This window comes from Zingiber officinale, chromosome 11B (assembly GCF_018446385.1).
Source record: "Zingiber officinale cultivar Zhangliang chromosome 11B, Zo_v1.1, whole genome shotgun sequence".
Lineage (NCBI taxonomy): Eukaryota > Viridiplantae > Streptophyta > Magnoliopsida > Zingiberales > Zingiberaceae > Zingiber > Zingiber officinale.
Genome location: NC_056007.1, coordinates 30,407,260 through 30,479,348, shown reverse-complemented (window position 1 = coordinate 30,479,348; position 72,089 = coordinate 30,407,260). Strand labels below are relative to the sequence as shown.

Below are 72,089 nucleotides of genomic sequence, written 5' to 3'. Positions count from 1 at the left end.
TGGGCAGTCATCCTTGATGTGCCTTTTTCATCACAGTTATAGCATCTAATCTTTCTTTTACTTCTTGGATTCTTCTTGGTCTGCAACTCATTAAACTTTTTAGATCTAAAAAACTTTTTGAACTTTTTTACCATATACGCTTCTTGATCCATGTCGAGTGAGGAGTCTAAATCTAGCTCAATCTTCTTTGATTTCAGTGTTATGCTCAGGTTTGACGTGTCCTCTTTTAAGCCTGCACATCTAAACTCGTGAAGTTCCAAAGTTGAAAACAAATTATCTAACGTACTTACCTCCACATCCTTAGAAATATAATAGGAATCAATTACCGACGACCATATCGAGGTTCTTGAAAACGCATTTACAGTAAACCATAGAGAGTCTCGATTAGTTACCATTTCTCCGAGGTTTGTGAGTCGGTGATGAGCATCTTGATCCTTGCTTGACGATGGACAACTGACTCACCTTTCTCTAATTTTAAGTTGCTTAGTTGATTTCTAAGCAGATATCTTTTTGCAAGCTTTGTTTCATATATGCCCTTATGTAGTTCTAGGAATTTCTCCCAAAGTTCATTTGCGGAGTTGTAGGCGCCGATGTGGTTGAGTTCCTAAGGCGACAGTATGCTCAGGAGATGGAATTCAACTTTTCCATTTGCCATGAACTGTGTCAGTTGCTTCTTTATCCATAAGCCCTCTTCTTTTTCTTCTCCGTTCACGTCTTTGGGTGCTTTAAAACCATATTTAATAATTATAATATATCAAAATCGGTCTTAAAGAATACCTTCATTTTCTTCTTCTAGATGGTGAAGCCCCCCTCGAACTTTGATAGATGAATGCTCGCTTCGGCCATTTATGCTTTAGACGGTGATTAGTCCTCTAATAAGTTACCAATTGGAATTTGAAGCATGTTTACATGCTAAGTTACTAATTTCCTTCAAGAGGTCAACAACATACCCTTGTTGGGAAATGAAGATATCTTGTCGAGACGGAGCTAATTCTATCACAAGGAAGTATTTCAAGCTCTTCAAATCTTTGATCCCAAATTCCTTTGTCAAACAATTTTTCAAAACCTTCTTTTCTTTCTCATCATTCCCAATAACAATTATGTCATAAACATACATTAGAAGTGCAGTAACTCCCCCTGAAGCTATGTATTTGATGAATAATGTATGATCAACTTAACTCTATTTATACCTGATATTGAGCATCACCTTTGTAAACCTACTAAACCAAGCACTTTGAGTCCATATAATGTCTTTTTTAGATTGCAAACCTTGCTCACTTTGATTTCTCCTCCAAAGCCTAATAAAATCTCCATAAATATTTTTTTTTCTCTAAGTCACCATGAAGGCATTCTTTACATCAAACTATTGTAAATCCCTATTGAAATTTGTGACCAAGGGCATCTTAGCCATCGGTGCAAATGTTCCATGATAGTTCATTTCATAGGTTTATGTGTAACCTTTAACAACCGACTTCACCTTATTTCTCTAGAGACCCATTTGATCCGTACTTCACGGTAAACTCCCATTTGCATTCCACCGCTTTTGTATTTTATGGTAGCTGCATGATTTCCCATTTTTGTTCTTCTCAAGTGCCTCCATCTCTATTCTCATAGCTTCTCTCTACTTCTCATTAGATAAAGTCTCAAATAAGGTAGTAAGAATTGGGATGTTGTTTAAATTTTCTAAGAAACTTCTATGGGATGAAGAAAAATTATAAAAAGACATTAATTTAGCCAATGGATATCTTGGATATTTAATGCATTCTCTTATCCCTCTTCTTAAGGCAATGGGTAAATCATAACAAGATGAAATAGGAGAGGAACTGGGTTTGTGCATACCTTATTTTCAAGAGTAAAAGTTGAGTTTTGTACTCATGCATGACCAGGTTCTTGTGGAGATAATTCATGTAGTAGGGATGGCTCCTATGAAGATGATCTGACTGAGATGAGTAAGGCTATGAGATAGGTAGATAAAGGAGTAGATCTTCTGCCTTATCTTCCTCAATAGAGCCCGACTCCCCCGAATATAAGGTTGAGAAAAAAAATGATTGGCCTTCCTCAAAAGTGACATCAACAAAGATATAAAACTCTCATATAGGTGAGTGACAACACTTGTAGCCTTTCTATTGGAGAATAACCAGCTAACATATACTTAATTGCTCATGGATTTAATTCATTTATGTTGTGGCTAGACACATGAACAAAAGCAAGACTCGAGGAGTAAGATTATTTGTGTTTTGAATATTAAGGTGAGCGGAGGCGGTGCAAAATAATAAAAATAAGGAGAAGAGATGTTGAGACTCACATATTTTATAACTTCACACCGAAAGCTTACTATCCTCCAAGTAAAGCTCAAGGATCGCTTGATACTTTGCAAGGAGCTTAACTTCCTCTTTTATAGAAGAGGGAAGAGATGTCGGGTGCTCATTGGACCCCATCGTCACATGCTCTTCACAGTCTTCATGATAAGGAGGAATCTTTTTACAGCTAATTCACACCGATCACTTTACACTCGTGATTGTCCTTCCGATAAGGAAGAATCTACTTTACAACACACCCCTAATTACTTTACATAATGGGCTGAGTCATTTGGGCCCATCACTCCCGCAGAAAAATGCTTTATAATTTGAAGGAAGTCATCCTTTTCACAGCGTTGTGTAGTACGCTGGTAGTGGTTTCTAGCTATTCGTCAATTTACCTAGTGGCTAGATACCAATCTGACCACCAGTTGTCGGATGCGCTCCTTCATTGGCATTCTTGTCGCTTCAAGGAGTGGAGCAGTCTGAGCTGCTGTGGAGCATTAACTGCTTGTGCTGCGGCCTAATGATATAGCTCGTGGAGTTGTTGATCCATGCTTCCTTGTTTTACAAGGGTGATTGGGTAGCTTTCATGCATGGATTGCAATATTCGTTCGTACTTCTCAGCGAGTGCGTTAGGACCCAAAGTACTTTGATCATATGCTCCTGTGTCTCTTTGTTGGGCTTCTCTTGTGACTCTTGAAGAGCTGGAGCAACCAATTCCAGCTAGTTGAGAGCTTCTTCCGACCATTCTGAAATTACAAGACGACTAATTAGTCTAGATAAAGAATCTGCTAACTAGTTGTCTTTCCCTTCAATATGTTCAAATGTTATGGGAACTCCGATGTCGATTATAAAGTCAGTAAAGGCAAGCCATCTGACACTGGATGACTTGTTAGTAGAGGTTTTTCCAAAGAAGCTGATAATGGCTTAACAGTCGGTTCTAATAATTAATTCCCTTTTGTCAACATAATAAATTTTTAAAGCCTCTAGGGAATTCATTATTGCATGAATCTCTGCATCAATTGTTGACTTAATTGGAAGGAACTTTCCGCTTGCATATGCACAAATTCTTTAGGTTGTTCTGGGGTCAAACTTGACTCGTTTTCACTTACATACTCCGCTTCATCCTTCCATACAACCATCTACTTCTAGGATGATGAAGCAATCTTCTGGTGGAACCTCTAAGTCTAGTAGGTTTTGAACAGTATCTTTGATCAGTCTTACCAAAGCCCAATCCTGCGAGTTCATCCTCTTGTTACATGTTGGGCTGGTTTTGGTATAGAGAGGGATTAGTAGCCTGCCCAAGTTGGGTATATAGTTCCTGGCTTAATTAAGAAGCCCTAGCCAGGATCACATCCCGTGCTTTGATAAGAGTTCCTTGTCTTCAAATTCTGAAATCTTTTTGATAGTATGTGGTTGCAGCTTGATTTTCTTATTTCCAATGATTGCTCCGAGAAATTCAATTTCAGGAACCACTATCTTCATTTTTGTAGGACTTAATATTAATTCATTCTTCTGAATTATATTAAGAATAATATTGAGGTGTTGTGCATACCTTTTTTCGTCTTGGGAGAATACCAGAATGTCGTCAATGTATACGGCTATAAAGTCTTCAGTGCCTGAAGCATGCATCCATTTTCCTTTGAAAAATAATCGGTGCATTCTTTAGCAATGACATTACCAGCCATTCATAAAGACCTTTTGGGACAATAATGTTGTTCATTCGATGGAGTTTGGGTGCATCGCAACCTGATGGAATCCACTTTTAAGGTCAAATTTTGAGTAAATCTTACAGTTACTGACCTTTCGGAGAATCGTTTGTATTCCTGACAGGCTATATTAATCTTTATTAGTAAGCTCATTGCGGCATTTATAGTTAAATACCATTCTTTCTTTGCCTTTAAATTTTTTCCCTGTCTTTAGATCGTTAGTTTTTCCGGAGTTAACAATAATAGCAGTTGTCCGGTGTCTGCTCTTGCTCGACCTTACAACTCCTAGTTCTAGAAAAGCTTTAACATGTCTTGCAAATGCCTCCTCCTATTGAGGAGTTAAGTTTTTTAATGGCCTGTCTTTTATGGTGAAATCAGGGTTCTTGATGTCCAAATGGCATAAGACTTGATTTCTTGACCAATAAAGGTGAGGATTTTCTCCTATAAACTCCTGCTCCTTTAACTTCATCAATAATAGTTTAAATTGCTCTTGGAATCTTTTTGATATTTCTTCGGAAGAATAATACACCATCTCCTTTATTTGAATGTACTCTTCCTCTTCGAGTTCTAATTCCTCGATAGTTGCCGCTGCGGCAACAGAGGGTAAGGTATTAATTGTGGTTAAGTTTTTATAGAACATTACCACATTTCCTTTAATTCTGACGCCTCCATGTTCGGATAAAGTTACAGTCTATGATCAATTGGATGTTATCACCAAGAGTCATGGGAAAACTGTAAGTGTAGGGCATTCTAAATATGTATTCCCCTATGAACATCCTTCCTTACTTCAACTTTAATTTGGCGGTTTGTTGAGAGTTAATCCCACTGAATTCTACTACAAAAGTATTATCTTCCAAAGCTTCTTTTGGTACTGATTTCTAGTCCACACAACAGGCTGTTGCTCTAGTGTCAAATTGTATAACATATTTTTTACCAATCTAGGTCCCTTGATCTCCTGTTCTGTTGTTATCTTGCTAGTTGGTTCTTCGTATAATACATTAACGGCTTCAGCGCTGACGGGTTCCTTTCCTTTTTCAAGGGCTTGGAAATCTTCTTCTAGCTCTTTTTCAAGTAGCAACTTTTCATATTGTGCCTTATAATATGCTACTTCTTTCTATAGTCTCTCAATCTCCCCTTTACTCCAAGAGATGTAATACTGTTGTTCATTAATTAAATTCTGTGGGAAGAAAGGAGCGGGTGCAGCTGATGCTATAGGTACCTCTTTATTAAGATAGTAGGGTCTGCACAGGTTGCAAATGGTGACCAAACAGCTGGAGCAGTGAATCCTTGCCCTTTGCATCGTATTTCACTTACAACAAGTACAAATACTTAGCTGTGGGGGTTGTATTGCTTCATTGTGGTGCCAATCATGGGCACAATTTATTTGCTCCTCTATTACTTTGATTTGAGGGCGATAACCTCCGTTCATCTGTCCAAGCATGAGAATTAATTCTTTAGAAAATTGAAGAGTTTGAATAGACCTGTTTAACTCTTCATAGTCTTCTTCCCCTTCTGAAATACTAAAGATGGCATCGCTCTGGGCCTCCCCTTCTTGGACTGATAGAATATCATAATCTTTTGGAATGTCCAATTGCTCAAACATAGCAACTCTTTTTATATTTCTTTTCTCACTAGGGCACTCCCTTACGAAATGCCCTTCCTACCTGCTTAAGTAGCACTTGAACTTCTTGTTCCTTATTAAGTGCTTCCTCTTCTCAATGCGAGCGTGGGATTAATGAGGCTTGCATTTATATGTTTTGAATCTGCGAATACCATATTTCTTCTGTCTTTGACTCCCATAATAACCAAGAATAGGGATCTGACTGCAGAATGATAGATCTTTGAGGGATCTTTTGAAAGCAGCGTCTTTGCATTCTTGTTCCAGAAACTTGTATGCAAATATGACCCTTGGAAATACACTGACTGTAAGGCCTGGGTATTTTGTGTCAAAGGCTCCTCTAATTTTGTTTCCCAAGTCTCTTGGCATTTTGAGTCAGAATTTTTATGATAATTCGGGCCCGGTAAATAATCTTCTAGTCTTTGATGCCACTTTGAGGTAGTCGTTTATATACTTAACAATATTTTTCATACTATCACAAGATAACTTCTCGATATCTTTATATGCTGCATATTGGATAGCTATTGAGCCGGTTGTTGGGTCTTCTGAAGAGAATACCCTTCTCATTTGGGAGAAAATATTTTAAGTGTCTTCCCTTCCATCAACTGTATCAATCAGGGTGTTGAATTCTGTGGGATAATTCATTCTCCTCTAAACCCAAGCAAGCTTCTCGATTTCACCCAATAGGTTTTCCATATACTCTATTTTGTCCTTTGGGTCCGTGAAGCCCTGGCTTGCAACGTGGTTTTTTGAAATAGATTCTCATTTGGAGAATACGTCATGAAACAAGCCTATCTGTCCTGGAATTATGAAAATAGCCCCACCTTGATGTTGGGTTGATGGTAAGGTCCATACTTTATTGCTCGTATCTCTTCGGAACCTTGGATTAAAAGCTCTGTGTTCATAAATGGGCCTGGATTCGTTCTTGCCGCTGGTGGGTAACCGACTGCCCCCATCATTGTGTCTTATGTTGGATTATATGGGGAAATTTCGGTACTTGTAGAGTAGACTTGTTGCTATTCTGCTTGATTTTCCATAAGTCATCTTAGGTTGGGATATTCCATCTCATATCCAGTGGTAATTAATTGAGATAGGTGAGATTGAGATGATTGGGTTTTTTCCCCACCACCTTCTGCTGCAAACGGGTTGACCCAATCATCGTCTGTATCATCATAGGAATCCCAAATTGTCCGATCCTGTCATTCCATAGGTGTAGTGATAGAAGTCATATAAGTGATTTGGTCAAGAAAATCATCCTCAAACCCAAGATCATATAGGGAAGTATCCATGGACCGGAGTACAAATGCCCCTGGGCTTGTAGTTCCTGCATGAACTTCGTCTAGATTTTCAAGAGAAAGGGCATGATCTTTGACAAGAACTGACACATAATGCTTCTCTTTGGGTAGTAATTTGGAGAAAATGACAAGCGTGGGGGATGTTGAACTGAATCCTCCTTCTTCTCGTATAATTGTAGATAATTATGATACTTCATGAATAGTTGGAAAAAGAATTTGTTCGAAAATGATTTGGGCAATGCAGTCGTCGGGCTTGATGGTAACTGGGACATCCGAATGATTAAAAACCAGAATAATAATTTCTCCTTGATAGTCGCAATCAATAACTCCAACTCCCACATCAAGTCCTAATTTCCAGGCTACATTAGATCTGGTTGCTATTCGTCCATAGCTTCCCCAGGGAATTTCTAGGTTGAGGCCAGTTGTGATTTTGCCTCGTCCTCTGGGCTCTATTATGCATTGCTAATCAGCAACCAGATCAAATCCTACAGCACCAGCGGATTTTTGCTGGGGTAAAACTACATTAGAAGAAAATTGACGTACCAGCACATAAGGATAACTTTCTGTTTGAGCTGCTCAGAATAGTCTTCATCATAGTCGTCCTGATATACTAGAACACCAGGTGATTGTTCCACTAAGACAGCCAGTGTTTGAAGAGATTCTTCATCACTTTGCACCTCCTCGTCTCTTGTATTGTAGTGAGGTAGTCTTGTTGAGGGTGGATCTGTGTAATTGTTAAAACTTAAAAAAAATCCTTCCATCTATCAAGTTCAAACTATTTATTTCAGAGGGTTGCATGGGAGTGCATATTTGCATCGGTTTGATGATCCAGCTTAGTCCCTGCAAACTAGTAGTGGAGTATCTCCTTCCTGGAAGTGCTTGCACTCCATGGCTGGTCAAATAATCGACAACTCCTTGTACCTCGTAGGCAAAACCTACGTTAAGAGTATTTGAAAGTCTTCCGACTAACCCTCTAGTGATAAGGAGGTCAGCTTCGCCATTCCTCTATTGTTCATAGCCTTGAGTAAGAATTGAGACCTGAATATTTCTAAAGAAATCACCAATAGTTAGCATTATGTTAGGTTTAATATATATCAACTGGCTTCCTCATGTGAGATCCACTTCCATTGTTGCCAGAATTACTTGATCACCAACCCATCTGTTATATCTTAAGACAATTAGTGTCATCGTACCTTCCTCCTGCCTATGAAGTGTTTGAATTCGTACCTATAAGGTGCCAATATGTATATACTACATCCTGCTTCTTTGGAGTTGGTTGTAGCATCCTTCCTGTATAAACATTCTGTCCAACTGATTTCCATCGATGACCAATATGGCCTCTTCCGATCGATGCACGTATACCCTGTGATGTGCGTCATCTCTTCTTGAGTGGTACAGTACTTTCGCAGGGACTATAGTAGCCCTTTCTTGCATAGATAGCCTCAGCTGAATCTGAGGGTCAATTTGCTACTCCAGGGTGTATGTTGAAGTAGGTTTTCCAGTAAATCTTCTGCTTAACCTTCTTGTTGCTTGCTGGAGTTTATGCATCCTCCTGTGATTTCTTCGGTACTCTCGGATTTGATCTTCAAAACGAGGAGTTTGGATGGAAGTTGAGGGTTGTTCAGTGATTGTCTTTGTTGCCATTAATTCTTTAGTTTCTCTTGTTCTTCCTTCAGGATCTTGTAAGGGTCTTTAAAAACTCTTAGCTTGCGTCTTCCTTCTCTTGGTTTCTTTGCAGGGCCTAAAGACAGATTCTTTAGTTTATCAATTAAATTGTCAGGTATAGGATTGGATTAGATTCCTTCTTTTGTTTGCTCGATGAGTGTCTTTAAGTCTGCCTTGATGTCCTTCAAACTCTCAACTATTTGCACCAGTAACTGCAGTTGAGTGTTGTTTTGTATGATAACCGCTGAGTTTCCAGAAACAGGTCCTTTAAATTCACTTGGCTTTACGAACCCGATAGTAGGGGATTCGATTTGTTCTGTGGCTTTGACTGCGTCCTTGTAGGAAGAAGTGCTCTTTGTGATGATATAATTGTTCATGAAGTGGTCCACTTCTCCAGTTTTCGGAGTAAACTTTCCACTCTCTCAAGCTTTCTGTTGAGCTCCGCGGTTAGCTTCAGCGCTTCTTTCTCCACTATCTTTGGCTGCTTCATTATTTCTGCAACCAACTCTCGCACCTCCTACTTTGATAGTGGTATGTTTTCTGTATAGACAGTCGTTAGATTTTGTAAAGCAATTTTTAACTGTGAGACCTCCTTTTCTAGATCTTGACACCTTTCTAGGATTAATTTAAAGTTTTTCAAATGTACTCAGGAGGATAAACAAGTTCTATCGTATGCTACGGCAAGATTGTTGGCCAGTTGTTTTGTAGAGACTTTGGTAGAGGAAGTAAGGTCCAGGTAGAACTTGCTTAACCTCCCGAGTACATCTAAAAAACTTTAAATTAATCCTCGAAAGGTGTCAAGACCTAGAGGGATCTTGAAAAACTCTCCTGTGATAGTATGAAAAAATATTGTTAAGTATATGAACGATTACCTCAAACTGGCGTCAAAGACTGGAAGATTATTTATCGGGCCCGAATTATCAGAAAAATTCTAGCTCAAAATGCAAAGAGACTTCGGAAACAAAATTAAAGAAGCCTTTGACACAAAATACCCAGGCCTTACAGTCGATGTATTTCCAAGAGTAATATTTGCATACAAGTTTCTGAAACAAGAATGTAAAGACGCTGCTTTCAAAAGATCCCTCAAAGATCTATCATTCTGCAGTCAGATCCCTATTCTTGGTTATTATGGGAGTCAAAGACAAAAGAAATATGATATTCGTAGATCCAAAACATATAAATGCAGCCTCATGAATCCCACACCCGCATTGAGAAGAGGAAGCACTTAATAAGGAACAAGAAGTGCACGTGCTACTTATGCGGGCAGGAAGGGCATTTCGTAAGGGAATGCCCTAATGAGAAAAGAAATATAAAAAGAGTTGATATATTTAAGCAATTGGACATTCCAAAAGATTATGATATTCTATCATTCCAAGAAGGGGAGGCCTAGAGCGATGCCATCTTTAGTATTTCAAAGGGGAAGAAGACTATGAAGAGCTAAACAGGTCTATTCAAACTCTTCAATTTTCTAAAGAATTAATTCTCATGCTTGGGCAGGTGGGCAGAGGTTATCGCCCTCAAATCAGAGTAACAGAAGAGCAAAGAAATTGTGCCCATGACGGGCACCACAATGAAGCAATACAACCCCCACAGGCAAGTATTTGTACCTGTTGTAAGCGAAATACGATGCAAAGGGCAAGGATTCACTGCCCGAGCTGTCTAGTCACTGCTTACAACCTGTGCGGACCCTATTATTTTAATAAAGAGGTACTTGTAGCACCAGCTGCACCCGCACCTTTCTTCCCATAGAATTTAATTAATGAACAACAGTATTACATCTCCTGGTGCAAAGGGGAGATTGAGAGACTACAAAAAGAAGTAGCATATTATAAGACCCAATATGAAAAGTTGCTACTTGAAAAAGAGCTAGAAGAAGATTTCCAAGCCCTTGATAAAGGAAAGGAACCAGTCAGCACTGAAGCCGCTAACGTATTATATGAAGAAGCAACTAGCAAGATAATAGCAGCGCAGGTGATATTCCCAGACTTCCTAAATTCTAACTGAAGGCTATCTTAGACACTGGAACAACAACCTGTTGCATGGACCAGAAATCAATACCAAAAGAAGCTTTGGAAGATATACTTTTGTAGTACAATTCAGTGGGATTAACTCTCATCAGACCGCCAGATTAAAGCTGAAGCAAGGAAGGATGTTCATAGGGGTAAACATATTTAGAATACCCTACACTTACAGTTTTCCCATGACTCTTGGTGATAACATCCGGATGATCATAGGCTGTAACTTTATCCGAGCAATGCATGGAGGCGTCAGAATTGAAGGAAATGTGGTAATGTTCTATAAAAACTTAACCACAATTAATACCTTACCCTCTGTTGTCGCAGCTGCTACTATCGAGGAATTAGAACTCAAAGAGGAAAAGTGCATTCAAATAAAGGAGATGGTGTATTATTCTTCGAAGAAATATCAAATAGATTCCCAGGGCAATTTAAACCTTTATTGATGAAGTTAGAGGATCAGGGGTTTATAAGAGAAATTCTCCTCCATTAGTCCAGAAATCAAGTCTTGTGCCATCTGGACATCAAGAACCCTGATTTCACCATAGAAGACAGGTCATTAAAAAATTTAACTCCCCAGCAGAAGGAGGCATTTGCAAGACATGTGAAAGCTTTGCTGGAACTAGGAGTTATAAGGCCAAGCAAGAGTAGGCACTAGACAACTGCTATTATTGTTATCTCCGGAACAACTATTGATCCAAGATAGGGAAAGAAATTAAAGGCAAGGAAAGAATGATGTTTAACTATAAACGCTTTAATCATATACAAATGTCACATGAACCTCTGATTACCCTCTCTTTAACAAATTATCTCATCTTAACTCTTGATACTTTTCAGATTAGATTGTCAATTCTCGAGGAGATCAAGAGTCTCTTCTAGGCAACAACAGCCGAAGCAGAGAATATCTTGCAGAAATTAAAGACATTAGGCCATTATTATGAATAGACAAATAGAACTCACTACACAATCCTAGTCCCAAATAAGAAGGATATATCAACTGCTAATTCCAAGCAATATCTCTAATTCATTTCATGCCTAAGTTGATGGCTAAAGCCCCCTCCCCTAGGCTAAACCACATCCTTGTGACTCCAATCTCAAATATGCTAGTAGAATCAACTTTCTCTAACATGTCAATGACGATTTGTTCTCTATCCGGATCTTAATGCTTATATTCTTCACCTTGAGAAAATTCTTTAGATTCTAATTTGTAAAATAGGCCATAACAACAATTACAACAAGAGTGAGCTCACACTAACACTAACTTGGACCATTGCAAACATCTTGCACTATTGTTCGAAAGACATCCCAACAACCTATCTGGGTTTGCTCTTATATTTAACTGTGCATCATGCAGATTGGCAGACCTTTATCCAAATAAATGTTGAACAAGGTAATACCGAACCTGAGGCGATCGGCTAGATCGCACGGAAGTTTCCCACTGGCTGCCAAGGTAAATCGGAAAGCGCACATGACGGACGCGCAGAAGCTCAACATCCCGTGGTCTGAGGATCAAACTGCAGATGCCTAAATGACAATTTGATGCCCTTCCACGGCCGGTTGTCTCCTTTAACAACTCATCATAGTCAATAGTGTCCTTAAGATGCATTTTTTATGTCTCTAAATAGGTTATTAATAAGGTGGATCATTTGCTGCGAGCTTTTATTTAGGTGGCTCCTTATCCCGAGTCCCATTAACAATGTAAAGTCCACTGGTCCCAGTCCACCAATTGTCTTGAGATTTGTACTTAACCATTAATCATAACACATTCAGATTTTGAGTTGGCATGTCATTTTGATGTATTTGCTAACAGGAAAATATAAATCACACGTGTATTGTAGTAGAGATTTTTTTTAATCAAGTTTTAGTTGACATTTTATATCTAGATGCTATGCCAAACAAAAAAAAAAGAAAAAGAAAAAGGTTTAGTAAGTCACTTTACAATTCTATCATTAATGATACTATTTTAAAATCTTTATGTAAAGCTAACAAAACTAACTAGAAAAGCTTCTTAATATCCATTTTTCTCTCTCCTTTTTTTTTTTCCAAACACTCATCAATAAGAAATTTTGGAAACTAATTTTAAGTTCAATAAGATGATAAGAGTAAATCAGTGCACCTGAATAACAAAATCTGCAAGAGGCTTTCCTGGGCCAGAGAGTTTTGGTCGTATGCCTGAATATCCTGGTTCTAAAGAGCCATCCTTTAGATTAGGAAAATATTTTCTTATTTCTGGATAGAATTTTTTTGATTGATCCAACTTGACAGAATAATCAAACCTGTAACATAAAATTCACTAAGTTCATGAACACCGAAAAAGACATTTGGTGCTATTTGGAGCATAATGCTAATGAATTGAACCAAGTAGTGAAATTATTTTAGAAAAATTACTTAATTTTGCATAATTAAAGAAATTGCAAGTTTTTATCAATGAAAATGCAAAATGGAGCATCTGTCAATAATTGTTGTTATGATAGTATTGGGTAATTGGTTTGTGAAAATTCTTTTTACGGTTTTTCTTTTTTCGAAAAATGAAATGAAAAATAAAACAAATATTTATTTATAACTTTTTTAAACCATTATCACCGCTCCTCTATTGCAATCTTGAGGTAGGTATTCTCTCAGCTCGTCAGGGATGCAATTAGTCAACTAGGATATCAATAGGGATCAGTAAAAATTTGGTAAAACTGAATTAACCGAACTGACTGAATTTAGAAATTCAGTTTTCAGTTTTTTTTTTAAATTCGGTTCAGTTTTGGATTAATTCGGTTCAGTTTCAGTTTTAAAATTTGTAATTTGGTTAAAACGAATAAGGATATTAATTTGATTATTTTTTATTTAAAATATAATTAATTAAATAAAATATGTAATTAATTAAACAAAATCTAAATTTAATTAATTTGGTTTTAAAATTTTGATTAATTCGGTCGAAACCCGAATTAATCGATATTTAATCGGTTTGGTTTGTTTGGGTTTCATAGGAAAATTCAGTCGGTTCGGTCGAATCAGTTTTAACTGAATGCTCAGCCCTATATATCAATGTCACCCCTTGTGTGCATGGAATCTTCTATCTACGCTGGGAGATGAATCTACTATCTGTCACATGAGACTATCAGGTGGTGGGCCAACCTACTCAAGTACAACATCTATATGGTTGGAGTTGATGGTCGTACACGAGACAGATTGCTGGAGATACTACGCTTCTAGATCGGGACCTTCCATTTCAGATGTTTGGGTATACCCCTGACGGTGGAGCGACTGCAAATTATGGTGCCATGATCAAGGTAGTGGTGGGCCGCCTTACTTCATGGTCGAGGCACAGCTTGTTATATGCTAGGAATCTGAAGTTTGTGCGGACAATGCTGCAAGGTGTTGAGTGCTTCTAGCATCCCATTCTGTCGATCCCTAGCATGATTGTGGAGAAGCTATACTCCATTCGTCGCTCATTTGTGTGGACATCCAAACACTCTCTTATCTTTTGAGCTACTATGTGCCTCCCAAAAGAGGGAGGGTATGGATTGAGGGACCATCGAGCCTAGAACTCAGCATTACTCACCTAATCCTTGTGGTACATCTCGTGGAATCTGGGTGCAGTAGATCATCATGTATGCTTGAGGCAAGCCAACCTATGGACATGGCAGGTGAAGGCATCAAACTTTCTGATCATCAAATGCATATTTTAGATCCGAGACATTGTTCATGAAACACCAATTTACGTGCAACCATGGTGGAGCAGGCAGTAAACCTACTTAGTTCTTGCTGCACATAGGGAAAGAATTAAAAATAAGAGGAACTATTTTTAGGGTAGGCGACAATAGAAGGAGAAAGAGGATAAATATGAGAAGCGAATGATAATACAGAGTTATAAGCAAAAACAACGGAGGCCTAGGGTAAAGGAAAATAAGATCAAGAGGACATGAAGCTAAAGAGGGTGGATTAAAAATAAATATAGAATAAGAAAGAAATAAAAAGGAAAGAATTAACTTCTTATTTCTTAGAAAGAATAAGGAGAGAAGGAACCAATTCGTAAATGAGGGCAGTGTTGAAGCTTGAGGAACCAATTCGTAAATGAGGGAGGTGTTGAAGCTTGAGGATGAAGGTAAATTAAAGGATAATTAGTATTAAGACCGAATCACCAAGTTTTGTCTCTAACACCATGTCGTAAATTAAAATTTGTATTAATTAAAAATTGGTCCAATACATGGGATTCTAATCCTTTTTATAGATTGATAACACGACTTTTTTTTTATAAAATAATAGACTTTCCTAATAAAAATCCTAAAACTCTACTAAAGTTTTCTAAAAAAAAGTTACCTAAAGAAATAAACTTTTATGAAAAGTAATTACGCTATCCTATCCCATAAATTATGGAATATTTTCAGCTTACATATTCTTTAAATTCATGTTTTCCCTTCGTTACTTATGTAATGATTGATTTTTTAGAAGTAAAATTCCTATTTTCACTTTGTGGTTGCTTCTTAAACTATGAATAGAGACATGATCAAATTTTGATTATCCAATTTGTTGTTTTAGGAACCTAAGGTGTGTCCCCTTTTGTGTTAATCTTACATTCATTGTGCAGAGTCTTATCTAATGAGTATTTTTATTCATATCTCGTAGACCTAATCTTTTAGTGGAATTTCACAACGTCTTAGGACAATTAATGATGCATGATGTGGAAGTTTTCAATTGAGACAGGTGTTCTTGTTTGTTTCTTTTCATCACTTATCTTATGTATGTGTAAATATTGAGAAAACTAAATGTGTTTGTTTTCAGATGAGAAAATTTAAAAAGTCACATGATGAAATGAGGCTAAAAATAAAATGGTTTTGGCTCAATAAGAGAAATGAAATTGATTTTTTATTTATTTTTTCTTTACCAGATTTTGCTATGCTCTTGAGGATGTGTAGGTGAAAAAACAAAAGGGGATTGTTTTCAAAAACTATTTATATAACTCCAATATTTTTTTATGCTTGGCTTTATGTTGTCTGCCCCTTATGGCATTCTTGGTTGTTGATTTATTCAAGCTTGCTTTTGTCATACCTATTGATGTTAAATTGACTAGCAAGAGATAAATTATAAAATAGAAAAAAAATTAATCTAATCCATTTAGTGCACACCTATTGTAAGCATCATAAATTTTAAATTTTTAATGATATTCTAATTATCCAAATAATTTGTATTTAATCAAAATATCGTGTCGAACTCTAGCTCTTTCTTAATGCACGAACCAAAGCTAAGAGGACAAGGTCTCAACATGATCTTGTGAAACCTTTTCCTATCGCTTGGTTGCATGATCTTTTGATATTATAAAGTCAGAGTACGAAACAAATCTTTTATCCATAGTAGTTACCAAATTTTATCCAATTTAACTTTTGCATTTAAAATTATTTATTAAAATCTTTTAAATAACTATTTAAGCTAAATCAACTTTTAGGGTCAAATAGAAGTAAGGTTAGATATAGTCCATATTATTAGGATCTCCATTGAATGGACATGTTAGGATCAAGTGGATTCAAACAACGGTAGATTTGGATTTATTTTGCATTATTAAAACTAAAGGGAGTTTATATATATAGGATAGTAAGGTTTAATCGTATTTAATTAACTTAGTGGCATTTTTAAAAGGCCAGAAATTTAATTCCTCTCCCTAAACTCTCCATGCACTTCTCTCCACTCGCTGATTCCTTGCTCATTGCCACAAGCGTTTGTCAGTACTCCTCTCCTTCTCTTCTCTCCTCCCTTCTCTTCCTTGGTCTTTCTTCTCTCCTTCTCTATTTTCATTGCACGTTACATGCCAAAAACATCTTGCATGTCGATCGGGTGGTGGAAATGTAAATTTTGTATATGTCAACAACCATGGCTCAACATGATTAAGGCTCATACACTATTAATTCATATTTTTGGAATTCCACTTAAATTTTTAGACTATACCTTTTCCATCGCATGCTATCTTATAATCACATTTTTAAAATTCTTGATGTTCAAATGACTTTACTTGCTTCTAGCTCATGGATTTCCTTATTTTGTTCATCTCTTGCCTCTTAGGTATAATATATCTTAATTTTTCTTGGTTATTTATGCATACGAAAGAGATTCCTCTTTCCACTCAAGTTCTTTCTATTCTTATTCAATTCTCCTAATAAAAGGCCAAAGTTGAGGATGTCATAATCATGATTTAAAATTTCGACCCGTGCTGAGATTTCGATCCTGGATCGAAACGATATGGTTTCAATATTGTATCACGCCGTGTCAATATAATTTCCGTATTTTTTAAATATATAATATATTAATTAAAAATGAAATATTTAATATAAATATTTAAAATATAAAAATGATCTGAAAATAAATAACAAAATAAATAACAATTTTATTATTTTTTTGAATTAAAATTTAAAATAAAGTAATTAGATAATTTTATTAAGATTTAATAAACGCTTTTTATATTATATTTATCATAGCTAGAAGTTGATTAAAAGAATTTACCTAAGTTTTAATTAAAAAAACAACCACCCACCCACGGGAGTTTGCGTGACTCCAGCACAACTGCGGGGGACGCACGACTCTCCACGACTGGTTGCGCGACCTCTCCACAATAGACGCAGGGGTCGCGCGCCCCCTCCACGGCTTCGGCGGGGTCGCGCGACGCCGCTGTAGACGCGGGGGTCACCGCCCCCTCCGCGGCTGCTAGGGGTCGCATGACGCCACTACAGGCGCTAGGGTCGCACACCCTCTCCGCGGCTGCCGCGGGGTCACGTGACACCGCTAAAAACGCGAGGGTCGCGCGACCCCTCCACGGCGACTGTGAGGTCACGCGACCCTTCGCGGTGGCTGCGGGGTCGCGTGATGCCTCTCTACTGCCACAAGGCCTAGTATTGAAGTCGTGCCGGTGACGATCGGCGGGCGGAACAAGATATTTTGCCCGTTTCACCTGATTCGGCACGGTATTTTAATCCCTGATCATAACCACTCCTCAAGCCTGTGCTACTTTACTAACACCATATATTTACTCGAATTGTCTCTAACCTTGACCGGCCTCCCCGCGGAAGTTTCCCACCGTCCACAACGTAAATCGGGAAGTGCTCGCAGCGGATGGCCCATCAGCCCAACGTTCTTAAGTAAACCTCCCATTAAGGAATATTCATCCATTAATTCGCCGAGGCTGGGACTCGATACTTATATGCTTGGAAAACTGAGAGGGCATTCTGCCATTGCACTATTACCTCGAGGGCAAACCTTAATCCTTTTGTCGCTCAATGGAAAGGTATTCATAAATGTAGCACATTAAATATTTTATCCGGTTACACTTCATTTATTTGTCTCGATGCTTGTTAAGATTCCTCATACAATCTTAGAAACTACAAGAAAACATGATTTCATAATAGTCTATTCAGTTTTAAAAAGTGTGTTAGAGTTTTTACAATTTTTAGGATTTTTCATTACAAAAATCTATTATGAAGAATAAGTCATGTTATGAATTTATAAAAAAAAAATCTTATGTTACTGTGGCAAAAGCTGATTCGCTCGCCGCTCAGACCAACACGGAAGAGGTAAATCACGATTAAATTTATAAAAAAAAACTTATGTTATGATTTTATAGAAAGAGGTTAGAATCCCATGTATTGGATATGTAAGATACAACAAATTAAATAATAGGTGTTATGGAGAAATAACCTTATTGGATTTTTCAGAAATTTTTAGTCTGTATGTCACATTTAAGGGGATAGAGCTATTAGGCATGGAGAAAACCTATTTGGAATAACCATATTAATGGGAGTTGATGGAAGAATTAATTTGGGATTTAATAAGTTAACCCTAAGTATTTAATCAAGCTCCCCCGATTCCTCTCCTCACCTCCCCCAATTCCCCCTCATTGCACACTCCTCTCGATCTGATCGTCAATCCCTCTTCTCCCCCTCTCATCTCAGCGAGCATTCTCCACCAGATCCACCATCGCCGGCGTTAAGAGCCACCACCCGAGCTCCACCCAAGGGACATCTCGTCGATACGCTTTCCTTGATCTAGCCGTCGGCTGGGAGAGAGATCGCCACTGCCCGAGCCAATGTCGCCAACCTCATCTTGCTCTTCTCGATCTCGCGGGGTCAGCTGACCGCTGGACATCGTCAGCCTAGTCAATTGCCACCCCGATCACCGAGTGCAGCGTCGCCAAGAGTGCCAGATTACTCGGCAAAGTCGTTCCCTTCTCCTCCGATCGTCGAAGCTAGATCTGTTGCCGACCTTCTCCTCCCATTCATCGTCGGCACAGATCCATGCCATTGTCGTCGCGAGGGTTCAGCCACCGACCTTTCCCCGGTTCTGATGCATCGTCGCCCCTTTATCTGGTTGAACGGAGTCCAGCCGGCCACCATCGTCGCCACTCTTGCTCCGGTCACCAGCCGAAGACCACCAAAGTATCCTGTTGCCGACGATCACATTGGAGGTAACCACTTATTACTAGCAGATGACTTGAGTGTAGATCTATGGTTGATGCTGATTTTGGGGCATTGGATGGGTTGGATAGCGACTTCACTTGGTCCCAGCCTGACAGGAGGGTGCTCCAGTTGTGAGGCAATAGTAGAGTGCACCAGAATTGGGTGAGTTTTAGATTGATTATGCTTGTAGTAAATCCTAATTGGAAGGTGAAATGGTTAGGGTTGCTTAATCTATTTGGTTATGGATTAGAGATTCATTAAGAGTTGATTTCTCTAGTTGGATTAATTCACAAGGATATTAGCCACGAAGGAAGTATAAGATTATCAAATAGAATTGAAACAAAGTTTCCTAATCAGATTAGGATTATGTTTAGCTATTTGGTTTATGATTAAACTTAGCTATACTGTGCATACTATGTTGTAGGACTTTGATTTGAGATGAGCGTCTCGACGTGGGAGTTGTATTGACACGATCTACATATTAAAGGCGGGTGCCCTCTTCCTTGGCCTCTATAGTTCTTTAAACTTAGTGCATGGATTATCTAATGGATTAGGTTGCTTTATCTTGACTTCACTCATATTTTATCTATGTTTGACGCTTATATGTTTGATCTCTTTATTGTCTATACAGTCTCACTGTTTGATATTCCTACTCTAGTACACGTGTATGGTGTATACTGTAGGAGTCATCATGATGATTATGCATATGTTAGTGTGCACACGCATATAGGTGTTTTACTTATTGTATATCTTGTTGGTAGTCACATGTTGAATCCTTTCATGCATATAAATATATGTGATCGACGGATCGTGTTTCTGGATATTTGTGTTGTGTGCATACATGTCGGGGGAGTTATATTGGAAGTATCTTGTCGATTATATCTATTTTGTATGTGCACACATGTCTATTATGTTTTATTGGAAGTATTATGTTGATTATACTCATGATGCATGTGCAAACATGTCAGGTGAGATATATTGGGAGTATCTTGTTGATTATATCTATCTTGTGTGTGCACACGTGTCTATTATGTTTTATTGAAAGTATATGCTGATGATACTCAGGATGTATGTGTATACAAGTCGAGTGAGTATTATTGGAGGTGTCATGTTGATTATACCTATGTTAAGTATCCACATGTGTTTGGTATGTATTATTGGCAGTATTTTGTTGATTATATCACTATTATGTGTGCACATGAGTCTGGTGTGTATTACTGGAGGTATCTTGTCGATTGTACCTGTGTTGTGTGTGCACAAGTGTCTGGTGTGTACTATTGGAGGTATCATGTTTATTATACCCACATGGTGTGTGCACACGTGTCTGGTATGTTCTTTTGGAGAATCATGTTGATTATACCTATGTTGTTGTGTGCGCACGTGTCTAGTGTGTACTATAGGTGTTGTTGCTTATTATATATGTTGTATGGTGAACACTTGTTGTTCCTTTTCATACCTATAGACTTTAGGTGATTGATAGATTATGTACTAAAGGTACTTATGTGGATTGGAATGTTACATTGATGATGATCGTGTCGGTATCATGATTATTTATATCATGTTTATTATTGCACTATATACATGCTGATGACCATTGCTCCCTTGTGGTATAAGCTAGTTTGATGACCATTACTCTCTTGCAGTATGAGTTAGTTTGTCCCTTGTGGTATAAGCTAGTTTGATGACCATTACTCTCTTGCGGTATGAGTTAGTTTGATGATCATTGCTCCCTTGTGGTATGAGCTAGTTTGACGACCATTGCTCCCTTGCGGTATGAGTTAGTTTAATGATCATTGCTCTCTTGCAGTATGAGCTAGTTTGACGACTATTGCTCCAAGTGGTATAAGCTAGTTTGACGACCATTACTCCCTATGATTGCATGTATCTTATCGGCCAGGGCTCCCATCTCGTTGTAGGTTGAGGTCAGAGCCAGTTGACAGTGGTTATCATACTTTAGGCTGCCCACGGGTTATCTGTGGTAGAGTGTTCTCGCGCAGCCCAACTAGATAGTTATATCCTGTCTGCCCACGGGTTATCTGTGGTAGAGTGTTCTCACACAGACAAAGATCCTGACATTTCGGACTGCCCACAGGTTATATGTGGTAGAGTGTTCTCGCATAGTCTCTAGCTACATAGCTAGATGTCTTGGTCATTTGTATTGCTTGTGATGGAGCGTTGCTCCCACATATGTTGTTTTGCTTGTGATGGAGCGTTGCTCCCACATATGATGTATTCTGGTGACGGAGAATTGCTCTCACATTTGATGATCTATTATCATTATATGTACCGACACATGCTTAGGCTTTGTGATACCCTTGTTGCTTATGTTGTCGATGTATGTTGTATATCTTTGAAATCTTGCTGGGTGTTATGAGCAGGTCTGTTGTTGATTCCTAGAGTGTTAGAATGGTACGGGTATATATATTTGTTATTTCATATATATATATATATATATATATATATATGATCAAGTGCTTATTTCCCTACTGAGACTATATATCTTTGATCGTCTTACATTTTTATCCATGCACTACCATGTTCTTATTATCCGCTGAATAATCCACACGCACCACCCCTTGTACTGTTTTTTTTCGCCAAGTAACAGGTAGATGATGGAGGAGTTGCTTAGGGGATCCTGGCTGCCAGTCTCACGTCACATCTGAGATCAATTTTCCACTGTTATTTCATTTTGTGCTATTTGTATTTTGTATTTAGATTTGGTGTTGTGTTATGTTGTTTTGTATATGATTTTGAGCCTTGTGGCCACTTTAATTCGTTTTTGGATTTTTATTGTGGTGTAAGTCATGTCGACATGCAGACAATCTATTATCTTGCATGGTTTTGTGTTTGTACCAGCCGTGTAGGATGTGTATTATTTTTGTCTTCCGTTGTATTTTTAGTACAGCCGTGTGAGCTGCTTATTATACAACTGCGTGATTATATTCTTTTTGTTCCAGCCGTGTGGGCTATGTATATAACTGCGTGGTTGTGTATGTTCCAGCCGTGTGGGCTGTTAATAGCTTGTGAGTAGTCTTATAGCATTGTATACATGTTTCATTTGTCACTGTTACATGAAAGATGTTGTCCGATTTTTATTAGACAACCTTACCCTCAGGGCGTGATAGGATAAGTTTTTAAAACAATGTCATTTTCAATTTTCAATTTTCAATTTTCAACATGTTATCAGTGCAAACCCTAATCATCTCTCTAAACCCTAGTTGTCACTTAAAATCCTAGTTGTATTTCCTATCGTAGCCATTCAAGGACTGCAAACTCTAGCCTCCTCTTCCCTGGTTGATGTTGATGTTGATCGGTGCCAACAATCCTTGCTTGTTATCGTTGTAAGCCAACATCTAATCCCTCTCTTCTCTCCTTTTCACCATTTTTTTTGTTATATTTTATATAAACAAAACAAAATATTTCTTATACCAACCTTCCTAGCTAGATCATTTTTTTTCCGTATTTTTTTTACTAGCATTCAAAATTGGATTTTTTTTATTTTTAATCATCCTTCATGAAGGGGAGCCTTGACGTAACAATAAAATTGTTGTCATGTGACCAAAAGGTCATGGGTTCGAATCCTGAAAACAGCTTCTTGCAAAAAACAGGGTAAGGTTACATACAATGAATCCTTCCCTAGGACCCCGCATGGCGGGAGCTTCGTGCACCGGGCTGCCTTTTTTTTATTTTAAATCATCCTTCATTACTGATTTTTCTCTATTACCGACCTTCAAAATTGAATTTTTCCCTATTGTTTGGCCTTCATTGTCGATTTTCCTGGTCTCTCACTAGTTTTTATGCAAGTTTTGACTTACAAAATTGTAAGTTGTAGAAACAACTGCTATAACATAATGAAAAATTCTAGATCATGATAGTTTATGTGCAATTATTGTAAAAAGGCACGTCATACTCATAAAAGTGTTGGAAGTTTCATGGAAAATCTCCCAACCCAAGAGTGGGAACACATAAGGATCAATAGTCATATGCATATGGAGAATACAAAACAAAATGAAGCATCAAGGAGGGATTCAACTAAGAAGAGGTTGAGAAGTTGAGTTCTAATTCTTAGAAATTCTAACCCTTCATGTGCATTTGTTAATTCAACTATGTTTCCATTGTTACTTGAATGTACCAAATCTAAAACTTTTAGAACCTGAATTCAGGTGCTACTGATCATATAACCCACTTACCAAGTGTCTTTTCCACGTGCTCCACTTATATAACAACAATAGCAACCAAGTCTTATCCTACTAGATGGTCGACTATATAGATCCTTTTACACCATTGAACTCTATCTCTAATTATATCATAATCTATATTTAAATAAATTTTATCTTATTTTATCGTTACTAACCAAGTCTTTTTTGGTCTTCCTCTTCCTCGTTTGATATACGTATTTGTCATATTCACATCGCCTAACTGGAACATCTATTGTCTAAGTACATGTCCGTACCATCTTAAATATCTCTTAGAGTTTTCTCTCAAGAGATGCAACTCCGACTTTCTCTCTAATGCTCTCATTTCTTATTCTATACATTCTCGTGTATCCACACATACACCTTAACATCCTCATCTCTGCAACTCTCATCTTCTACTCATGTGCTCAAGTCATAACTCAACATTCAGCTCCATATAACATAGCAGGTCTAACTGAGATTTTGTAGAATTTTCCTTTAAATTTTAGAGGTACTTTACGATCACATAAAACATCTGACGTTCTCCTCCATTTCAACCATCCCGCTTGTATTCTATGGAAAGCATCTCTCTCAATTCCTTTATCATTTTGCAAAAATGATCCTAAATATCTAAATCTCTTGGTTCCGAGCAACTCGTCGTCGCCTATCTTAACAATTGTCTCATTATATCTAATATTGCTAAATTTATATTCCATATATTCTGTCTTTATTCTACTAAGCCTAAAACCTTTCTTCTAGTATTTCCCGCCAAGATTCTAGTTTAGCATTTACTCCTTCACGTGTTTCATCTACCAAAATAATATCATCTGCAAACAACATGCACCACGGTACTGTGTCTTGAATATGTACAGTGAATTCATCCATAATTAGTATAAAAGATAGGGACATAGAGATGATCCTTGATGTAACCCTATCTTTATTAGAAATGCTTAAGTTACTCTACTTGAAATCTTTACTCTAGTCGTTACATCCTCGTACGTATCCTTAATTAGTTCAATATATAACCTCTCTTTTCTAGAATTCTCTATATAATTTCTCTTGGGACCCTATCATAAGCTTTTTCTAAGTCAATAAATACCATGTGTAGATCTTGTTTTTGCTCCTGATATTTTTCAATTAATTATTTAAGAAGATATATAGCTTCTATTGTCGACCTTTTAGGCATGAACCCAAATTGATTTTCGATCACCGGTCTCCTACCTTAATATTTTTCTATTACATTTTCCTAAAATTTCATGGTATGACTCATTAGTTTAATACCTTTATAGTTTGCATAATTTTGTATGTCCGCCTTGTTCTTATATAAGAGAACTAAAGTATTTATCCTCCATTGATCAAGCATTTTTTTTTTTTTCAATATCATGTTAAATAATTTTGTAAGTCATTCAATACCCTATTTTCCTAGACACTTCCATACCTCTATCAGAATATCATCTAGTCCAACGGCTTTTCTGCATCCCATTTAAATCTTGTTCTACTTCTGAAGTTTGAACTCTACGATAAAAATTAAAATTTCTATACTCATTTGACCTACTTAAATTATCTAAGTTAAGTTGATCACCTAAAGTTTCATTAAAAAGTTGATAAAAATACCTCTTCCACCGCTTTTTTATTTCTCTCTCGTTTACTAGTATCTTATTACATTCATCTTTAATACATTTTATTTGGATAAGATCTCTTGTCTTCCTTTCTCTCACTTTAACTATTCTATAAATATTTCTTTCTCCTTCTTTTGTTTTCAATTTTTGATATAATCGTTCAAAAATTTCATTATTTACTTCATTCACTACTCTCTTAGCTTCTTTCTTGGCTATTGTATATTTTTTTAGGTTTCCTCATTCTTAAAAAAATATAATTCCTTATAAGCTATTCGTTTTTCCTTCACTTTCTTTTGTACTTTCTCATTCCACCACCAAGATTCCTTGCGATGCATATCCCTTTGACTCACCGAATACACTCTTAGCTACTATTTTCAACTTTGATATCATCTTATCTCATGTCGTATTAGAATCACTGTATATTTCACCTAATGTGTGTACTTCTACTTTCTTAAATATATTTTGCTTCTCATCCTTTAACTTCAACCACTTTAATTCAAAGAGCCGTATATATTTTCTTTCTATTGATACTATGTTTGAGACTTATATCTAACACTACTAACATATATTGGGTAGTTAAGTTTTTTTCAGAGATAACCTTGCAATCTTTACAAATCTTTTTATCTTTCTTCCTAATCATAAGAAAGTCAATTTGCGATTTATTATTTCACTTTTGAATGTGATTAAGTGTTCTTCTCTTTTCTTAAAAAATGTATTAGCTAATATAAGATCATATGCTATCGCAAAATCTAATATAATTTTTTCTTCCTCATTTCTCATTCTAAATCCATAACCTTTATGTACCCTCTCATATTCCTCATTTTTCACTCCGACATGTCAATTTAGATCACCTCTTATTAAAATCATTTCATTTGGCCAAATGTTTTGTAATATTTCATCTAAGGGGGTGTTTGGTTGATGGGTTTGCGAATGAGAGAATGGAATGATAGTAAAAGATAGTGTTTGGATTGTGGGTTTGGAAATGACAATTTGAGATGATTTCTAGATTTATGGGAATCAATCAAACTCATATAACTAGGTGGGTTTCATTTTCATTCTCATTCTCATTCCACCTTACTATCAAACCCATACCCATAGTCATTCCCATCATTTAACCAAATGCCACCTAAGTCGTTCCAAAACCTTGATTTGGTAGCTTCATCTAATTCTACTTACGGTGCATATTTATGCTAATTATGTTCATAGTTTCTTCCGCCACTATTATCTTAAGGGTTATAATTCTATCCCCTTTTCTAACTACTCCTACAACTTCATCCTTTAACGAACTATCTACAATAATACTCATTCCATTTCTTGCTTTATTATTTCTTGTATACCATAACTTAAAAACTCGAGTTCTCTATCAGTTTTGTCTTCTCGCCTACCCATTTTGTCTCTTGTACACACAAAATACTAATTCTTCTCCTAATCATCGTATCTACTACTTTCATTGATTTACCAGTGAGGGTTCCTATGTTCCATGTTCTAAATCTTAGATTATTAGCTTTCCTATCATATTTGTTATTATCCAACCTATAGCGTGAAAACTCTTGCTTATTTAACACTATACCCAAGTTCTCATGGAGATATAGCGGTCTTTACCGATACGTTATAGTCGGATCCTGCAACGCAAACTCTTGCATATTTAGCACTACACCCAAGTTCTAAAGATGTAGCAGTCTTGCCGAGATGTTATAGTCTTACCCTACAACGTGTTCCTTTCGGGAAACAACCTAGTATTAGCACAATAGTTTAATAGATCCATTCATTGAATATTTGTCATAGTTTTAACGTTAGTTGACAACCTAACGCAGCCATCCTCCTTTATCTGGGCTTGGAATCGGCCATGACTAGGTCGTCACGGCGGAGTTCACGTACTCCCCTTATAATAAGAAAATATCCACAAATGGTGATTCTTTGACTATTGTAACCGGTGTAGGAGATGTTAAATAAGTCCATCATTAGCCTTAAGGAATGTTCTTCATGTCCCCAGATTATCTACAAACCTTATATCTATCCAAAAGCTTACTCAAGATTTATGTTGCAATCTATGTTGCACGGACACCTGCAGGTTTTTTTTTTTCAAGTATCGGACACGGACACGACACGGATACGGACACGACCCGCAAATACGCGTGTCGGATACGGCAAAATCCGTGTCATTGACTTTTTTAGAGTTTGACCAGCCGGATACGGTTAGGATACGGCTAGGACACGGATGGGACACGTTTTCGGATATATTTGGGCTCAAATGTAAAAAACCTAAAAATTATAAGGCTCAAATTGAAAAATAATAAATTTCTAAGGATTGATTAATAAATAAATTAAAATGAATTTGACATAACAAAACCCTAAATTCCTTTGGTTTTGTATTGCTCCCGATTATTTCCTCCCGACTCTCGCCGCTGCAAACCTTCGCCCGTTCGCCGCCTTGCTGCAAACCTTCGCCAGTTCGCCGCCTCGCTGCAAAGTGCAAGCCTTCACCGTTGCTCGCTGCAAACCTTCCCCGCTGCTCGTGCAAACCTTCGCCGCTGCTATGCTATCGCCGCTTCTCTTCTCGCCTCGCTTCGCATGCTCTGCTCGCCTCGCCAGAGTCGCCATTATTCTGCTCATCTCGCCACTGATCTGCTCCCATCTGCTCGCCATGCTCGCCTCTGCTCGCCTCGTCACTACTCGCTGCCGCCCTCTATTTTCTGGCAAGTTTCCCTTTCTATTTTTTCTTCTGAAATCACGGTTCTGAAGTTGTTTTTTTGTTTTTTCGCTTTTCTTTCATCTGAAAAAAAGGAACTGCCGAACTGCACATCCATGAGACCTTTCTCATAGCAGTTTTAACACTGCACATTTTAGTTGCACTGCACATTTTGGTTAGGGCTTCCTGTACAGTGTGCAAATAGTGCAATGGTCCATAGAACAACACTTTTTTAATTTGTTGGAAACTAGAAAGTCTATTGATCAATATGTTTATGTTATTTCTCCAGCCTATTTGCTATGGAAAATTTTCAAAATGAGAGTGGACAGGAGGATATTGATGATTATTCTCCTCTGTGGAAATTTGTAACCAAGGTGGAAAAGGGAGTTGGAGGAGGAAATGTCACTTAGTCATGCAATATATGTACTAAAGTGTGCAAAGGATCATATTCGAGGGTGAAAGCACATCTGTTAAAACAAAAAGGGGCTGGAATTGCTGGTTGTACAGCTGTTACAATGGATCAAATGAAGCGCATGCAACAACTTGTGGATGATGCAGAATTGAGAAAGAAGAATTCTAAACCGAAAGAAGTTTCGTTGCCTTCGTCATCTGTATCATCAAACATGGCTTCAAAATCATCATTTAGTGGTCCTGGTCCTTTGCAAAATGATGATCCAACTCTAACAAAGAAGAGGAAAGGACAACTTGGCCCTCTTGAAAAAGCTTTTAACTTGAATGCTAGAGATGAGCTCCACTCTGAAATTGCAAGGCTCTTTTACACTGGGGGATTATCTTTCAATATTGCTAGGAATCCTCATTATGTTCGTGCTTTCAGTTTGGCTACTCAACGAACGATTCCGGGTTATCTTCCACCTGGATACAATTTATTGAGAACTTCACTTCTTCAAAAAGAAAAAGCTCATATTGAAAAGTTGTTGGAGCCAACAAAAACTGCTTGGAAACAAAAGGGGGTTAGTATTTGTAGTGATGGGTGGTCGGATGTGCAAAGAAGACCGCTAATTAATATCATAGCCGTGTGTGAAAGTGGTCCTATGTTTTTGAAGGCTATAAATTGTGAAGGCCAGTACAAGGATAAAATTTTCATCTCTAAGTTGCTCATTAATGTTATAAATGAAGTGGGACATCAGAATGTTGTCCAAGTAGTCACCGATAATGCTCCTGTTTGCAAAGCTGCTGGTTACTCGTTGAGGCAAAGTATCCACACATATTTTGGACTCCTTGTGTTGTGCACACATTGAATCTTGCTTTGAAGAATATTTGTGCACCAACTGACTCTCTACAAAACAAAGAAGTCTTTGATGAGTGCAAGTGGATAGCAGAAGTAGCAAATGATGCTTCAATGATCAAGAATTTTATCCTGAATCACAATATGAGACTATCGATGTTCAACGATAACTCAAACTTGAAGATGCTATCACTTGCAAATACTCGATTTGCTTCCACGATCATTATGCTTAAAAGGTTCAGACAAATCAAGAAATGTCTTGAAAACATGGTGATTAGTGAAAGATGGGATGTGTACAAGGAGGATGATGTAGTGAAGGCTAGAGTAGTGAAATACAAGATATTGGATGATCAATTTTGGGAAAAGATTGATTATATACTTGCTTTCACAAGTCCGATTTATGAGATGCTAAGGAAAGCAGACACTGATCAACCTTGTCTTCATTTAGTCTATGAGTGGTGGGATGAAATGATAGAGAAAATGAGAGTTGATATCTCAAAGGGGGCTCATAGTGAAGATTCAAAGTTTTATGAGGTTGTTCATAATATTCTGGTGGAGGGATGGAATAAAAGCAATACACCTCTACATTGTTTGACGCATTCTTTGAATCCAAGGTAAAGCTCTAAAAAATTTTAACTTTCTAAGTTTTAGCAAATTAGAAATATTAGTTTGTGAATGATGTTAAACTATCAATCTTTTTATATAGGTATTATAGCCATGAGTGGCTCCAAGAATCTCCCAATCATCTTCCTCCTCATAGGGACATCGAAGTTTCAAGGGAAAGGAAAAAGTGCATTGAAAGATATTACTCCAATTCATCCGAACAAAGAAGTGTCAATGAGGAGTTTGCCTCTTTTTCAGCTGCCATTGATGATTTTTCTGATAATGATGCAATGTGTGATCGAGGTTTAATGTCTCCAACTAAGTGGTGGGTTATCCATGGTGCTTCTGCACCAACTCTTCAAAGTTTAGCTTTAAAGCTACTTGGACAACCATCTTCTTCTTCTTGTTGTGAGAGAAATTGGAGCACCTACAGTTTCATACACTCATTGAAGAGGAACAAGATAACACCACAAAGAGCGGAAGATTTGGTGTATGTTCACTATAATCTTCGTCTTTTATCTAGGAGGAGTCCACATTATAGTGAAGGAGAAAGTAAGATGTGGGATGTTGAAGCAGATGGATTTGATTCTATGGACATGGAGGGTGCTTCTATCCTTGAAATTGCCAATTTGTCTCTTGATGAACCTGAGTTGGAGTCAGTCTTGTTTACTGACGAAGGTGGTGCTGGTGATGATACAGATATGGATGTTTGATTTTGTTACTTGTTTAAGATGGATTTGGTGTTTTATATTTTGTTATGTTTACTTTTTGTTTGTAATAGATATTATGATTGATGTAATGTGGTTTCTATTGTAGGATTTTTAATTTTTTATATTATATTATATATATATATATAGGGGTGTCAAAAATGAACCCGACCCGACGACCCAACCCGAGTCGACCCGAAAAAAATCAGGTTCGCGTTGGGCATTTTCGGGTTCGGGTCGGGTTCGGGTTGGAGGGTTGAAGTGTAAAAAAATTTCGGGTTGGGTCGGGTTGGGTTCGGGTTGACCCGGGTTGACCCGGGTTGGCTTAAATATAGAGTTTTTTTGGGTCTTTTTGGAGTTAAATCAAATTTTATTTTAAAAATATAGATGTTTTTATGTATATTAATATCATATTTGTATGATAATGATGGAGTATTGAGATAAAAGTGAAGAATTATAGGGAAAATAGCCCAAAAAAGTCGTTTTGAATCGGATTTTCGGGTTATATGGGTCGGGTTCGGGTTGATCGGGTTGGTCGGGTTCGGGTTCGGGTTGAGGTGTTTTGGGTTGAACTCGGGTTCGGGTTGGGTTAAAAAAAAAAAAAAAAAACTCAACCCGACCCAACCCGACCCACCCGAATTGACACCCCTATATATATATATATATATATATATATAATATTTATATATTTTAATAATCGCCGTATCTTAGCCGTATGGTGTCTTATATTTTCAAAAAATTTCGTATCGCCGTATCCGTGTCGTGTCCGATACGATACCCATACCCGTATCCATGCTACACAGGTTGCAATGCAAATTTTTTATCTTAGTTATTCTGTATTTCAAGACAAGGATTCAGAAAAGATGATTGGACATGCTAAAGAGAGATGAACTCTAATATCTTGAAGCAACGGGTCAATCAAATATTACTAAGTTATATAAGAAGTTTTTTTCCCCTTTTATTTCATTCACGGTGATATTTGAGGTCCTTCTATTACTCCTAATATTTTTGGGGCAAAATGATTTCGATCATTCATTGATCATTGTACTCATGTTACTTAAATTATTTTTTTTACTTAAAACATTAATATGGTGTTAGCAATGTACTCTCAATTTTTTACTCTACGATTAAAAATCAACTTGGGGTCAATATCAAAAGATTTAGTACGGATAATGCTAGGGATTATTTTAATCGAGTCTTTAACTCCTTATTTTCAAGAAGAAGGGATAATTCATGAGTCATCTTGTGTCAATACACCACAACAAAACGGAGTTGCAAAAAGTAAAAAATGATTCTCCTACGGTCAACCCAAGCTCTTTTATTCCAGAAGAATGTATCTAAATCTTTTTAGGAAGAAGCAGTGCTTATGCTCATTTAGTTTATAAATTGCTTGCCTTCCAATATCTTGGGATTTAAGAGTCTAATAGAAACGCTCTCAACCTTACATACACACGAGAAATAATCTTCTCCTTAGGATATTTGGTGTATATCATTTGTTTCGTATACACAGTCAAAATAGAGGAAAGCTAGACCCAAGGGCATTAAATGTGCATTTGTAGGTTATTCTTCAACTCAAGTATTATCATCCTCCATCAAAAAAGTTCTACGTATCAATGGATGTTACTTTCAATAAACAAATGTTTAGGATGGGGATTGCTTACTTGACTTGTTATTTTCTCTAGTGTCAAGTCAGTGTTTGAGTCCATGTCAAGTCATGTATCTGAATATATGTCAAATCCTACTTTTAAATTTATGCCTGAATCTATGCTAAATCCTATGTAAGCCTATGTCAAATCCTATGTCAAAATCTCTATATGAATCTGTCCATGAAAATTCCAACTCTATCATTAAGAATGTGAGACTTGACTAGACATACTTGAGGGAGAAGAAGGTTGTCCCTGAACTAATGCATGTCTAGGAATCTAACCCAGATCTGAGAATGAGGTAACAATTTCTAATTCCTCATTATATGTTGATATTAAATCTCATATAGGTGATGAAGTCCTAAATCTTCCAATTGTTGTTAGAAAAGGACCTAAAGATGCATAAAATGACCTTTATATCCTCTTGCAAACTTCCTATCTTTTCAACAGTTTTTGCCACAAAGCATTCTCCATTAACCTAAATGCGATTGTCATTCCACCTTATTCGAGGCATTAGAGAAATGAAAACAAGCCATGCATGAAGAAATGGAGATATTAAAGAAGAATAAATCATGGGAATTGGTGAAGTTGCCAAAAGGAAAGAAACCTAATGGATAATGAGTCTATAAAGTCAAATATAAAGTCAGATGGATATACTGGAAACTATGGGATTGATTATCTACACTTTCGCTCTAGTTGTAAACATTGGTAGCTAATTATAGTCGGGAGTTTCAATAATTTGATGTCAAGAATGCATTTTTGCACAGAGAACTAAAGGAAAAATTTTATATAGAGGTTCAATAAGGATATGAAAATAATTTGAATGCTCATATTATATGTAAATTGAAGAAAGTCTTATATGGACTTAAGCAATCATGCAAATATGGTTTGGAAGATTTGCTATATTTATAATTGTAATAGGATGCAAAAAAAATAAAACCAAGAGGATTATACATTTTTTATTAAACACTAAGTCATGGTGCTCTTAATATATATTCATGATATAATAATAGTTACAGGAGGAAATGATGATAAGGAAAGACAACTTCTATCTCAGTGATTAGTGATTGGCAAAAGATTTTAAAATCGAAGTATTAGGAAGATTGAATACTTTCTTGGGAATGAAGTGACTCACTCTAAGCAACGCATTTTCATCTCTCAACAGAAATATGCATAGATTTTTTTAAAGAAGCGCAAATCAGTAAGCAAGCCAGCAACTACTCTACTAGATTCAAATCTCTGGCTTGGAATTAAAAAAAATGTCACAGTAGATAAAGGAATACATCAACATTTAGTTACAGGAGGAAATGATGATAAGGAAAGACAACTTCTATCTCAGTGATTAGTGATTGGCAAGAGTTTAAAATCAAAGTATTAGGAAGATTGATTAGTGAATCACTCTAAGCAATGCATTCTCTCAACAGAAATATGCATTGATTTTTTTAAAGAAGTGCAGATCAGTAAGCAAGCCAGCAACTACTCTTATAGATTCAAATCTCAGACTTCGAATTAAAAAAAAAATGTCACAGTAGATAAAGGAATACATCAACATTTAGCAGGAAAACTTATTTCTCTGCCTCATATGACCAAACATAGCATATGCAGTAAGTGTGATTAGTCAATTCATGTATAATCCAAAAGAAGTTCATTTATAGGAGGTCAACCACCAGATATTACACCTTTCATTGTAGTAACTTCATGACATGGAGGAGCAAGAATCAGAATGTAGTGGTGCGATCTAGTGCAGAGGCATAATTCCGAGTAATGGCTCAAGATGTGTGAACTAGTGTGGTTAAAGATCATCTTAGAAGACATAAAGATCAAGTGGAATAATTGAACGAGACTTTATTGTGATAATAAGTTTGCAATTAGCATAGCTCACAATCCGGTATAACATGATCGAACGAAGTACATTAAAATTGATAGGCACTTTATCAAGGAGAAACTAAAGAGCAGATTGATTTATACCTCTTACGTATCTACATATGGACAATTTGTAGATATATTTACTAAAGGGTTAAGTAGCTCAGTGTTCCAAAGTGTTATATCAAGCTGAATGAGAAACATCTATTTACCAGCTTGAGAGGTAGTGTAGAAAAACATGATTTCATAAAAGTCTATTTAGTTTTAAAAGTTTGCAAGAGTTTTTGCAACAAGTCATGTCATGAATCTATATAAAAGATGTTAGGATCTCATTTATTGGCTAAGTTTTTAAAAACAAAATAATTTTCAATTTCCAACCGAAACTCTATCTAATTCGAAGTGGATAAAGCTATAATGGATGGTTGCATAATATTTGTATAATACATGGGATCCAATCATCATTCCCTCTCATAAGTATATTGTTAGATGCAAATAGTTGTTCTCAAATAAGTTATTTTTGAATGGCTATATTCAAGGAATTAAATGTTGTACCGTGTCGGCGACATGGGTAGAAACCGGCACCGACACTGTGAACCGTTGTAATCCCGCAGTGACCAAGGAGGCTATCGTGACCTCCATGGTGTTGCAACAGCTTAGGGTAATAGCAGCGCGTCGCAAAGGCTTAGGGTAATGGCAACATGTTGCAGAGGCTTAGGTTAATGGCAGTGCGTTGCAGAGGCTTAGGGTAATGGCAGCACATCGCAGGGGCTTAGGATAATGACAACAACTTTATTTTTTATTTTTTTTTAAGTTTTCTTTTTTAATTTAGGTTTAAATTTTTATTTTTCAACAGGTAATTCCTCTCCTGATTCTTAAGTTTTTTCTTGCTTATTATTTTTTTTACACATTCATCTATTAAAATGGTTATTCTTTTTTCTTTTTATATGCCGAAATAAACATATAAAAAAATGTTAAAGAAGTAGGAAATATATATATATATATATATATATAATTTCTGATTTTACAAAATATACTACTATTAATAAACTAAATTATTCTATATATAAATTTAATTTAACTTTAAACTAATCAAAATAAATATAAATTAAATCTAATTTGGACCTACTTGATCATGCTATGATTAGTAGATGGAATTCAGTTGGCCAAAATCGACTTTTACTCCGTTAACATTAAATATTTTACAAGATAATATCAAAACTTAATCTCAACATTTAACACCTCAAATATAACTCAATAATAAGCATTTATAGCTCCCCACAGGTTGGTGCAGTTGGTACCAGCATGGGTGGTTTCTCAAATATGTCTTGAGGTCAATTCTCAACAAGTGCAAAATACTCCGTTAGGAGCCTAACTCCCCCATGCAAAGGGCCGATGCGCCAGAGCAAATGTTCCCGTGATTTACCCCTTCCAGAAAGTATGTGTCGCCCTAGAAGGGCTGCTAAGGTGACGACTTTACCTTTTTCTCTAATAATAAGCATTTACAATGATCAAATATTAATAAAAAATATTTTCAATTAATATATTTTATATTTAAAAAAGTATACGCGGAACAATACGATACCGAAATGGTCTTGTTCTAGTCATAATCGAAACTCCACACGCCTCAAAATTTTAAACCTGATTATATTGATATATTTAAAGATTATTTAGTAGTGAAATGGTAGTCGAAAGCGTGCAAAATATGATATGGACTATATGGACACATTCTCACCAAGAGAAAAATCACTTCAATTCACCTCTTCTGTACATTAGCCATTAACAATTGTATCTGAATGGGTAGTACAACCATTAGATGGTTTGACCATGATAAACTACAGAAGGGAACCTAGATAAAGCACCACAAGTCTTGGAAGGAGTTTAACCCTTATTGCAAATTGAAAAGATATAGTAAGATAAATTAATGCAAACAAGGAAACACATATCATGAAAAAGAAAATATTTTAAAAAATAAATAAATTGAAGATAAATTTCAAATTGGTGCATCTACAATAAATATAAATAAATTGAAAAATATTAAAGATTAGCATATCAATAATAAATCAAAAGTTTAATTTTTTATTATTTGGTAATCAGCATTTTTTATTTTAGTGATAAAAATGAAATAATTATAATCCTTTTTAGGAATAACATATTTTTTTTTAAAAATATTTATTTTTCATATTTATTGTTAAGTCAAGTTTATAAAAATCTAGAGTTCTCCTATTGCTCAACATGATCTCATCTAACCATAGTTTTCCTATTGCTTCCTCACACAATCACTCAACATCCCAAATGTTTGAAAATGAAAAGAAAAATCTTCACCAATATTAGATGCCAAATTTTCCTATTTAAAATTTTATTTTTTAAAAAAAATAAACTAACTAATTTAAATCAAACTAATATTTTTAGAGTGGAGTGGAAGTTGGTTTTAGATTAAATAAAGCTATGAAATAGATAGGTGATTAGGATCAAGTGAGTTCAGATCAAACTTGATTTGGAATTATTTTGGTTTATTTAAAATTATATCAAGTTTATATATAAAAAAAGTCTAGTTTAATAGTATCTAATTATATTTGTATATGGATAAGAATTATTTAATTTCTTTGTTCGCTCACTTCTCTCGTTGATCCCTCGGCCATCCCATCCCTTAGTCATTCCCCCATTGCCTGTCACCATAGTCGGACGCCCACCATGATCGGTCGCAACAATCACCACACACACCGCACCAACTACTCAAAGCGGCCATTGCATCCATTGTCAACTCCACCAATACCCCTCTTCCTCCTCTCTCCACTAACTTCTTCCTTTCCTCTCCCTCAATTTCTGTTCTCCTTTTCTTTTTCCCTCTTTGTTTCTGCAACTCCCAAGGTTTTAAAATTTCAACCCGTGCTGAGATTTCGATTCTAGATCAGAACAATACATTTTCGGTACCGTATCATATCATGCCAATATAGTTTCGATATTTTTTAAATATAAAATATATTAATTAAAAAAATAAAATATTTAACATATATATTTAAATAATAAAAATAATCTTTTAAAAAATAAAAAATGAAAGTAGATAAATAAATAAATAAAAATTTTATTATATCTTTTTAGAATTAAAATAAATATAATATATAATTAATTAGATAACTTTATTAAGGTTTAATAAAGGCTCTTTAGATTATCCCTATCACAAAAGTTGATTAAAATAATCAACCTAAATTTTAATTACAAAATCACCTAAGACCTGCGACACCTACTCATGCGACTAAGGCACTGTCGCGTGCTCGCATGACTCCAATGCAATCGCGAGGGTTCCACGACCCCTCAGTGGCGGACACAAGGGTTGCACAACTCCTTCGGCACGACCACTGGGATCACACGTCCCCTCTGCATGCAACGAACGCAGGAGCCATGCGACCCCTCCGCGGTGGCCGTGAGGTTGCATGATGCCTCCGCTGCTATCGCGGGGATGTTCTACCCCTACGCTGCATGGGACCCCTACGTTGTTATCACGAGGGTCGTACGACGCCTCTCGGCTGCCGCAGGGCTGGTGATGGATCGTGTCGGTGTCGATAGGCGGATGGTACGAAATGCTTCGCCTATTTCGACCAGCTAGGCATGGTATTCTAATCCATGGCAGCTCCTATGTTGATGTCGGTGCTAGGCGTTTTGCATGTCAATTGATGGGCAAAGCAGTAAATTCCACCCATCTCTTCCCCTTTGTAATTCTTTCCGAAAACAACTCAATAATACTAGTAGACTTCACAATCACAAATCAATGTTCAGTAGTGCAGAAGGGGTTATTTGAATACATGCCAACAATTAAACTGCTTAACTACATCCAGAACAAATGAAAAACATGAAACAAGAATTTTTCTTTTCTTTTAGAATATTTGTTCATCAAGAATAATTTTGACTACTCGAGTACATATAGGACAAAATCTATAAAAGATGGCCTGCTTAATTTGGGTAAATGGAACCACAAGTTGATCTCTACTTTGGCATGCAATTCTAGCTTGATTAGAAAAGAACTAATCTATCAAGACACTATTTAAATATCTAGAGGATAAATAGCATATAGGAGAGCAGCTAAACTTTCTCGAGGGTTAAAATAGAAGTGACTTTACTTACCTGTCACTGAAGCAAGACAGATCATCTACACCATCAATCCATTCAACATCAGGACCAAATTTGACAAGGTCATTCAAGTCCAAAGTGACATGAACCCCAAGCCCGCCATCTTCTGGTATTGGATAAATCAGGTGGCTGAAAGGTGGAACTTTTGTTTTTGTAAGAGTAAAGTAGCAACCACGAGCATAATAACAAGAGATCTCTTTGTTCATGACAGGAAATCTTTTTGCAAGAGGAATGGCACTAAGACCTGCTGAATTAATTACCAGCCTAGTACTCAGTACAAACTGAGGTAACAGCTCAGCATTTATAGTTACATTGTGAAGGCTGTCACTATCATAAATGTGGAGATGGAGAAAATCATCTTCAACGTGGCCACCAATAACCGTAGTGTTGTATGAGAAAGTAGTTCTATCACTTTCAGCCTCCCCCTGCATTGATGGGCATGTCAAAAATGAAATTACTAAAACTTGTCTCATTTACACAACTACGACCCCTACATTCTAAAATAGTATTCAGGAACGAGGTCCCTTTTGTCTAACATAACATGAATCAGAGGTCTGACTTGCCAAACTAATAGTTATTCAATTGTTTCAAAATAGTCATTTTCTGACAAGTACATATTCATAAACACTAAACATAAAATAATACCTTTCCATCATAGGATCATGCTAAGCAAAAGATTTAAAAAAACACGAACTATGGCATGATTGAAAAGGAATAATTTAAAGTGAAGCAAAATATTTATACCTAGCGAATTACATTGCCAAACAAAGAATCCAGTAAGATACAGGAAGTACCACCAAAGAGAGCATGAGTGAGTGAGAATCAATTATTCCAGAGCTAGGAGATAGTAACGCCTTGACACATTGAAGTTCTGGTTCTATCTGCATTGCTTGAAAGCCATCCATTATTCTCAAATCATCAACACCATTGTTGTTCCCACACTTCAACAGACGTTCCAATTTTGGAATTTCTCCTTCACTGGTGGCAACTATGAGCTTACCAACCTTTTTATGAGCTATTTCTCGATCAGAACAGTACTTGTAGAGCAATTCCTTTCCTCGCAAACAAAGATTAGCCTACAGAATATCATTCTCAAACAGATGAGAACCAGAAAAGGTCTTTAATGTTATATTTTGGTAAATTCAATCGGGTATAATACCCCACAAGTCTGATAGTCAAATTTGTCCAACAAAAAAAACAGAACTAATTGAGGAAGAGAAATACATTTTTCTAAGAAACATAATCAATAAAAAAAGACAAACTTGAAACCAACACATCAAGACCAAAAAAAGAAAGCCCAAGAGTGTACATTTAGCATTATTCCATATTTTCAATTTCACCCTTGTGAAATAAGACAAACCAAGATTAAAATCTCGACCCGTGTCGAGATTTCGATCCTAGACAGAAATGGTACGATTTTATATCGTATCGTGTCGTGTCGATAGGGTTACGATATATATATATATTAATTTTTATGTAACTTGACGGTATATACATTTCTCGAAACTTCTAAAATAAAGAATAGGTAATCTAAAGCATTTCGTAGACGTAAATATAGACATTCATATCAACAAATATATGTTATGATCAGGAATCAAGAATCTAAAATATAGAGAGTTGGATATGTTAATATTTATAGTTCCAAATCTTCCTAAAAATAAAAAAATTATTATCTATAATAATTATATAAATTAATATAAAGATCATAATTTATATTATTAATTTATATAAATTATTTATTTATTATTTTATATAAATTATTTATCTATTAATTTATATTATAGACAATTATAGTTCATAAATATTCTAAAGTATATATATTTATATATTTTGATGCGGATGTATTATGGGGACTCAAGGGGAATTATGGAGGTGACAAGGGGCATTTTGATCTTTTCATATTTTTAGGGTTTTGGTATTTTATGTGGCACTGTTCATCACGCAAAATGGAGAGGAGGGGGGCTCGTTTCTTCTGCCGCTAGGAGGAAGACAGGGGGAGGAAGTTTTGGTCTGCCGCCTCATGGAGGCCGAGGCCAACACCGACACCAGCCGACAACGGCGACACCAACCGCCTCCTCTACAAGCTGCCAAGATCTCGCTCACGCCGCTTCTCCCTCTCCTCTCCCGCAGGACACGTCGCCGTCATCGAACACAAAGGAGAGACCAACAAGCTTCTCCTCTCTTCTCCCTCAGATTTACTCACGCCGATGACACTGACGCCGCCTCTCCTCTTCTCTCTCCCGCAAGATGTCGTCGTCTCCAGCGTCGTTGCCTTCGTCGACCAGCCACTGGCCACCCACGACTCACTCCAGCGCCGAGGGCATTGTCGTCGCACTTCACAGCCCTCACTTTCGCGCCACAGCCCGACGTCACTCCCTCTTCTCCTTCTCAGCCTCGGTCGACTACCACACCTATGAGAGAGCTGCCGGCGTCGCTGCCAATGTTACTGTTGGCTCCCCACCTTCGGATCCGACCAACTGGCACCCTTGTCAGCGGACTTGACTTGTCGACGCCTCTGCCTTCATATTCGACTGATTCATGTTTAGCGCAACCTATGTTATGATGATCCAGCATTCCGCTCGGCCCCTGATTTACCCCATCTACGGCCATCGAGCCGTTGTGTTTCTCCCTTCGCACCACTATGATGATTGAGAGTTGTTGATATTATCCGGCCTATAAGCCATTATTATGATTCGGCCTTTGTGTCACTTTAGCATTCTGGCCTGCGAGCCACTATTATAGTCCGTTCTGCGTGTCGCTGTCATATTCCGGCGATTCAGATCGTGTCTAGCTCCATGCCGATAGATCCCTACTATATCTGGCTCTACGTCGTCAGATCTGGCTCCTCTGGCTCGCATTCATCTATTCTTCTTCCTCATCACGACGACTCGATCAGCGGCACGACTAGCTAATCGATCCACCAGATCCATCAGAGGGCGCCCCCTGGGTCAGGGTACGTCACCGGACTCACTCTTCATTCATTTTATTATTCTACCAATTAGTCTGCTTCTTATATATTCGTGGGATCCACCTCGAGCATCAAAGTGTCAGGGACCGAGAAAACCCGATCGCTGTGGTAGCGTTGATCAGAGATCTTCTGACGACTTGGTCAACATAGAAAATAGTTCATCAAATGCTTCCCCTCCGGAGCATGACGACTTGATCAGCATTCCAGCCACATCATTCCGGTCGTTCTGTCTTCTCAGCTTCCTGACAGGATCATATTGGCGTCGTCTGTGGGAATCTCCGCCTGATCTGGAACATGAAGATGAATGACGCCGAGAAATTCTTTGTCATCGCCATGGTCTCGGAGGATTTCGACGAACATATTATATTCTCCCCTCACTCCACGGGTATTCGGGAGCCGAGGGATTGACTTGGATCCTCAGTCGGTTAGCAGGTTAGGTTTTTCATTATATTTTCCCTTTTGGTCATAGGATCCGCTAAGACTTCTTGATCGGAGAGTAGGGGCATAGCTCTCCGATCATACACTAGAGACACAGATCCTCGATCAGTGGCTAGGGGCACAACTCCCCGATCAGACACTAGTGGCACAGCTCCCCGATCATACACTAGAAATACAACTCCCAATCAAGATCTAAAGGCCTAGCTCCCGGATCATAGACTAAGGGTCTCGCTCTTCGATCAAGGACTAGGGGCTCGGCTCCCCGATACAGTATATTACTATAGGCTCTGCACCCTCCATTCATGGAGCTTTGCTCCTACTGCTACGGGCTCTGATCCCTCATATTACTATGGGCTTCGCTCCCTTTGACGATCAGGCCCAATTTATTTTTTCCTTGACTTCGCGAACATTCGAAAGTCGACGAAACAATAGTCAAGCGGCAGCTATAAACCCGAGAGTCGACGAATCAACAGCCGAGTGGCGGCTGTAAACCCTTGAGTCGAAGAATATCAACAGTCGAGCGGTGACTATAAACTCTTGAGTCAAAGAATATCAACAGTCGAGCGGCGACTATAAACTCTTGAGTCGAAGAATATCAACAGTCGAGCGATGACTATAATGTTGGTGTAATATCAACTTAGTCAACTAGGTCAAAGTTGACCAGGTTGACTAAGCTTAAGTTGGCTCAAGCTTGAGTTTTGATTTGGGTTTCGATGTTTGACAATATATGAAGATTGCAGGTACAATCGTCCATTTGGGGAGATTGTTGAAACAATTCCTCACTGGTCAATGTTTGACTAGGTTGACAAGAAGAAGAGTCAAGTAGGTCAAGGTTGACCGGATAATTGACTGGGAAAGTCATAACTGGAGGTTAGGCAAGGATAAATCCAACTGGAAGGTTAGCAGAAGAGGAAAATCCAAGTAGATCAATGTTGACCGGACACTTGGTGTTGAAAGTCTTGCTGAGCGAAGCCAGGTGAAAGACCTAGTGAGTGAAGCTAGGCAGATGAAAAATCCTAGTGAGTGAAGATAGGTGAAAGATCCGGTGAGTGAAGTCGGGTAGATGGAAAGTCTTGGTAAGTGAAGTCAGGCAGTTGGAAAGTCCTAGAGAGTGAATCTAGGCAGTTGAGAAAATCCTGATAAATAAAGCCAGGTGAAAAGCCCTAATGAGTAAAACCAGACATAAGAAAAATCTAGGTGGGTCAAGGAGGACTGCACTTGGTAATCGAATGTCCAACGAGGAAGATCAAAGGTTGTTCAAACACCTGGCGATCGAAAGTCTAATAAGGAGTTAGCATGGAACTAGGAAGTTCAGACGTAGCAAACTTCCAAAGGTCATAACTTTTGACTCGAAGATCGGAATGAGGTGATCTCGGATGCGAAACAAAGCTCGTTTTGAGTTTTACACATTTTGCTACTTGCCAATCGATTGGGGGGTCAATCAATCAGCTAATCGATTGGTTGACAAAGAAACAGGGCACAAAGTCTTAATCGATTGGGTAATCGATCAAGATCTTCCCCAATCGATTGTGTTAGCTAGAGCCCTAGAGTCAATCATTTGATGATTGTATTTTGGACTTGTTGTATCATATTCTATATAAATAAAGGCATTTGGTTTTTGGTTATTATGCTTACTTGTATTGGTGCCAAATAAACTAAATATAATGTCCTTGAGTAGAAGGTTCTTACCTATATCAATCGATTGGTTGAATCGATAGTGAGATGATATAGGGAACACTACTCTTAATCATTCCTAGTCGAGTATTAACATTCAGGGACAATGTTAATGCAATAAGACTAGCATGTAGGTAAACTCGATGACTTGATCTCACAAGTCATGGATATAGAGATATAAAGTTGACACATGGGTATGCATTAGAGAATGTATACTGAATGACCCGCCATGAGAAAGTATCATGGATCGTTATATGAGTGTCATATACTTTCTCATGTGGCTATTAGTATGACTACTAGTCCTTAGACCTGAAGTCACCATGGATCCCTACATAAGGAGTTATGTACTTTGGTTTCGTCAAACGTCACCCGTAACTGGGTGGACTATAAAGGCGATTACTGGGTATGTAACGAATTATGCAGAGGGATGTGAGTGATGTAGATGGGATCTATCCCTCCTATATGACGGGAGCGACATCGATATTCTTGATAGAGTGAGACCACGAAGTGCATGGTCATGCCCAAATGAGTCAATATAGGATATTGAGCTCATTTGATTGAGTGAGTCTACTTGGAGTTCAAGATTTAGATTGATTAGAGGATGATACGGTCTATGCCTCACATTGATCAATCTAGATGTCTAGGATAGAAGGACACTTGTCATATTTTGTGAGGAGTCACAATTAGTAGTCACAAAGGTGATGTTGGATCTCAACATTCTTGTAACATTGGGTAGTAATGATGTGTTGCTAGATACCGCTCATTACTTATACTCCTAAATGGGTTTAGAGGCATTGCCAACGTTACAAGAACCTATAGGGTCATACACTAAGGACAATTAGATGGAGAGTAGGTTCATATGATGAACCAAGAGGATTAGATTAATTTGATGAATCAAATTGGATTAAGAGTAATCCTAATTGGGCTAATTGAGTTAGACTCAAGTTGATTCATGTGTTTAATGAGTCTAATTTGGATTATGACTCATTAAATCAATTTAATTAAATGAATTAGATTCATTATATTAAATTGGCTTGAATTAAATGGTTGGATTAGATCAACCATGAGAGAGATTAGGTCAAGTTTCACTTGACTTAAGAGGAAGATGAAGAGTCAAGTTTGACTTGACTTTATGCCACCTTATTGGGTGATTGAAGCAAACAGTGAGGTTCTAAATCGATTGGGTGATTGATTGAAGCCGCCAATCACCAGATGATCGATTGAGAGCATTTCTTCACGACGAAAGTTTCCCAATCGATTAGGAGAAGATTTCTGCAAAGCACAGTGAGAGCACAAAGACGCTCTGAATCGATCGATCGATTCAAACCTCCCCAATCGATTGGTCAAACGATTGGTTAATTGATTGGGATATGACCGTTACGCAAGTTGCGAGGTTTGGACGACTGAGATCGCTGGGATCTGACGTGGCAATCGATTGAGAGAAGGCTCAATCGATTGGGAGCCCTAAAAGCGCAATATAAAGGCGACGACGAGTTCAAACGCCGAAGCTCTCTTCTCCATCTTCTCCGCCGGTTCTTGGAAGTCTTGGGAGGAAAAGTGCTATTGCATTTCTCATCTTCAAGAGGCATTCAAAACAAGAAAAGCTCAAGGATTCAAGGTTCAAAGTGTCAAGTCATTTTCGATTTGTATTTACGTTTTGTTTCCTTATTTCGAGTTGTATTTTCTTGTTCTTGAGTTGTAGAGATTTCTCCACCTCCGGTGTTTCGAGAAGGAGTTGTTTTCAAAGTGGAGAGTGTGTTCGGCTTGGATCCTTGGATTAGTCACCTCATCTTGAGGTGGATACCAAGTAAATCCTACTTATTAGCATTGAGAGCTTGCTTTGAGTTTATCCACTACAAAATCAACATCGATGAAGCGAGCTAGCGAGCGAGACGAGTTATTCACCCCCTCCCCCCTCTAGCTCCAAAGCGTCCTAACAAGTGGTGTCAGAGCAAGGTCGCTCTTCACCGGAATCATCGCCGAAAGGGCAACGAGTTAGAGGAAGAAGAAGTTGAAGCACTAAAGTCAACAAGTCAAAGATTTCAAAAGGTTCAATTTCAAATGGATTTCCAAGATAGACTCAGATTCGACACAAGAATGTCTCCACCATTCACATCGGCAAGTTTCGATTCCTAGAAATCAAAAATCGAAACTTGTTCATGATGAAGATAGAGCAATGGTTTGCTCTAATGGAAGGATTTGAAGCTCCAACGGATTCAAAAGGCAAAATCCTCAAGAAAAGCAAATTGAGCAAGGAGCAAATTCAAAGGTGCGAGGCAAATGACAAGGTAACCAAATTATTTGTTAGTTTATTGCCAAGCACAATTTTATGCAAAATTGAAAAATGCAAAGATGCCAAGGAGCTTTGGAGCAAGTTGGCAAGAATTCATGAAAAACCCTCCACTATACCAAATCAAGACAAATCCAAAGAGAGCAACTCATCGGATCAAGAAGAAAAGAACTCCGAGGTTGAGAGGTGCTCAACATCGGAAGAAGAAGAAGTCCAAGAAGCTTTATCCTCAATGAGGGCAACGAAAAAGGCAGAGGGAGCATACTCTTTGTTCAATGTGCAAAAGGATGAACAAGAAGAGGCCTTCACCTTTAGGATTGAGGGGGAGCGTCGTTTATTGACGCCAGAGCAAGAAGAAACTTCTACGTCCGAATCAAATGGAGAGGAAGATGATGCCACCTCCATAAGTCAAGAAAAATCAAATGGAGGATCATGTGCCACCCCTACAAGCAAAGGTATAGAAATTTCAATTAGCAATAATAAAAATCATATTATTTGCTTTGAGTGTAGGGAGAAAGGGCATTACAAAAGTAAATATCCTAAGTCGACCAAGAAGAAAGGTCAAATGGCACCAAAGGGCATAGAGAAGCCCATGAAGGTCGGTCCCGTAATAAGGAAGAGTAAGGAACACATTGTGTATTTCTTGTGTAATCAAAGAGGACATTATCGGAGTCAATGTCCTAAGGGGAGAAAACCGACCAAAGTCAAAGGAGGAAGCTCAAGTCAAAGGAGAGCTTCAAAGGGAAAACTCAAAGTATCATTTATTGAGTCAATTCCTTTGACCCGTGATAAAAAGCATCTAGAAATAATTTATATCATTTCAATGTTATTTATCATGAAAATAGAAGGCATTATAGGATCAAAGAAAAATGTGTAGCTCTTCATGCCAAGTCTATCTCACCTAAAGTTAGGAAGGTAGATAACAATCTAGGCAAAAATTCTAAGGATTTAGATATACGCCTAGAAATAGAAATTCTCAAGGACTAAATAGTTATGAAACAAGAATTTAAAGATGGAAAATCAAGTCTTGAGGTCAAGGCTTGATAAATTGGAAAAGACCCTAAAAAAATTGAAAAATATCCTTAAGGGGTCAAATGAGCAAAACCTAGGTTTAGGACATCAAGAGGCTAAGAAGGATGTGACCTCTTATCATAGAGTTCCATATAGTTATGGAACTAACCCTAGGTCTAGGGGTCAAACCAAGGTTACAAGGAAGGTCATCCTCAGAATTAACCTTGAAAAGACAAATGTAACTAAGACTTCTAAAAAGTCCAAAAAAGTCACCAAGAGGATCACAAGGAAAGCTATCCCTAGAATTGACCTAAGTGAGTCAAGTGTGACTAAGACTTCTAAGAAGCCTAGGAAGGCCACTAGGAAGGTATCTAGGGAAGTCATCCCTAGTGAATACCTAGAACATTCAAGGAGCACCAATCGATTTTGGGTTCCTAGGAGTGTATTCTCTACACCCTAGATGGGTTTTAAGAGTATCAACTCTAATTGGAAGGGTAGTTAACCCAACCTTTATGAAGTTGACACTTGGAGGGCATTTTCAAAGTAGTTGTATTCCTTAAAAATGAAATGGATTATATTGGTTACTATTTGGAAGAATAAATGTGCCAAAATTTGAGGAATTGGACTTAATTTAAATTGGCACAATTAGGAAAGAAGCAAAAGAAATGTTAAGTTGGGATTTTGGCATTTGCTTAGGGGGATAAGGGCAATCTAGGATGATTTCCTTAAATCTAGTAAATTATTTAAGAATACTTAGATAGATAATCTAGGTATATTTATTTATGCTAAATTGTCATGCTTTGTTTGCCCATCATATGTCATGACATTGTATTTTGCATTAATGCTTATTATGAAAACAAACAAAAATATCATATCATATAATACATACATCATGTAGCAATAGTATGTTTTCTTTTGAAAACTATTCTTTTTAATGTATGGCATAACTCATCATGCATTATTTTAAATTCTTTGTAATTAAGGACATGGCATTTACCAACAAATAGTAAAAGATTTTATCTGCAAGTAACATCCTAGGTGGATGTTCATAAATTAAAATGCCTAAATAGATATACATGATCTCTTAGTTTAGGGAAAACCAATATCTACATCTCACAAAAACTATAATGGCATGTTTGGTTTAGGGTTATTCTCCATAACCTTGGTTATCCTCCATAACCTTGGTTATCCAACCAAGGTTATATTGTTTAACCTTGTTTGGTTCAGGTAATGAGTGATTCCAAAGTTATATTTGATTCTCGCCACGTCAGCAAAATGGGGTTATATCCCGGAATCAAAAAACCTCCAAATCGTAAGGTTTTGGACGATTCCGGGGTTAAGTAAATTATTTTCTCAAATATAACCTTCCTTCTTCGCTGTTTATCTCGACACTTTTCTTCTTTTTTGTGGCAAAGCCTATAGCAGCAGCGATAAACCAGCGGCGGCAGACTTCGGCTTCTTCTCCCACTTTGTCTTCATCGAACCAACGGCGACAGACTTCTCCGCCTTCTTCATCGAAGCAGATCTCGCTGCTGCCGACGACACAATCTATATATATTATAGAAGAAGATCTCGGAGCAGATCTCGCTGCCGACGCAATCAGCCTTCTTCGCCTTCTTCATCGAAGTAGATCTCGCTGTCGCCGCCGACGCAATCTATATATATTATAGAAGAAGATCTCGAAGCAGATCTCGCTGTCGACGCAATCAGCCTTCTTCGCCTTCTTCATCGAAGTAGATTTTGTTGCCGCCGCCGGCGCAATCTATATATATTATAGAAGAAGATCTCGAAGCAGATCTCGCTGCTGCTGCAGAGTTGTCCTTCTGCCTTCTTCATCGAAGCAGATCTCGCTGCCACCGCCTTCTTCACCTTTTTCATCTTTCCATTGTAGAAGATGAAATTGACGCCTTACCCAAAAAAACAAAAATGCTTGTGAAAAGAAATCGACGATTTTTTCTACTTGTTTCCATTGCTGAAATCCTCTCCCTAAGTTGTGTTTGGAATTGGAAGTGATCCATCGATGCCTTGGTCTTGGCCGTTTAGTTTAGTTTGGGGAAGATAACTAAATATTAATATTAATAATTTATTTTATTTTATTTTTAAAAAATTAATCAAACATTAAATTAATTTAACTATAAAAATATCTATTCAGGGCATTAAAGTAAATGTTAAATTATGTTATACACTAAAACCTCCAACCAAACAAGTTTTTATTACATTATCTAGGATTGAACCAAACAATATTAGGTTATGCTGTATTCCCTATAACCTTAGTTATGTGATTACCTAGTAATCACATAACCAAGGTTATAAATGATGACTTGAACCAAACGCACCCTAAGGTGACTTGTATGTGTTTTTAGTGCACATTAGATACATCATACAAGTGAGATGTTAGGATGATGAACAAGACTCAAGATGTTGATTTAGTGCATCCATTTGAGTTGTAACTTCATCAAAACACATAGTTATATGTCATCCAATCATTGGAAAAACTAATGTACAAGTTATATGCATTGAGCCCAAAGAACATAGTTGCAAACTGGTTTTGAAAATCATTTTAAATATACTTTGGAAAACCTTGGTGAAGACTATCCTTTGATAGTAATCACCATTGAAAAGTTAGGCACAAACTAGAAGAAAACATTGAAGTTTTTACGAGTTTTCAAGTTTGTGTCAATCTTTGAAAATAAGAAGTATTTTCTTAGAAAACTATTTTTCCTTGTAAGTATATGTCTTAAATAATCTCTACAAAAATTTTCATGATTTTTAGAATTTTATAGAATTATTGAGGTATTTCTGAATTTCAGTTGAAATTTGATTTCAGAAATTCAGACATAATCGATCAACCGATCAATTGGGAGAGTTCAATCGATCAGTCGATCGATTGAACTGGGTTTTTCCGTGAGCAGAGGCTCATGAAATCGATCAACTGATCGATTCAACCCTGCCTGGATCGATCAGTTGATCGATTCAAGAGTATTTTCCACGAACAGAAGCTCGCGGAATCGATAGTGGATCGATTGAATGGCTTCAATCGATTGAGTCCCAACTTCAATCGATTAGAAAGGCTGATCTTGACTGTAAATGTCTTATTTCAACACACTAAATCATTTTTAGTCGTGATAACCATTAATAACCCCTTAAAATACATTTATAAATATTTAGGGGTGGTCTTCTTGATGAAAACAAGAATGGATTGGTTAAGGAAGAATAAGTTGGAGTTTAGGTTGAGGTTTGCATTCAAATTTTGATATTTAAACCTCAAAACTTCAAGTTTTTAGATTTCCTAAAGTCTTAGGAATTCCAAGTCATTGTTGGTGCAATGACAGAAGTTTGAAGCATGTTTTTAGAGGGGACTACTCTTTAAAGACATGAAAACTATTTTCACAAAACTTTAGAAGGGAGTAAAACCTTCGCTGTGATAAATGCTCTAGGATGAGCATTGTGAAGTGGTTAATGCTCAAGGGTGAGCATTGGAGACAATGAAAGGTATGGGACCTTCATTGTAGTGTTGTGAACAACGAATAAGGTTGTGAACAATATAAGATAACTCATATGGAGAAGTGTTTTTGATGTGTGTCAAAGGGGAGAATATAGAGTTTAAGTTAGGTCTTCATTACCCAAAGGGGAGTTTGCCCTCTAGAAAAGGGAGAAAATGAAGGAAATCCTCATTCATGATTTGGCATGAAGAAGAAGGTGAGGCTATTGGATTAGCCTAACTTAAAGGTATTGTCAAACATCAAAAAGGGGAAGATTGATGATGCAATATCCCCTAGGTCAAGGTTGATCAGGTTGAATAAGCTTGAGTTAACTCAAGCTTAAGTCTTGATTTGGTTCGATATTTGACAATATATGGAGATTGCAGATGCAATCGTCCATTTGGAGAGATTGTTGGAACAATTCCTCGTCAATGTTTGACTAGATTGACAAGAAGAAGAGTCAAGTAGATCAAGGTTAACCAGATACTTAATTGGGAAAGTCCTAACTGGAGGTTAGGCAAGGATAAGTTCAACGGCAGAAGAGGGAAATCCAAGTAGGTCAGTGTTGACCGAACACTTGGTGTTGAAAGTCCTGGTGAGTGAAGTCAGGTGAAAGACCTAGTGAATGAAGCTAGGCGGATGAAAAATCCTAATGAGTGAAGATAGGTGAAAGACCCGGTGAGTGAACTCGGACAGATGGAAAGTCATGGTAAGTGAAGTCAAGCAGTTGGAAAGTCCTAATGAGTGAAACTAGCCAGTTGGGAAAATCCTGGTGAGTAAAGCCAGGTGAAAAAGCCCTAGTGAGTAAAATCAGGCATGAGGAAAATCTAGGTGGGTCAAGGAAGACCGCACTTGGTGATCGGATGTCCAATGAGGAGTTGACAAAGAGAAAGACCAGATGGGTCAAAGGTTGATTAAACACTTGACGGTCGTAAGTCCAATAGAGAGTTGACATGGAACTAGGAAGTTCAGACGTAGCAAACTTCCGAAGGTCATAACTTTTGACTCGGATATCGGAATAAGGTGATCTCAGATGTAAAACGAAGCTCATTTCGAGCTCTACACATTTTGCGACTTGCCAATCAATTGGGGGGTCAATCGATCATCCAATCGATTGGTTGACAAAGAAACGGGGCAAAATGTCTTGATCGATTGAGTAATCGATCAAGATCTTCCCCAATCGATTAGCCAATCGATTGGGAGAGTTTGGGAGCGAACAGTAAGGTTTTAAATCGATTGGGTGATCGATTGAAGCTGCCAATCGATCAGGTGGTCGATTGAGAGCGTTTCTTCACGACGAACAATGAGTTTCCCAATCGATTGGTCAATTGATTGGGAGAAGATTTCTACGAAGCACAGTAAGAGACGCTCTGAATCGATCGATCGATTTAAGCCTCCCCAATCGATTGGGATATGACCGTTGCGCAAGTTGTGAGGTTTGGACGAATGGGATCGCTGGGATTTGACGTGGCAATCGATTGGGAGCAAGCCTAATCGATTGGGAGCCCTAAAAGTACAGATATAAAGGCGACGACGAGTTCAAACGCCGAAGCTCTCTTCTCCATCTTCTCTGCCAATTCTTGGAAGTCTTTAGAGGAAAAGTGTTGCTGCATGTTCCATCTTCAAGAGGCATTCAAAGCAAGAAAAGCTCAAGGATTCAAGGTTCAAAGTGTCAAGTCATTGTCGATTTGTATTTACGTTTTGTTTCCTTATTTCGAGTTGTACTTTCTTGTTCTTGAGTTGTAAAGGTTTCTCCACCTCTGGTTGTTCCGAGAATGAGTTGTTTTCATAGTGGAGAGTGTGCTCGGCTTGGATCCATGGATTAGTCACCTCATCTTGAGGTGGATATCAAGTAAATCATACTTATTAGCATTGAGAGCATGCTTTGAGTTTATCCACTGCAAAATCAACATCGACGAAGCGAGCTAGCGAGCAAGACGAGTTATTCACCCCCTCCCCCCTCTAGCTCCAAAGTGTCCCAATATATAAACCCTTATCTACGCCAATCAACAGTCGTACAGCAACTATAAATCCTTATCTACGCCAATTAACAGTCGAGCGGCAACTATAAACCCTTGAGTGAGACTCCTGAACCGCTCGGACAGGTTTGAGTTATATTTGAGTCACGGGCTCAGCGTCATATACTCTTGAGCCACTCGACTAGGTTTAAGTTATATTTAAGCCACGAGCTCACCGTCAGAGACTCCTGAGCCACTCGGCAAGATTTGAGTTATATTTGAGCCACGGGCTCAGCGTTAGAGACTCTCGTGCCGCCCATTCGGGGTCGAGCGGTCTTCACTGATCTCGGACTAGCTTATTGGATCTCTTATCTCCCCCAGTCGGGGTCGAGCGGACTTCACTGGTCTTTGGACTAGCTTATCGGATCCCTTATCTCACTCGTTCAGGATCGAGCGGTCTACACCGGTCTCGGACTAGCTTATCGAATCCTTTATCTTTCTTATTCGGAGTCGAGTGATCTTCACTAATCTTTAACCACCTTATCGGATCTCTTATCTCCCATGTTCGGGGTCGAGCGGTCTTCACTAGTCTCGAACCAGCTTATCGGATCCCTTATCTCCCCCATTCGTAGTCAAGCAGTCGTCTCGGACCAGCTTATCAAGTTAACTATCTCCCCCATTCGAGGTTGAGCGATCTTCATTTGTCTCAGACCAGTTTAGCGGATCCCTTATCTCCCCCGTTCGTGGTCGAGCAATCGCCACTGGTCTCGGACCAGCTTATTGAGTTATCTATCTCCCCCGTTCGGGGTCGAGCAATCTCCACTGGTCTCAGACCAGCTTATTAAGGTATTTATCTCCCTAATTCAGGGTCTCGGACCAGATTACTGAGATACCTATCTCCCCCGTTCGGGGTCAAGTCATCTCCACTGGTCTTGGACCAGCTTATTGAAGCATTTATCTCCCCCGTTCAGGGTTGAGCAGTCTCCACTGGTCGCGAACCAGCTTATTAAGGCATTTATCTCTCCCGGTCGGGGTCAAGAAGTCTCCACTAGTTGCTGACCAGCTTATTAAAGTATCTATCTCCCCCATTCAGATTCGAGCAATCTCATCGCGGACCAACTTATTGAGGTATCTATCTCCCCTATTCAGGGTCAAACTATCTCCATAGGTCTCGGACCAGAGAATCTCACAGGCTCTACGCCCGCTCAGTTCACGACTTTCGCTTCCGTGCGCCTTCGATTTCACGGGCTATGCTCCCATTCAGTTCTCGGGCTCTACGTTCGTTCATATCACGACTAACGCTTCTATGCGCCTTTGATCTTAAAGCTTATGTGCTCGTTCGATTCGTGGGATCTGCATGCGCTCGGCAACAGGCCAGTCATTTGCTCCGTATCTGTTAGGTCACCTACTTGGCAGTTGCCCGATCGCCAGTTTGGCATTCATACGCTTGATATCACTCGACATTCACTCGATCGCCTTTTTGGCATTTACTTGGCACTTGTTTTTCTCGGCGCTCTGCCAGGCGCTCGCCATTCGGTCAGTACTTGCCTCGCTCGTTGCTTTGGTGGTACTCGTCTCCTTCGACGTTCGTTCAGTATTATTTTTCGTCGCTCGCTCGGCATCGCTATGACCATTCGATTGGCATCGCTACTGTCACTTGCTTAACACCGCTCCTGCTGCTCAATCGGCATTGTCACAGCTACAAGCTCGACGTTATATGATGAACCTAGTGGTTTGACTTTGTACTCAGGAGCAATTCATCCTTTGTGACAAACTATCTAGTTAATCGGACTCGTGCCTCTTTCGACTAGACTTGAAGGGGAGGCTTATAATGCGGATGTATTATGGGGACTTAAGGGGAATTATGGAGGTGGCAAGGGGCATTTTGGTCTTTTCATATTTTGAGGGTTTTGGTGTTTTATGTGGCACTGTTCATCACATAAAAGGGAAAGGAGGGGGGCTCGTTTCTTCCACCGCTAGGAGGAAGACAGGGGAGGAGGCTTTGGTCTACCGCCTCATGGAGGCCGACGTCGACACCAACCGCCTCCTCTGAACGCTACTAGGATCTCACTCATGCCGCTTCTCCCCCTCCTCTCCCGTGGGGCATGCCGCCGTCGTTGAACATAAAGGAGAGACCGACGGAGCTTCGCTCTTCTCCCTCAGATTTACTCACGCCGATGACATTGACGCCACCTCTCATCTTCTCTCTCCCACAAGACGTCGTCGCCTCCAGCGTCGTTGCCTTCACCAGTCAGCCACTGGCTACCCACGACTCACTCCAGCGCCAAGGGCATTGCCGTCGCACTTCATGGCCCTCACTTTCGCGCCACAGCCCGACGTCGCTCCCTATTCTCCTTCTCAGCCTCGGCCGACTACCACACTTTCGAGAGCGCCGCTCCACAGCCCGACGAACAGCCACCAGCTGCTGACGTCGTTGCCAATGTTGCTGTTGGCGCCCCCGCCATTAGATCCGACCAACTAGCACCCTATCAGCGAACTTAACTTGCCGACGCCTCTGCCTTCAAATTCGACTGATTCATAATCCAGCATTCCGCTCAGCCCCTGATTTACCCCATCTATGGTCGTCGAGCCATTGTGTTTCTCCCTTCGCACCACTATGATGATTGAGAGCTGTTGATATTATCCGACCTATGAGCTGTTATTATGATTCAGCCTTTGTACCGCTGTAGCATTCTGGCCTGCGAGCCACTATTATAGTCCGTTCTGCGACGATTCAAATCACATCTAGCTCCGTGTCGATAGACCCCTACTGTATCCGGCTTTGTGTCGTCAGATCCGGCTCCTCCGATTCACATTCATCTATTCTTCCGAGTCACGACGACTCGATTAACGGCACGACTAGCTCATCAATCATCCACCAGAGGGCGCCCCCAGGTCAGGGTACGTCACCGTACTCACTCTTCGTTCATTTTATTATTCTACTATTTAGTCTGCTTCTTAAATATTCATGGGATCTGTCTCGAGCATCGGGATGTCAGGACCAGGGAAACCCGGTCGCTGTCTGTAGTTAGCGTTAACCAAAGATCTTCTGATGACTTGGTCAACATAGAAGGCAGCTCATCAAACTCTTCCCCTTCGGGGCATGACGGCTTAATCAGCATTCCATCCACATCATTCCGGTCGTTCCGTCTTCTCAGCTTCCCGACAGAATCATATATATATAGCTTATATTGAATTCTAAAATCAATTTTATTTATAAAATTTATATATTTATTTAAAAAATTTATATATTTATTAAAAAAATTAACAATTATTTTTTTAAAATTATTTATAAAATTTTAAAATTATTTTAAATATTTTTATAAAATTTTAATCTATTTTTAATTTATAAAAATAATTTAAAGTTTATTTTAAAATTTATTTTAAATTAACTATATATTATATAAATTATCTATTTTTTATTTTAATTTTTTTATATTTTTAATAAAAATATACATTATAATTATATTAATTAATAGTTTATTTAATTAATTATTAATTTATATATTATATTATTATAATAATTAATTAGAAATTAGATACTATATATATATATATATATATAATATAATGATTTTAATTCAAACATTTTATAAAATCTAACTTTTCCTCATTCTCACGATTCTGTCATATCTGTCGCCTTCGCCTCACCGCCGAGCTCGTGCGACAACTCCACCACGGCCGCAGGGCTCACACGACGAGTCCGCTGCCGCCACGGTGCTCGTACGACGAGTCTGCCACAACCGAGGGGCTCGCGCGACGAGTTCGCCATAGCTACGAGGCTCGCACGACACCTCTAAGGCCAATCGTGGGTTTCGAAACCTTCTAAATGCCTGTGTCGATTTCAATGTGCGGACGGAGTGGTAAGTTTCGCTCATTCCGCTCATCACGGAACAAAATTTATATCCTTGAGATAAACCATACATGGTATTTCCTTTTTATATTGTAAAAATTCATTTGGGATATAATTTATTGGCAGTTACTTCTTATTATAACGTATGGAATCACTCCATTTCTTAACCATAACTTTTTGCTTAAATGATGTTCTTGAAAGAATGTTGATAATGTGTTTCATTCAAAATAAATAAGGTGGCAAACTTGGATTTTCATTACCTACCTAGGAAGAAGTTAAAAGGGAAAAAAATTGTGCTAGAAGTTCACAGAATTAGGAAGAGGTGAAGAGATACAGTTCGGTATTTTTTTTAATTTTTAAATATAAACGTATATTAATTTTATCAATACTTGATTATTAAATATGTGCATATGTTATATTTCGAAGTGTTGAATTTATATTTCAATATTTTCTCATCAGATAATGCCTACTAAATTTAATAAAAAATTATTTTTAAAAATAAGTAATTTTCAAAGTTCAAAACTAAATCTAAAATTATAAAACCATTCAAAAGGCTCAAAGATAATTACAAAATTATTTGAAGATCTTAAATTATTTTTTGAATATATATGAAAAAATTTAATTTATAAAAAATTATTTAAAATGTTTAAGAATTATATTTTGCAAAAAATTTGGATTATTTTAAATTTGTATTAATTTTCAATATATATTAAAAAAATTAAAATATTTTATAAAATATTTTTTAAATTATTTAAATTATTATTAATAATAATTATAACTATTAAATATAATTAACAGCTTATTTATAATAAAATAATAACTAAAAATAACTAAAAAAACGCTCTACTGCGACTCGGGCGCGAGGTCGTAATGGCCTCACGATCGGGTTCTAATGTTGATCCCTCACTAAAACAATAAATATTGCATGCTTCGAGCAGCACGGCTCGAGTATTATAAATCTTGGAACTGACCAAATTACATCAAGGAGTAAAGTTATACTGCAAAGACCACCTTTTCAATATGACAAAACTCTTCCATGAGCTTTCTATATGTACCTTGTTGAGGGTTATATTTGCGATAAGGTAAATAAGTGCTTGTGTGAAAAGGCCTAAGTTATTATAATACAAAACATAGGTTGTCGATTAACGTAACCATCATTAGCCACCATATCAAAGCTCAGTTTTGTCATCCTAAAACTACTGCCCTCGTTGACCACCTTGTTGCTACTTCATTGCTTTGCAGATGTTCCCTGACACCAATCATCTTGTTGAAGACACCTTTAGAGAAACAAATAGGGATGGATCTTTCTAGGCATAATCCTAGACAATAACAATAACAACAGTTTATATCTCAGTAAGTAAAGTCGGCTATATGGATCCTTCTACGTTATAGGACTCAATCCCTTACTATATCATTATCTATATTTAAATCATTTTCATTTTATTTTATCATTATTATCCAAGTTTTCTTTGGTCTCCCTCTTCCTCTATTAATGTGAGTATTGATTATAGTCTCATATTGCCTAAATCGAACATTTATTAGACACCTAAGTACGTATTCATACAATCTTAAATGCATTTTTTAGAGTTTTCCCTCAATAAACACAACCTTGAATTTCTCTTTAATATTCTCATATTTTATCCTATCTAACCTTCGTTTTATAAAAATTCTCTTTAAGCTTTAGAGGTATCTTATGATTGCAAATAACACAAGTCAACTTCCTCCATTTCTACCATTCTACTTATATCATATGTCAAACATCTCTATCAACCCCTCCCCTCTATCCTTTTGGAAAAACGATCCTAGATACTTAAAGTTTTCAATTACAAACAACTTGTACCTTCTAACTTAATAATTTCATTGTTATGTAAAATACTACCAAACTTAAATTTCATAAATTTTGTCTTTACTCTACTAAGCCATTTTACTTCCAATATTTCGCTTCGAGATTCGAGCTTAGCATTTATTCTTTCACATGTCTCATCGACCAAAACAATGTCATCTCCAAATAAGATGCACCGTTGTAACATGTCTTGAATGTGTCAAGACCAATGTAAAAATATATTAGCTTAGAGTTGATTCTTGATATAACTCTATCTTTATAGTAAAAACTTTAGTTAATCCACCTAGATGGTTCAAATTTATCATTTCATCCTAATATATATCCTTAATTAATTTAATATATGTTACACTAACACCTTTCTTTTTGTACAATTCTCTATATAATTTTCCTTGGAACTCTGTCATAAACTTTTCCTTAGTGAATAAATATCATGATACTTTTCAATCTATTGTCTAAGGAGATTGTAGCCTCTATCATTGACCTTTCAAGGGGTCCTAGGGAAGTATCTATTATACGTAGTCTTACCCTACTTTGTAAGAGGCTATTTCTGAGACTCAAACCCATGAGCTCTAGGTTATATGACAGCAACTTTACCGTTGCGCCAAGGCTCCCCTTCAAGCATAAATCCAAATTAATTTTACGTTGGTTTCCTTTCTTAATTTTTTTTATTACTCTTTCCCAAAGTTGGCTGATCAGCTTGGTACCCCTATAATTCATACAATTTTATACGTCTTCTTTATTTTTATAAGGGATTAAAGTACTTACCCTCTACTAAGGTATTTTCTTTATTTTCAATATCAAATTGAATAACTTCGTAAGTCATTCAATAGTATGTTTCCCTAAGCACTTCTATACCTTTATTGGAATTTCATCTAATCCCATCGTTTTCCTATGTTGCATCTCATTTAACGTCTATTCTACTTTTGGAGTTTTAATTCTTCGATAAAAATTTAAATTTTTATACTCCATACTCCTCTAACTATGACAACTATGTAAATTAAATAAGGAAGAGGAAGACCAAAAAAGACTTTGTTAATAAAAATAAAACAAGATAAATATTTAAATATAGATAATGATATAGTAAAAGATAAAGCCCAATAGAGTAAAAGGATTCATATAGCCTACCTCAGTGAAATAAAGCTTGATTATTGTTGTATATTCCTCTGACCTACTTAAGTTACCTAAGCTAAATTTGTCATCTAAACTTTTATTAAAAAGAAGAAAAAAGATACACTCCCATCGCTCCTTTATTTCCTCATTCTTCACGAATACCTCGTTGGATTCATCTATAATATATCTTCATTAGGTAAGATCCTTTATTTTCCTCTCTCACTTTAGTTATTCTATAAATATTTTTTTTTCCTTTCTTTTGTATCAAGTTGTCGATCCAAGTATTCAAAAGTTTTATTCTTAACTTCAATCACTATTTCTTGGCCTCTCTCTTGGCTATTATATACTATTTTAAGTTTTCTCTATTTTTAGAAGTGCACAGTAACTTTTAGTTGTTAATTTTTCTGCCACTTTCTCTCATACTTCCTCGTTCCACTACCAAGATTTTTTATTTAATGGTGTTCATCCTCTTGGCTTGTCGAGTATGCTCTTGACCATCGCTTCAAATTTGATGTCATATTATCTTATATCGTAATCAAGTCACTATATATTTCTCCTAATACTTGTGCTCTACCCTCCCTAAAAATATATTGTTTCACATCCTTTAACTTTCATCACTTGATATTAGGAATCGTATACGTTTTTATTCTATTGATACTATGTATGAAGTATGTATCTAATACCACTAACCTATGTTGAATGATTAAGTTTTCTCTAAGAATGGCATTGCAATCTTTACCAATTTTTCTATCCCTCTTTCTGATAATAAGAAAGTCAATTTGTGACTTATTATTCTCTTTTTTTGAACATAACTAAGTTTTTTCTCTCTTCTTGAAAAACGTATTAGATATTATAAGTTCATATGCTATCATGAAATCCAATATAATTTTTTCATCTTCATTTATTATCCAAAACCATGGTCTGCATGCACCCTATCACATTCCTTATTTCTTACTCCTATATGCTCCTTTAGATGGGAATTTTTTATATTACCTTATCTAGGTCTTCCCAAAACCTATGTTTGGTGTTTTCATCTAATCCTACTTGAGGTGCGTATATGTTAATTATATTACTAGTTTCTTTTGCTATCACTATATTGAGTGTTATAATTCTATCTTCCTTCCTAACTCCGCATACTACTTTGCCCCCTATTGAACTATCAATAACAATACCTACTCCATTTTTCATTTTACTTTTTCGAGTGTATCATAACTTAAAACCTTAATTCTCTATCATCTTTGCCTTCTCTCAACCCATTTTATCTCTTGTAAGCACAAAGCATTAGTTCTTCCTCCTAATTATCGTATCTATTATCTCCATTATTTTGCCAGTGAATATTTCTATGTTCAATGTTTTAAATCTAAGACAATTGGTATTCCTATAATATTTGTTCTTATCCAACCTGAGATATGAGAACTCTTATATATTTAACACAACATTCAAGTTCTCATAGAGATATAGCGATCATTGTTAAGGCATTGCAGTCGAACCCTACAATGTGTTCCTGAAATGTTCCTTTCAGGGAACAACCTAACATTAGCACAATAGTTTGATGCATCTATACATAATATTTGCCTTTATTTGACATTGGTCAACAACCTAACATAATCCTCCTCTTTTATTTAGGCTTAGGGTCATCCATGACGGAGTTATCAATCTATAATACTATAAATTGGGGAGCGGGGACAATATTTTTATATATTTGATTTAAAATACTAACCTTGTTCTTTTTAAGTTGTATGTAAAATGGAATTAGATTTAACAAGTGAGTCTATCCTAATTTTTTTTTAAAAAAAAAAGGGGCACCTCAAACAATCAAAGTGCTTCCCCGCCCTCTTTTTGCAAACTCACTTTCCTCTCAACACTAACAACAAGAATCACATTCAAGGATTCCTTGACCCTTCAAACTGGCCCCCTCTCTCTACTTAAACAGCCCCATCTCACTGCCCCACGAATAGAAACACTCCAGCATAAGTGACCCTCCCCCTCACTACTCCTTATGCACACGCACACACTCCTTTGAGCCGCAACCTTCTAGACTTGGCACTTCCTGAGTGAAATCTTACCTCTGCCACTGGATATACCACCACTCACAGGAATTGGAATAAGCAAGCAAAATGGACCAAAAAATTACTACATTTTCTAACAAGTGGCTTTGCAGTTAGCACTAATTGAGTTGAGTTAGAAAAATATCAAGTTCTTTCCAACCATCCAACCACAATGCATTCTTCATTTCACAGATGACAATTATAAAGTGTGTGTTCAGATAATTGAATTGGAACCCAATACAAAGTTTACAATACAAGCGCGAAATTTCATTGCTATGAAAAGGAAAGGTCAAATTTAAAAAAAAAAAAAAAACTGTTGAGGAGCTAAAAACCTTGAGGCTTGTAGATGGGTAGTAGATCCCAGCATGTATGACCTCGCTGTTTCTGGAACTAGTTCCAGTCCCAAACGTCGAAGCAGCCTCCACTACCAACACCTCTCTCCCTTTGGAAGCCAATTCCCTCGCTACGGCTATACCCACCACTCCGGCGCCGATGACCACTACATCAGCCGCCTCCCGCGCTATTCCTCGATAAGCACAGCCCACGGTTCTCACTGCTCTAGCGGCAATTCCTTCAAAGCTTGTAATCGCTTTCCTCGCCGTTGCCGCCATGTCCGAGCAGCAATTGGGGAAAAAACAAAAGCCCTAGATCCTTGCGATCGTCCAGATTGGCTGAAAGCCTGATAGTATATAATAAATTCATTAATGTCTGTTCGCTTAAATCTAACGGTTATTTAGCTTTTTGGTTTTAAACAATTACACTAGAAAATATTTAAATTACCCTCTAAAATTTAGTAGTTTCAAAGATCTCCTGTAAATTAATCATTACGAAACTCCCATAAGATTTTGGCCATCATCTAAAGGGTACATTTGGATTTCCGAATTTTGCAAAGGGCGCATCACAGTTTTTAAGGAATGACACGTTTTTTTGAAAAAAAAAATTATTATTATTATTAATCAAATCTTCTCCTATTAAATAGAATTAGCTATATAGATTTTTCTATCTCATTAGAATTTACCTCATATTATATCATAACATATATTTAAATAAATTTTATCTTGTTTTATTATTATTAACCAAGTCTTTTTTAATCTTACTTTTTCTTGTTCGATATGCACATTTGTCATAATTTCATATCACCTAATTAAGTATTTATTGATTGTCTAAGTACATATTTATATAATCTTAACGAGTCTTTTGGAGTTTTCCTTTAATAATAGATATAATTCTGACTTTCTCTTTAATGCTCTCATTTCTTATTTTATTTATTCCCGTATATCCATATATCTACCTAACATCCTCATCTCTACAACTCTCATCTTCTGTTCATGTATTTGAGTCATAGTCCAACATTCAATGTCAGAAATATAGTAGGTCTAACCACCATTTTATATAACTTTCTTTTAACTTTTAAAGGTATTTTACGATCACATAAAATACCTAACACTCTCCTCCATTTCAATCATCATATTATATTCTATATAAGATATCTCACTTAATGCCTTCATCATTTTACAAAAATGATTATAAATACTTAAAACTCTCAGTTCCAAACAATCATCATCTCCTATTTTAATAATTATCTCATTATATCTAATATTGCTAAACTTAAATTTCAAATATTTTATCTTTACTGTACTGATTCTAAAATCTTTTATTTCTAGTATTTTTCATCAAGATTCTAATTTAGCATTTATTTATCACATGTCTCATCTAACAAAATAATATCATTTACAAATAACATGCACCATAGTACCATATTTTGGATGTGTTTAGGGAGTTTATCCATGATTAATGTAAAAAAATAAGGATTTAAAGTTGATTATTGATGTAACCCTATCTTTATGAGAAATATTTCAGTTAATATGCTTGAAGTATTCACTCTTGTCGTTATATCTTCATACATATCTTTAATTACTTCAATATATGTTATGTTAACACTTTCCTTTTTAGAATTCTCCATATAATTTCTTTTAGCATTCTATTAAAAGATTTTTCTAAGTCGATGAATATCATATGCAGATCTTGCTTTTATTCCCTAAATAATTTTTTCAATTAGTTGTCTGAGAAGATGTATAGTTTATATTGTCGACCTTTCAGGTATGAACCCAAATTGATTTTCGATCACCATGATCTCCTTAATCTTTTTTCATTATTATTTTCTAAAATTTTATGGTATAACTCATTAGTTTATTACCCTTATAATTTGTATAATTTTATACTATCTCCTTCTATTTATTAGGTATTTTTTTAATATTATATTAAATAATTTTATAAGTCATTTAATATCTTATCTTCCTAAACACTTATATATATTGATCCTGTCCGAATACCGAATCAACAGACGCTGGGCACGTGGCGCTTCCGGCTGCTTGCGTGGGTCTTCGACTGGCGGCACCAAGCTCCGGCGAACCTGCACAGAAGTCGGGCCGGGAGGGGATTCCCGGCGGCGACCCTCCGACGCTCAAGTCAAGCGAAGCTCAAGAAAGAAACAGTGGCCTTTAAAACTCGTAGACTGCGTACCTCCGGCGAAGAATGAGGGCCTTTATATAGGGCAGCAAAGAAGTGAGTGTACACCTTCCGAGGTGCACACGTGTCCATAGCCCATACTCCAGTAAGGACTTGTCAGTGAGCTTCCCTAACCCATACTGCTACAGTCTTAGCACGTCCTCGATGGGACAGCGGAATCCCCTGTCACAAGATTTGGAGCATGGTCCACACGTGAAACATACCTGATGTCAGAAAAAGACGTTCCTTGTCTTTTTTCCCCTTTGCTCCAAATCTAGCTTCCGGGCGGACAGCTCTCTCAACATCCGACCGGACATATGCGATGGTTTACTTGGGGAGATCCTCCATCACGTGCTTTATGGGGACTATTAGCAGTGTTACCTTATGGCTTTTGTCGAGCGTGAGGTCCGCTCGGCCCACGACCTTTTCCCCTGAGCGTCGGAACCCTGCTTTCGATAGGGCGCCTTTAACCATCAGCCATATATCGTCCGGTCGGCAAGCCGATCGGACCCATCCCTCTCCGGGCGTTCGATTCCATCGGCCGGTCGGACGTCCAGTCGGACCCTGCCCTCTCCTGGCGTCCGGTCGGACCCGGCCTTCTCCAGGCGTCCGGTCGGACCCGGTCCTCTCCGGATGGACGACTGCCACTATGGCTTCCACGTGGCATTGACTTCCCAGGGCGGGGCCCCCTGCTCTTACTACCGGATCATATATCTTTATCGAAATATCATCTGGTCTAATAATTTTTTCATTTTACATCACATTTAAAGCTTGTTCTACTTCTAAAATTTGAATTCTGCAATAAAAATTTTAAATTCTATAATCATTTGACCTACTTAAATTACCTAAGTTAAATTGGTCATCTAAACCTTTATTGAAATATTGACCAAAATATTAGAGAAATCTATGTGATCCTATGTTTTGATGTTTGGAAAAAGGTTTAAGCTAGGATTATTGTTGTATTTGATATGTGCTTGTGAGCGTGCAGGGTGTAGGTATAACAAGAAAAGTCCAAGTGGAGTCTTGGTAGTGTAAGTTCAAGTATGTAGTCTTGGCAACATAGTTCCAAGTGTGACTTGGTAAGGTTGAAGTCTCGGAGCGAGGAACTCTTGGAAAAGGATGAAGTCTCGGAGGTGAGGAGCCTCTTGGTAATGGACCCGACAACAAGGACAAGGTTAAAGGAAGCTCTTGAAAGCAAAGTGTGAAGGATAGAGAAGCATCTAAGGGACGCAATGTTGATGGAGAAGGCTAGAAGGCAAGATTAAGATTGTATGGACGAGGATGAGTGCATGAGAGAATGTACTCGAATAAACCCTAAGTTTAGGGTTTACTAGTCAACTGGTGTATGTACCAGTCAATTGATGTATGTACCAGTCGATTGATGTATGTACCAGTCAACTGGTGGTTGAACTAGAAGAGAATAAAATGCTTCTGTTTTCTCAACCAAAGTGGACCAATGGACTGGTCCTAGTACCAATCAACTGGTATATAACCATTAAGTTGTAATAGTTGATTTCCACAGAGGATCAATCAATTGGTGGTGTAACTAGTTGACTAGTAATGGTAGAAATAGCTTGGCTATTTATCCAAAGCTCTATATAATGGAGTTTGGGGTGGCTGACTTAGGTAACAAAATAGACTTGGTTAAAGTCTATTAGAGTCTTCCAAGCTCTTGTGTGGTCAAGCGTGCTTGTGCGAGGTTGTGGTAAGATTTTTCCACCCACAAGGAGTTACTTGAGCTAGCTGAGATTTTTCGAGAAGTCATCCACCATGGAACGAGATAGTCCACCTTACGGACAACGGTGGAGTAGGAGTAAGCTATCTCTGAATCATGTTAAACACAATGTATTGGTTTATTTTTCTTGTTCTTTCTTGTCTTTTAGGGTTAGCTTTTGTATTCGTGTTTATTTTTGTATTCCTCTATGCTAACAAATACGTAGGAAGCGAACGAAGAGGGTGACCGTCTATTCACCCTACTCTAGCCAGATATCAAAGTTTCAACAATTGGTATCAGAGCAAGGAGCGCTCTTGAAGGACTAACCGTCGGAAGGAGCAAGTGCTAGAGGAAGAATATGGAGTCGGAAGAACCATTAGGATGGGATATCTGAATCCCAACTCCTATGATCGAGATGATTTTAAGTATTGGAGGAAGCATTTGGAGATGTGGTTCCAAATGGATCGGGACCATTGGATCGAGTTGGAAGTTCCTTTTGAAGCTCTAACAGACAAGAAGGGAAAGCGTCTCCGACCTCGGTATTGGACCAAGGAGCACAGGAAGCAATCGGAGACAGATGAAGAGGTAACTAAAATTATATTGAATTTATTATCTCCCAATATTGTGTCACATATAGGTGAGTACAAGTGTGCTCTTGAGCTATAGAGCAAAGTGATTGCTTTTCATGAAAATCCTACACAAGCATAAGAAGTGGAGGAGCCCAAGGAGAACGACTCATTGGTCCAGGAGGAGGAGGAGAACCAATCAGATGTAGAGATAAGCTTAACATTCGAAGAGGAGGAAGCAGTGAAACTATCCACATCTTCAAGTGAGGAAGAAGAGTCCAAGACATGTGAGGAAGAAGTCTTGGAAGTTCAACCCTCAACCTCAACTACCGAGAAAAATGGAAAATCACACATCAAGTGCCTTGAATGTGGTCAGATGAGACACTACAAGAGTAGGTATCCACTACTCAAGAAGTTAAAGGAGATAAATCCTAAACCCCATAAAGTTGATTTAAAACTAATATGGGCTTTAGGGATGGTGCCAAGAAGAAGTGGCACATCATATGCTTCACGTGTGGTGAGCGGGGGTCACTACCACACGAAGTGCCCAAGGAGGGGAAAGCTCAAAGAGATGGAGCGATTGAAGCAATGGAGGAGGATAAAGCCATGTGGATGCTCATGTCAAGGGGGAGCTCCAATGGTAGGTAGGAAGGTAAACCTTAACTTGAATTTCAATTCGAATTTTAATTCAATCTCTAGGTTTATGCATGCTAGAAATAATGTAGATTATTTACCTATGCATAATTATAAATTTAGGTATAATGATAGGAATAGGGTTAACATCGTTGATAGCCCTAGGAAGCCAAACCTAAAGATTAGATTTAACAAGAACCAAACTACTATGCCTAAGGAGAGGAAGGTAGTGAAGGATCTAGGCATTAATTTCAAGAAGGGAAGACACATGTCTAGAAAGGTTGGTAGATCTAGGAATGTCCATGGTGGACAAGTAGATTCTAGGGTTAGAGACCTATAATTAGAAAATCAAGCCTTGAGGGAGAAGCTTGATAGGGTAGAAAAAGTCCTAGATAGATTCATTAGTAGATCTATGTTAGTTAGAGCCCTAGAGCCAATCATATGATGATTGTTATATGGACTCATTGCATCATATTCCTATGTATATAAATGCATTTATTTTGGTTATTATACTTACTTGTATTGGTGCCAAATAACTAAGTATAATAGCATCCTTGAGTAGAAGGTTCTTATTTATATCAATCGATTGGTTGAATCGATAGTGAGATGATATAGGGAACACTACTCTTAATCATTCCTATTCAAGTATTAACATTCAGGGACAATGTTAATGCGATGAGACTAGCATGTAGGTCAACTCGATGACTTGATCTCACAAGTCATGGATATAGAGATATCAAGTTAACACATGGGTATGCATTGGAGAATGTATACTGAATGACCCGCCATGAGAAAGTATCATGGATCGTTATATGAGTGTCATATACTTTCTCATGTGGCTATTAGTATGACTACTAGTCCTTGGACCTGAAGTCACCATGATTCCCTACATAAGGAGTTGCATACTTTGGCTTCGTCAAACGTCACCCATAACTAGGTGGACTATAAAGGCGATTACTAGGTATGTAACAAATTATGCGGAGGGATGTGAGTGATGTAGATGGGATCTATCCCTCCTATATGATGGAAGTGAGATCATTATTCTTGATAGAATGAGACCACTAAGTGCATGGACATGCCCAAATGAGTCAATATGAGATATTGAGCTCATTTGATTAGAGTGAGTCTACTTGGAGTTCAAGATTTAGATTGATTAGAGGATGACACGGTCTATGTCTCACATTGATCAATCTAGATGTCAAGGATAGAAGGACATTGTCATATATTGTGAAGAGTCACAATTAGTAGTCACAAGGTGATGTTGGATCTCAATATTCTTGTAACTTGGGTAGTAATGATGTGTTGCTAGATACCGCTCATTACTTATGCTTCTAAATGAGTTTAGGAGCATTGCCAACGTTACAAGTGATAGGATCGAGTAGCGCGATAGAGGAGGGGGGTGAATATCGCTTCTTATTAAAACTATTCTTTTCTTTTTAAGTCAGAATCGTGCAGAGGAAAATAAGAAAGGAGACACAATCGTTTACTTCGTTCGGAGCCTAGCTCGACTCCTAATCGAAGGCCCGCGGTCCTTGACCGCACCGATGGGCAAAACACTATAATCCTTCTTTCTGAACTCCTCGGAAAGAAGTGAATCGTACAAGTACAGATATGTAAGATAGTAACACTTCTACTATCTTACAGAATTAAAGTGCAGTACAAAAATAAAGCTATACCGACAATTGCAGAATTTAAGTCGTAGCTCGGTCAGTAATCGGATGAAGTCGCTTGTAAATTTGATGAAGACTTGTAGCGTGGACAGATTGTAAACGAGCACAAGAGTTGATCAGAAAAATTATTTTCGTCTCTGTCTTCGAGCCTGGTTTTATAGGAGTACTGAGAGTTCGGTCGACCGATCCCCTGTTCGGTCGACCGATCCCCTTTTCGGTCGACCGAACCAGCATCGATCACCTCCAGCTGGCAATCTGACGCTGGCTCGTAATTGTGCTTTAATTTGCCTTCAATGGTTCGGTCGACCGAATCCTTTTATCGGTCGACCGAACAAGGTTTTTCCTTGTTCGCTGAAATCTGCCGAGATCACCCTTTAATGCTGATTAAATGTTGATTGGATCAGTCGACCGATCCTCTTTTTCGGTCGACCGATCAGCCCTTCTTTCCTTTGCTTGCTGATTCGGTACTGATGAACTGGCTTGCTGAGTCAACAGGTTCGGTCGACCGATCTTACTTTTCGGTCGACCGATCAAGCTTTGACCGGACTCTGGCCTAGTTCTGATCTGGACTGACTTCTGTGCTGATCTTACTTGGTTCGGTCGACCGGTCCTCTGGTTCAGTCGACCGATCCGCCTAGACCTGCAAAACAGTGTTAGAACAAAAAACACCCTGCAACACAGATGTTAGCATAACAGTATAACAATGCATGAGTAATAAAAGAACAGTAGAACTGTTCTTGATCTCAACTTGGAAACCTTCTCGGTTTCTTCAGTTGGATCAGCGACCTAAGGTTGTTCCCTCCGGGAACCCGACCTCACTGTCGCTCCTCCAGTTTGCTTACCTCAACCTACCTGCCAAACTTTGATCCTCCAGATCAAGTTTGGACTTCTCACTCAGCCTTGATCGGCTCCCCAGGACTTTTCCTTTTATCTTCGATCCTTCAGACCTCTCGATCACACTGCCAAACTTCATCTCCCCTCGACCTTCTTGGACTTTCACCTGGGTTCCACGATCTGCTAAGATTTCTCTTGCCTAGCCTCCAACTAGGTCTTTCCCGGTTGAGTAAACATTCTGCACACTCAGTAAACTTGTTAGATCACAACAAGACTTAACTTGAACCTTTGATAACATCAAAACTTAGGTTTGATTCTGGTGCAGCTTGCACCAACAATCTCCCCCTTTTTGATGTTTGGCAACCACGGTTCAAAGTTAAGTTAATAATATGTAAAAAGTAAATAAACAAGTATAAAAATATGCAACAAGTAAATAAGCAAGCAATTTAACTTTTAACTCACTCTTTGAATTAACTAACTCTCCCCCTGAATTCACTATCCCTCCCCCTTTGACATACATAAAAAATAGGGGTAGAACCAAAAACCAAGTAAATTTAGAATAGACTAAACAAAGAATAGACTTATATTTTGAAAAACATTACGAAAAATATACTAAGTCAAGAAAAAAATTCAAAAAATATATGTTGAAAATATTTTTTTTTATTTTCTTATTATTATTATTTTTTTATTTTTTTTAAAAAAAATTAACAACCTTTTAAAAGTTTTTTATTTTTTGAAAAATTCTAAAGTTATATGAATAAAAACATTTGAAATTTTATTTTTTTGAAAAGAATAACAGTTTAACAACATTTTTAAAAAGTTATATTTTGAATTTTGAAAAAAAATAACTAAGGCAAGAAATATTTTGAAAAATTCAAAGATTATATGTTGAAATATTAAGTAAATTAAAGCATTTGAAGTTTTATTTCTTTTGAAAATGAATAAATTTTTAGGAGAATGAATTTCTGAAAAATAATATTTTGAAAGAATTTGATCAAAATAGTATAAGCCTAAAAATCTTGTTTTGAAGCTCCCCCTAAAATTGACAAATTCCTAAAGTCCAAGCATGGATATAGAAAAACTAAGGAAAATTTGTCCTTATGATGAAATGTCCAACCCTTGTCCAAGGCCAGCTATCTAACTTACACCCAGCATAATCTGAATCTGAGTATCCGACTAAGTCAAAGTGTGAGGTTCTTGGGTACCAAATTCCCACATTTATAGTGCCTTTTAAATATTTGATAATTCTTTTAACCAATGAAAGATGGGTTTCTTTTGCACAAGTTTGATATTGGGCACACATACTAACTGCAAATAAAATGTCAGGTCGGCTTGTAGTTAGATAAAGTAAACTCCCTATCATACTTCTATAATATTTTAAATCAACAGATATACCATTTTCATCATTATCAAGGGTTAGATTACTTGCAATTGGTGTTTTAAGCCCTTTACAGTTTTCCATACCAAATTTTTTAAGAAGTTCTTTTGTATATTTAGTTTGATGTACATAATTACCATCTTTAGTTTGTTTAATTTGGAGACCTAAAAAATAATTTAATTCACCAACTAAACTCATTTCAAATTCATTTTCCATTAAAGTGACAAATTCTTTTAAGAATTTTGAATTAGTTGAACCAAATACAATATCGTCTACATAAACCTAGGCTATAAAAATGTCTGAGTTAAAGGTTTTAATAAAAAGTGTAGGATCAATTTGGCCTTCTTTAAAACCCTTGGATTTTAGAAAACTAGATAAACGTTCATACCAAGCCCTAGGTGCTTATTTTAATCCATATAAAGCTTTTTTAAGTTTAAAGACATAGGTTGGATTTTCTAGATCTTCAAAATCGGGTGGTTGACTAACGTAGACTTCCTCCTTAATAACGCCATTTAGAAAAGCGGATTTAACATCCATTTGGTACAACTTGAACCCCTTAAATGCAGCATAGGCTAACAACATTCTAATTGATTCAAGTCTAGCTACCGGGGCATAAGTCTCGTCGTAATCTAGTCCTTCGACTTGACTAAACCCTTTCGCTACTAAATGAGCTTTATTTCTTAAAATATTACCTTGATCATCTAATTTGTTTCTAAACACCCATTTAGTATCAATGACTGTTTTATTTATTGGTGGAGGTACTAAGTCCCAAACCTGATTTCATTCAAATTGGTTTAATTCTTCTTGCATTGCGATTACCTAGTCTGGTTCTATTAATGCATCATTTATATTTTTAGGTTCAATTTTAGATATCAATGCTATTTGACTTAGATTTCTAAAAGCAGATCTTGTTTGAACTCTTAATTCAGGATTTCCTATGATTTGATTGACTAGATGGTGAGGGTTAGATTTTAATAATTTTGAATTTTCATATTCTTTAAGGTTAGGTAATTCTTCATCATCTACTTGATTACCATTTGAATGAGGTTGAGTAGTAGAATCAGTATCAATTTCATTAAATGTTACATTTGTTGTTTCCTCAATTTTCAAAGTAGATTTGTTATAAACCCTATATGCCCTACTTGTAGATGAATACCCTAGAAAAATTCCCAAGTTAGTTTTTGAAGTGAATTTGCCTAAGTGATCTTTAAGATTTAAAATATGAACATTACAACTAAAAACATTAAAATATTTTATATTAGGAATTTTGTTGAAATAAATTTCATAGGATGTTTTATTTTTATCTTTATTAATTATGATCCGATTTTGAACATAACAAGCTGTGTTAACAGCTTCAGCCCAAAAGTATTTTGGTGTATTGTATTCATTTAACATGGTTCGGGCAGCTTCTTGTAAGGTTCTATTCTTACGTTCTACTAAGCCATTTTGTTGTGGTGTTTTAGGGCATGAAAACTTATGGTGATAACAATTTTCTAAGCAAAAATTATTAAAATTATGATTTCTGAATTCTCCTCCATTATCACTTCTTATCCTTTTTATTTTAATATCTCTATCATTTTCTACTTGTTTACAAAAATTCTTGAATGTTTCAAAGGTTTCATTTTTGTTAGATAAAAATTTTACCCAAGTATATCTAGAGTAGTCATCAATGATTACTAAACAATATAGATTTCCATTAAAAGATTTTATTCCATGAGAATCAAATAAATCCAAATGTATTAGTTCAAGTATTTTATTTGTTCTATTTTGATTTGTAAGTTTATGAGTTGATTTAATTTGTTTACCTTGTTGACAGGAATTAGAAAATTTATTTAAAGGATTTCCTAATTTTGGCAAACCTTTAACTAAACCATTTTTGCTTAATTTTAATAATTTTCTAAGGTGAGTATGAGCTAATCTCCTATGCCATAACCAAGTTTCATCATTATTTGCAAGAAGACATTTAGATATTGTTTTAGGTAGATGAATGGAGTATATATTTTTGTCTCTAAAGCCTCTCAGTAAAACATTAGTTGAGTTATTGTAACTTATTAAGCATTTAGAAGACAAAAATTGAACCTTAAAGCCTGAATCACAAAGTTGACTTATACTAAGTAAATTATAATTAAAATGTTCAACAAGTAAAATCTTTTTAATTGAAATGTTTGACTGTAATTGAATTTCACCTGTACCGATTACCTTTAATTTACCATTGTTTCCAAAGGCAACGGACCCTAAATTTTTGAATTCAATGTTGGTAAATTTGTGCTGATCCCCAGTCATGTGTCTGGAACACCCGCTATCCAAAATCCATTTATCCAGAGCTTTGGAATCCTACAAAATGTAGGATGAGACCAAAGTGTGGTTAAAGGATTAAATAAGTAGTTTTGAACTTTAATTGATTTACATG

The 72,089-nt window shown here is 37.2% G+C and overlaps 1 protein-coding gene across 1 annotated transcript; it reads right to left on the bottom strand.

Annotated features, from left to right (window-relative positions):
* Positions 1 to 12,676: 12,676 nt before the first annotated feature.
* On the bottom strand, positions 12,677 to 61,048 carry LOC122035066 (L-2-hydroxyglutarate dehydrogenase, mitochondrial-like). The gene is made up of 4 exons (XM_042594440.1): positions 60,709 to 61,048; positions 38,496 to 38,777; positions 37,696 to 38,126; positions 12,677 to 12,878 (listed from the first exon to the last, which is right to left on the bottom strand). The coding sequence occupies exons 1-4, from the start codon at positions 60,985 to 60,987 to the stop codon at positions 12,710 to 12,712; spliced, it is 1,161 nt and encodes a 386-aa protein (XP_042450374.1). The 5' UTR covers positions 60,988 to 61,048; the 3' UTR covers positions 12,677 to 12,709.
* Positions 61,049 to 72,089: the final 11,041 nt, after the last annotated feature.

Bases quoted from the DNA above. Each gene is read 5' to 3' on its own strand.
- LOC122035066 (XM_042594440.1), bottom strand. From the start codon at position 60,987: ATGGCGGCAACGGCGAGGAAAGCGATTACAAGCTTTGAAGGAATTGCC. The intron at 38,127-38,495 runs GTACTTCCTGTA...CCATCAATGCAG, and splicing joins CACTCATGCTCTCTTTGGTG to GGGGAGGCTGAAAGTGATAG. The intron at 12,879-37,695 runs GTAAGTAAAGTC...TTTATGTTACAG, and splicing joins CTGTCTTGCTTCAGTGACAG to GTTTGATTATTCTGTCAAGT.